At 39.4% G+C, this 62,918-nt stretch overlaps 1 protein-coding gene across 2 annotated transcripts; it reads right to left on the bottom strand.

Moving 5' to 3' along the window:
• Positions 1 to 6,255: 6,255 nt before the first annotated feature.
• On the bottom strand, positions 6,256 to 61,451 carry LOC109438051 (cytochrome P450 3A12-like). Of its 2 annotated transcripts, none has more exons than XM_074328511.2 (13): positions 61,257 to 61,451; positions 57,637 to 57,730; positions 55,532 to 55,584; positions 51,627 to 51,726; positions 41,201 to 41,314; positions 37,058 to 37,146; positions 35,400 to 35,548; positions 28,926 to 29,053; positions 27,769 to 27,844; positions 22,704 to 22,864; positions 19,069 to 19,295; positions 15,128 to 15,290; positions 6,256 to 6,585 (listed from the first exon to the last, which is right to left on the bottom strand). In XM_074328511.2, exons 1-13 carry the CDS (start codon positions 61,331 to 61,333, stop codon positions 6,490 to 6,492), a joined length of 1,527 nt encoding a protein of 508 aa, XP_074184612.2. In that variant the 5' UTR covers positions 61,334 to 61,451; the 3' UTR covers positions 6,256 to 6,489. The 2 variants fall into 2 exon arrangements, with proteins under 2 accessions (XP_074184612.2, XP_074184613.2); XM_074328512.2 differs by having other exon boundaries at positions 27,778 to 27,844; positions 61,257 to 61,450.
• Positions 61,452 to 62,918: the final 1,467 nt, after the last annotated feature.

Raw genomic sequence — 62,918 nt, 5'->3', positions numbered from 1 at the left:
ACAAAAAACTAGACTACTGTCTTACATCATGTACAAGAATAAAGTCAAAATGGATTAATGACAAATGTAAGACCACAAGCCTTCAAACTCCTAGAAGAAAATATAGGTAGTAAATTTTCTGACATTGCTCTTACTAATATTGTTTTCAGATATATCTCACTGGGGAAGGGACACAAAATAAAAAATAAATGAATGGGACAACATCAAACTAAAAAGATTTTGCATAGCAAAGGAAACCATTCACAACATGAAAATACAACCTACAAATTGGAAGAAGATAGTTGCCAATGATACATCTGATAAGGAGTTGATATCCAATATTTATAAATAACTCACACAACTTAATACCCAAAACAATCCAATTAAAAAATGAGCAGAGGATCTAAACAGACATTTCTCCAAAGAGGACATATAGATGGTCAATAGACATGATTAAAACCACAATGAGATATCACCTCACACTTGTCAGAATGGCTATTATATCATCAATAATTCAACAAACAAGTGTTGGTGAGGATCTGGAGAAAATGGAACCCTTGTGCATTGTTGGTGGGATTGCAAATTGGTGCAGCCACAATGGAAAACAGTAGGGAGGTTCCTCAAAAAATTAAAAATAGAACTACATTATGACCCAGCAACAGACTCATGGATACAGAAAACAAACCCATGGTTGCCAGATAGGCAGGGGATGGGGGATTGGGTGAAAAGGTGAATGGGTTAAGAAGTACAAATTGGCAGTTACAAAATAGTCACGGGATGTAAAATACATCATAGGGAATATAATAAGTAATATTCTGGCAACTATGTATGATGCCAGGTGAGTACTATGTTTATCAGGGGCATCACTCTGTAAATTATATAAATGTCTAACCACTATGTTGTACAACTGAAACTAATAAAAAAATATATTGAATGTTAACTGTAACTGAAAAATAAAGGAAGGAGACACAGGAAAAAAAATTAACCCTTTTTGTGTTTTCCTCTATTATTCTTTTCTTGCCTTCTTTTGGGTTAATAAGATATTTTTTGTTTGTTTATTTTGTTCTTTAGGTTCCACATATAAGAAAAATCACATTGCATTTGTCTCTTTCTGTCTGACATACCCCGCTCAGCACAATATCCTACAGGTCCATCCATGCCACTGCAGATGGCAAGAACCCATTCCCATCCATGGTCGAGCAATATTCCATTGAATATATGTACCACCTCCTCTTTATCCATTCTTCCATCGATGGATACCCAGGCTGTTGCTACATCTTGGCCATTGTAGACCATGCTGCAATAAACATGGATGCTCATGTCCCCTCGAAGTAGCATTTTGAGTTTCTTTGGATACATACCCAGAAGTGGGATTACTGGGTCCTTCTTTGTCTCTTGTTATAGCCTTTGTTTTAAAGTCTATTGTGTCTGGCATAACTATTGCTACCTCAGCTCTTTTTTGTTTCCATTTTCATGAAACAGCTTTTTCCGATACCTTCACTTTCAGCCTGTGTGTGCCTTTCTATCTGAAGTGAGTCTCTTTTAAGCAGCATATGTAAGGAAGGATCTTGTTTTCTTACTCTTTCAGCCATCTATCTGTTGTTGATTGGAGGGTTTAATCCATTTATCTTGAAAATAATTGTTGTTACGTAGTTTTTGCCATTTTGTTTGTTTGTTTATTTATTTATTTATCTTAAAGAAGTCCCTCTAAGATTCCTTGTAATACTGGTTTGAATTCTTTTAGCTTTTTCTTGTCTGGGAAGCTCTTTATCTGTCATTTGATTCTAAATGATAGCTTTGCTGGGTAGAGTAGTCTTGGTTGTACGTCCTTGCTTTTCATCACTTGAACTATTTCCTGCCAATCCTTTCTGGCCTGCAAAGTTTCTGTTGAAAAATCAGCTGACAATCTTATGAGAGCTCCCTTGTAAGTAACTAACTGCTTTTCTCTTGCTGCTTTTAAGATTCTTTGTCTTCAACTTTTAGCATTTTAATTATGATGTGTCTTGATCTGGGCCCGTTTGAGTTCATCTTGTTTGGGACTCTGTGCTTCCTGGACTTGTATCTCTATTTCCTTTGCCAGGTTAGGGAAGTTTTCAGTCAATGTTCCTTCAAATAGGTTTTATGTTACTTACTCTCTCTCTTCTTTTTCTGGTACCCTATAATGTGAATGTTGGCATGCTTGATGTTGTCCCAGTGGCCCCTTAAACTATCCTTATTATTATTATTTTTGGATACTTTTTCTTTTTTCTGTTCTGTTTGGGTGTTTTCTACTACCTTATCTTCTAAATCACTGATTTGATCCTCTGCTTCACATAATCTACTGTTGATTCCTTCAAATGTATTATTCATTTCAGTTATTGTAGTCTATATTTGTATTTCTTTTTTATGTTTTCCATCTCCATTTTTATGTTTCTTATCTCTTTGTTGAAGTTCTCCCTGAGATCATTGAGCACTCTTTTAACCAGTGTTTGGAACTCTGCGTTTGGTAGATTGCTTGTCTCCATTTTGTTTAGTTCATTTTTCTGGAGCTTTGTTCTGTGCTTTCATTTGGGACATGTTTCTTTGTCTCCCCATTTTGGCTGCCTTCCTGTGTTCATTTCTATGTGTTAGATAGGGCTGCCATGCCTCCTGATCTTAGGAGAGTGAACTTATGTAGCAGATGTCCTGTGGGACCCAGTAATACAGTCTCCCTGTTCCGGGTGTGTCCCTTGTGTGGGTTGTGTGTGTCTTGATTGCTGTTGGCATGACAATGAGAGGGATTGACTTTCAGGCTGATTGTTTGTGAGGACTGGCCATGACTACAGTGAAGGAGCTGTGGTGCAAGAGCTGACCCTACAGAACAGGGTTCAGTTTAGCACAGCTCTGGTGCCTGCAGAGCCTGCCCTTTGGGTGCGTCATCCTTGGAGACAGCCGGGTAATGTTCTGGCTTGGTCTGAAGCTGGCCACTAGGTATGCCAGCCCTGGGGCCTCTTGGGAGAGGACCCACTTGAGTCCAAGTTTAGCCACAGCCTGTGCCCTGCCTGGGGCCACCTGCAATCTGAGCCACAAAGCAATCTGCAGATGGCTGCCACCTGCACTAGACTTGGAAGTGCCTCAAGAGGCCAATCTGGAACCGAGGCCAGCTGTCACTAGTGCCTGGCACAGAGCTGCTCAGCTAGATGTACGGGACATGCCAAAGCCAGATGCTGCTTGTTTGGGTTTTGTGAAGCTTTGAGAAATTTTATGAGCCTGGTGTGGGACTGGGACCCCCTTGCTCCTACAGGGGGGAACCTCCACAGCTGAGATATCCCACTCAATTTTTAATGGTCACGTGTGTGTGGGACCAACCCATTCCACATCTCTGCCCCTCCTACCAGTCTCAAGGTGGCTTCATTGGTATACCTGTAATTGCAGAGCTTTGGTTCAGCTAGACTTCAGGTGATTCTCAATGATGGTTATTCTGTAATTTAGTTGTAACTGATGTGGTCCTGAGAGGAGGTGAGCACAGCATTTACCTACTCCACCATTTTGACCAGGAATCTTGCCATTTGAATCTTAATGCCATTAGTGCATTTGACTAAACCTGAGGACTTAGGGTCGTAAGCACAATGAAAATGCTGTAAGACTGGCCAAACAGCACAGATGTGTTGAAGCACCTGACCAGTAAAATGGGTTCCTCAATCACTTTGGAGTTTGAGAGGAGTTCCCCAGGTAGGGATAATCTTTTCTAACAGGACTTTAGCCACAGAAGAGGCAGTAGTGTGTCTACAGCCCAGTGAGAAAACACGGATTATGATTAAAACATATTTATATCCATGAGCTAGGAGGGAACTGTATGAAATCTATCAACCTATCACAGAGGTGGTGCTGAGTTTTTCTCACTGCATCCTATCAGGTGATGCATGATTAATTCATCTCATTCTTGATGATGCTCACTCTGATCACTTGATTTAGGGTGAGTGTGCCAGTGTTCTCCACTGTGAAGCTACCCTTTTCCTTTGTAATTGATAAGTATTTTTTATTTTTATTTGTTTTTTTATTTTATTGGGGAAGGAGAACAGTGTGTATTTCCAGGACTTTTACTGGGGAACACTGTGTTTTTCCTAGGACCCATCAGCTCCAAGTCAAGTTGTCTTTCATTGATCTTGTTTGTGGAGGGTGCAGCTCAGTTCCAAGTCTAGTCGCTGTTTTTTTTGTGTTTTTTTTTTTTTTTTAAATCTAGTTGGGGGGCGATGAAGGAGGGTGGGAAGGGGCGTAGCTCACCATCCCATGTGAGAGTCGAACCGGCAACCTTGTTAAGAGCATGCACTCTAAGCAACTGAGCCATCTAGCCGCCCCTGTAATTAATAAGTATTTTGAGCAGCAGTACTTTGAAACTGTGTAAGTATCCTCACCCAGTTGCAATTCATCCTTTTTTTATGTCTGTATATACTCATCTTTTCCTATTTTATTCAATGTGGTATAATTTCTTATCATTATTATGATGCTGAAATTGTCCCTCGTTTTGTCAGTGGAGGTCCCTTAGTCTGGCTTCTGTGTCCTTTTGCTATGTTCCCTGCAGTATTTAGCATTTTCTTCCTTTTTAGCATAAGATGTTTCAGCCTCATCTTGCACTTTTTCAGCCCTGGCCCTCAAGTCAGCTATTTCTCTAAGGATCCTGGGTTCCATTCAGTAGAAAATGATATTTATAAGCCAAGATCTTGGCATGAGGTGTGCTCCTTACTATAGAGTGTCACTGTTTCTAAGCCCTATCAGTGGAGAGAAATAGAGCATTTGTGTGTGTGTGTGTGTGTGTATACATATACAGAGGGTGCCAAAAAAATGTATACACATTTTCAGAAAGGAAAAAAAAAAACTGTATTAAAATTGTAATACTCAATATATATCAATAACAAAAGATAAATACAAGTCAAGTGTATACATATTTTTGGCATCTCCGGTAACATTATCTATCTATCTATCTATCTATCTATCTATCTATCTATCTATCTATCTATCTATCATCTATCTCTATAGTAAAGCATGAATTTACACTGATACATTCAGTTCCAGTCTCTGAGTCCACAGGGTTTATTCTGGTTTTCTCTCTTTCTGAATCAGTGACTCCCTTCTCCAACAGTGAGAAACCAGGCTTCCATTATCTTTCATATATTTACTTATTTGATCAAGCCACCTTTAGAAAGCCAATACCTGCTCCATCCATTTCCATGCCCTCCTTACTCAGATTCTCCAAGAGTATTTAGGCTCTGGCTGCTCTCACCAGGCCACCCTCTGCAAGGACATCCTTCTCACCTTGTTTGGGTTCCCACACTCATACCATGCTGTGCTTCCATGTGGACACACTCCCGTGTTACTCAGTCTCTGATTTGGAGCCACTGTGACTCCCTTCTCTGCCCCCACCCCACAATGTGTGTCTGCCCCCAATGTTGTGCTCCACCTATTGCCTTTAGGACAGAATTATCCAGGAAGGGAAGGCTAAGGAAGGGAAGGGAATGGAACGGAAGAGAAGGGAAGAGAAAAGAAAGGAAGGGAAGGGAAAGGAAAGGAAAAGAAGGCAAGGAAAGGGAAATAAAGAAGATGGGATGGGCAAAAGAGAAAAATGAAGAACTCTATGCAGCTTCTGAAGCCAATGAAACTGATGAATGCTTGTAGATTTTCTACAGGCTCAATCAACAAACCAGTCAAACATCTTTTATTCCATGTTGATTGTGTTAAGATAGCTGAGAGTTGAGCATGACATACAAAGAGGCATAAAAAAATTGTTTCCTGCCTTCCAGGAACATCAATGGAGATGAGATAAAACATAAATAAAAACTAATAACATAAGTGCATCAGCTGGGTGTCACAAAAAATATGTGTTCCAAAAAAGATAGAATTAAATTATGAATATACTTTCTAAACAATGGGCCAAGTCACAGGGGATTAACTCTTACCTATACTAATATATCAAACTGGAGTTCTGAAAAAGGTAGCACCCAACCCTTGATTGTGAGGGTCAAAAACATTTAGTCACTGGCTCTCACTGATTTGATTCTATAGATTCCCATTACTGTACACGAATGCAGCAGATAATACTATTGTAAAGAGAAGTTTCTTGACTTGCTTGATATGCAATACAGAATATTCAAAATTAAACATGTGACTTAAATGTCACTACTACAGTTACCACAATTTTTGTTTTCATTAAAGTTTGTGGTAAAATTGTTGAGAAATTTGTATTCTTAATCAGTGCTCAGGAAGAGTAGATGGTACTAAATGGGCGTGGATGGAAATAGTACTATGAGAACCCCAAATAAGTTGGGTCTACATATCTGGCACTTATTTAGTCACATCTTTTATATTACACAGTGTAGAATACACTTTGTAGCTACTGAGAAAGCTAAGTGAATGTACAGACCCCCTGGTTATCCATCAAGTGCAGTAGGTAGAGTTCATCTTCATTTCTGGGTTTTATTCACAAAGTAAATTGAGGTCTTGGGTGTCATGGGATACAGCTCCCTTGAAGAACAAAGCGGAAATCCTTAGGGAAAGTCAGGCTCCACTTATGGTCCCATCTCTCAACTCAACCTTTAGAACAATTGGTTTTTGTGGTTGAGTAAGTGCTAGAGTATTTAATTCCAGAGGGATCTGCAAAGGTTAAACAGCACATGAGAATCGATTAATGAAGCATTGTCAACAACAGAAGCAAAGTAGACAAGATATGTTAAAAACAATAATGACTTACAAACATATAAAAACTACCTTTAGCATCATATATCTTTGATTCCTAATACTTATTCCATAAGCTGTGTCAAGACTGGGTAGTGAAAGCATGCACCCATCCATTCATTCAACAAAATAGCTATACAGCACCCATTTTACACCAGGCCAGAGACAAAATCATGTTGGTTTGTGTTTGTTTTGGTTTAAATTTTAAATAAAAAGAATGCATTTTTAAAATTTAAGCCAGATTCTTAGGCATCATGGCAAAGTATTTTGAAAAACAATATAGAATTAACTTTGTGCATGTTGAAACTTGCAAGGTAATCCTGAGTACATATTACACATTTTAATAGTGTGGACATTCTAGACTTCTAGAGTCCAGTCACCTCTCCCAGTGGGACCCTTCCAGTTTCATGATGGGAAAACTTCTTTGTGAAGCATTATGCCTGTATTCTAACATCTCCTGGCTCCCAAGTGTAATGTAAATGGTGAACTTCTGAAGGCCTATATAGTGTTTTAACTAATACTATTAGCTCCATTCTCACCCAGTCGCTCCTTCAGTGTTGGAAGTGCCACCAACATGATAACTTCTGATCTCAGTTGAGAGAAGGGCAAGCAAATTGTCATGGAGCTTGAGAAGCACCAGCTGTGGATGACTGGGAGTTTGCAGGAGTGTCTGCCCCACCCAGTTGTGCCAGAGGCCCACTTCCTCTCAGGGCTGAGTTCCCCATTTGCACACATTTACAAGACTGCTATACAGCTGCCCAAAGCCACCATTTAGATGAAAACCATCTTCACCCTCCTCCTATTTCTGAGAAAGCCTACTTAAGGGGAGTAGATGAATATTAAATGCATGAGGCCTAGAAATAAGCCTTATACTGCCTTGCCTGATATCAATCAATGGCAAATATTCTCTATGTTCTTCAGAGGAGAGATTACAGATCTTTATATTTTACAATTTAAAAATTGCATGTAGATTGTGTCACAGAAATGGTGACGTGAGGAGAGCCTCTCAAAATCTCCCCTGGAATTTACAACAAATTGAACAGCTATAATTCCACAAAGGACTCCCTGCACAGCACACAGGCAAGCCTGAGAGTCACACAATTGAAATCATCTAAAGGTGGGCAAATTGGGCAAGTGGGTGAGAAGGGAAGGGGGAAGTACAGAGATGTGGATTGCGGTCCCCAGGACGCAGACAGGAGCTACCAGCTCCTTGTATTCCAGAGCTACCGCAGTCACAGGAGAGGGAATATTTAGATTGCTGGTACTCTCCTTATGACCCATATTCCCGCCTGAGGAATCAGCATATACCACGGCTGAACCCAATGCTCATGGCAGAGACATCAGAGGAAAGACTGAGGGAAGAAGGGTGAGAGCGGTGGTTTAGGCCCTCACTGCCAAGCAGAGGAGGGAAGACATAGGCAGAGGCACGGAGCCTAGCTGACTCCTTCCCACCCTCTCAGAGTTCGCCCCAACCCACCCTCCCAGTGACAGAAGCAGAATGGTAGCAGTGTCAGATAAAAAGAACAGAATATTTACAGCTCTGAGAACTGCAGCTCCATAGCCACAGACTCACAGTGCAACTAATTCTAGTGAAAGGCAGAAACTGTAGGGGCAAGATAACTGTGCTGGTACTCGCTGCCATTGCTCAGACCTACCGCTCACAACCCACCCTGTTCCCACTCCCACTTATCTGGGTGGATCTCTGCAGGGGTAAACAGAGCTGCAGAAACACACAGGCTCTGAATCTGGTTGCAGGAAGAGCTTTGGGACTTCAGAAGCTCTCCACATCCTCCTCATGGAGGCGGTGCCCTGAGACCCAGGTGACCTTCTCACAGAGGAAAAGCCCATCTTCTAGGGAACACCCCTGCCCCCCATCATGTGAGAAGCCAGAACAGTGCAAGAGAAAATATAGTGCTACAATATGAGAGACAATAAAAGGCTGCAGCAGGAGAGAAAATAAAACATTCCACCAACACCTACTGGAAAGAAAAAGAAAGACCTTTCCCTATCAACCCATTGAAGAACTCATTCCTGTAGATGCCTAGGAAGAGAAATAATAAATCATTAATTGCCATGAATAACCAAAGTAACAAGGCAGCTCAGAAAGAAAATGAGAAGTTTCCAGAAAATGAACTTAAAGACATGGAAATATATAACTTATGACAGAGAATTCAAGATTTCAGTTCTGAAGAACTCAATGAGATGCAAGAAAACACAGACAGGCAGTTTAATGAACTCAAAAACACAATCAAAGAACAAAATGAACATTTTACCAAAAAGAGTGAAATTTTAAAAAAGAACCAAAGAGAATTTCTGGAGATTAAGAACTCAGTAAAAGAAATGAAGAATGAAATGGCCCAGCTTAGGTAACAGAAATGACCAGATGGAGGAAAGAATCAGTGACATTGAAGATAGAAATCTGGAAATGACACAGATGGAAGAAAAGAAAGACTTGAGAGTTAAAAGAAATGAAAGAACTCTACAAGAACTTTCTGACACCATCAGAAAGAGTAACATAAGAATAATGGATATACCAGAAGGAGAAAAAAGGGAGAAGGTAACAGAGAGTATATTCAAACAAATAGTTGACGGGACTTTCCCAAACGGTGAAAAAAACTGGATCCTTGAATCCAAGAAGCAAATGGAACTCCTAATTACTTCAACCCCAACAGGCCTTCTTCAAAACATATTGTATTGAAGGTGTCAACAATTAACAACAAAGAAAGACTCCTCAAGGCAGTCAGGGAAAAGAAGACAGTAACTTACAAAGGAAAGCCCATTCGGTTATCATCAGATATTTCAGCAGACACTCTACAAGCCAGGAGAAAGTGGAATCAAATATTCAAACTATTAAAAATGAGAAATTATGAGCCAAGAATAATATATCCAGCAAATATATCCTTTAGATATGAAGGAGGAATAAAGAAGCTGAGGGAATTTTCTAACATACGACTTGCACTACAAGAAATACTGAAGGAGGCTATTTGACCTAAAACAAAAAAGCAAAAGAATACAAAACCATGAGTAGTATTATGAACAGACAGACAGATGCAGGAAATGGCAACCCTGACACCAAATAGGACACTATACACTTAAACACAACATACAGGGCAAAGAAGAAAAAAAACACTTAAAAAAAAAGCAAAAAGACAACTTGCTACTGCAATGTAGAAATCAGCTCACAACATAAATAGGGACAATTTGTGACAACAAAAACATAAAAGGGGAGAGAGTAAAGGTCTGAACCAGGAAAGGGGAAGGGAGAACGGAGCCTGTTGAAGAAAATAGAATACTCTAAGTATGAAACTTTGTTTTACATAAACTTAATTGTAACCACTAATAAAAATCCAGAATGAAATATATAACATAAAAAAAGAATAAACAGAGGGAAAAATCATAGAATACCACCACACCAAAATAACAGACATCAACAAAAAGGCAAAGAAACAATGGGGACACTGTCCTACCAGAAAACAAAAGGTACAATGATAGAAAATCCTCAATAATCACCCTAAATGTAAATGGACTGAACTCACCAATAAAAAGCACAGAGTAGCAGATTAAATAAAAAAACTAAATCCAACAGTATGCTGCCTCCAAGAGACACATCTCAGCTACAAGGACAAATATATAGACTCAATGTGAGAGGATGGAAATTTACACTCTAAGCAAATGGTATTCAGAGAAAAGCTGGCATAACATACTTATATCAGATGAAACAGACTTCAGGATAAAAAAGGTAACAAGAGACAAAGATGGACATTTCATAATGATAAAGGGGACTATACAACAAGAAGACATAACAGTCATCAATATTTACGCCCCTAATCAGAGAGCACCGAAATATACAAAGCAACTAGTAACAGAACTAAAGGGAGAAATTGACCAAAATGCAATTATCATAGGGGACATACTATATAATTGACAGCTATAGATAGGTCATCCAAATAGAAACTAAATAAATATCAGCTCTAAATGACACATTAGATGAAATGGACATAATTGACATTTATAGAGCACTTCATCCTAGAACATCAGAATGTACATTTTTTTCTAGTGTACACGGAACATTCTCAAGGATAGACCATATATTGGGACATAAAATTAGCCTCAGCAAGTTTAAGGATATTGAAATCATACCAAGCATATTCTCTGATTGCAAGGCCTTGAAATTAGATATCAACTACAAAAAGAAAGCAGGGAAAAACACAAATATGTGGAGATTAAACATCATACTTTTAAAGAATAACTGGGTCAAAGAAGAAATAAGAGGAGAGATCAAAATATGCATAGAAACAAATGAGAATTGAAAACACATCCTACCAAAATTTTTGGGATGCAGTGAAAGCAGTTTTTAGAGGGAAATTTATATCACTACAGGCCTATCTCAAGAAAGACGAAAAATCCTAGATAAATAACCTCACATTACACCTTAAAGAACTGGAAAAGGAAGAACAAATGAAACCCAAAGTCAGCAGAAGGAAGAAAATAATAAAAATCAGAGCAGAACTAAATGAAATAGAGAACAAAAAGACTGTAGGAAAAAATTAATGCAACAAAGAGCTGGTTCTTTGAAAAGATTAATAAAATTAACAAACCCTTGGCTAGACTCACTAAGATAAAAAGAGAAAAGACAAACAAAATCAGAAATGAAGTGGGGAAGTTACCATGGATGCCACAGAAATACAAAGGATCATCCAAGAATACTATGAAGGACTATAAGCCACAAAATTCAATAACCTAGAAGAAATGGACATGTTCTTAGAAACATATAGCCTTCCTCGGCTGAATCACAAAGAATAAGAAAATCTAAATAGATTGATAAACAGTAAGGAAATTAAATCAGTGATCTTAAACCTTCCCAAAAGCAAAAGTTCGGGACCAGATGGCTTCACTAGTGAATCCTACCAAACATTCAAAGAGGATCTAATACCAATCCTGCTCAAACTGTTCCAAAAAATTGAAGAAGAGAAAATACTTCCTAACTCATTTTACGAGGCCAACATTACCCTGATGCCAAAACCTGGTAAGGATAACACAAAAAAAGAAAATTACAGACCAATATTTCTGATGAATACAGATGCAAAAATCCTAAACGAAATTCTAGCAAATTGAATGTAACAATGCATTAAAAAGATTATACATCATGACCAAGTGGGGTTCATCCTAGGGGCACAAGAATTGTTCAACATACGCAATATGATACACCACATAAACAATAAAGGACAAAAATCACATGATTATATCAATAAATGCAGAAAAAACATTTGACAAGACACAACATCCATTTATAATTAAAACACTTAATAAAATAGGTATAGAGGCCATATGTGACCAAACCTCAGCTAATGTCATAATTAACAGTGAAAAACTGTAGCACTTTGCTCTATGTTCAGGAACAAGACAGGGCTGTCTCATATCACCTCTGTTTTTCAACATAGTGTTGGAAGTCCTAGCCAGAGCAATCAGGCAAGAGAAAAAAATACAGCGGTACCTCAGTTTTTGAACGTCTCCATTGACAAACATTTCAGTTTACGAACACCGTAAATTTTATGGATCTATAGTATCATTTAGATAGTAAAATTCATGCTAAATTTGCAGTTTTAGGAGTTGATTTTAAAGGTCTGGAATGGATTAATCCATTTTGCATTACTTTCTATGGGGAAACTGTGCCTCGGTTTTCGAACGTTTCAGAACTCAAACGGTCTTCCGGAACGGATTATGTTCGAAAACTGAGGTGCCACTGTAAAAGGCATCCAAATGGGGAATGAAGAAGTTAAATTGTCACTTTTTGCAGACGACATGATGCTATACATAGAAAACCCTAAAGACTACACCAAAAGCTATTAGAAACAATAAACAAATACAGTAAAGTTGCTGACTATAAAATCAACACACAAAAATCCATTGCATTCCTATATACTAACAATGAACTTCCCGAAAAAGAAATAAAAAAAATAATTCCTTTTGCAATTGCAACAAAAATAATAAAATACCTAGGAATAAACTTAACCAAGGATGTGAAAGACCTATATGCTGAAAACTACAAGACATTTTTAAAAGAAATTGAAGAACACACAAAGAAATAGAAAGATATTCTATTTTCATGGATTGGAAGAATCAACATAATTAAAATGGCCATATCACCCAAAGCAATATACAGATTTAATGCAATTCCCATCAAAATCCCAATGGAATTTTTTAAAGAAAGAGAACAAAAAAAATCATCAGATTTGCATGAAACCACAAAAGACTCCAAATAACCAAAGCAATCCTAAGGAAAAAGAATAATGCTGGAGGTATCACACTCCCTGACTTCAGCTTGTACTACAGGGCAACAATAATCAAAACAGTGTGGTATTGGCAGAAAAGCAGCCACACAGACCAATGGAATAGAACTGAAGACCCAGAAATAAACCCACATAAATATGGACACATAATTTTTGACAAAAAAGCCGAAAACATACAATGGAGAAAGGACAGCCTCTTCAATAAATGGTGCTGGGAGAATTGGAAAGCCATGTGCAAAAGAATGAATCTAGACTGCTGTCACTGTATACCAAAATTAACTCAAAATGGATCAAAAACCTGAACATAAGACCTGAAACAATAAACTGCATAGAAGAAAACATAGGTACTAAACTTATGGACTTTGGGGTCAAAGAGGATTTTATGAATTTGACCTCAAGGCAAGGGAAGTAAAGGTTAAAATAAATGAATGGGATTATATCAAACTAAAAAGCTTCTGCACAGCAAAAAAATCATCGACAAAATAAAGAGGAAACCAACTGAGTGGGAGAAGATATTTGCAAACAATGCCTCTGATAGGGGCTAATATCCAAAATATATAAGGAACTCATACAACTCAACAACAACAACAAAAACCCTCAAACAATCCAATTAAAAAATGGGCAGAGGACCGAAATAGAAATTCCTCCAAAGAGGACATACAAATGGCAAATAGACATATGAAAAAAAGCTCAACATCACTAATCATCAGAGAAATGCAGATAAAAACCACAATGAGATATCACCTCACACCAGCTAGAATGGCTATCATCAACAAGGCAAATAACAACAAATATTGGAGAGGCTGTGGAGAAAAAAGAACCCTCATACACTGTTGGTGGGAATGTAGATTGGTGCAGCTGCTATGGAAGGAAGTGTGGAGTTCCTAAAAAAATTAATAGAATTACCGTATGACCCAGCAATCCCTCTCCTGGGTATAAACCCCAAAAATCTGAAAACATTTATTCATAAATATATATGTGTTCCGATGTTCATTGCAACTTTATTTTTGGTGGCCAAGACATGGAAACAAAGTGTCCTTTCATAAGTGATTGGATAAAGAAGATGTGGTATATATTCTGCCCTAAGAAAAGATGAAATAGTGCCATTTGTGACAACATGGATGGATCTTGAGATTATAATGCTAAGCAAAATAAGTCAGACAGAAAAAGTCAAGAACCGTATGATTTTACTGATATGTGGGATATAAAACTGAAAGCAACAAAAGAACAAGAGAAACAGATGAAGAAACAAAAACTCACAGACACAGACAATAGTTTAGTGGTTACCAGAGGGTAAAGGGGGAGAGGTGTGGTAGATGAGGGTAAAAGGGATCAAATATATGGTGATGGAAAGAGAACTGACTCTGGGTGGTGAACACAAAATGTGTTATATAGATGATGTAATACAGAATTGTACACCTGAAACCTATGTAACTTTACTAACCATTGTTACCCCAATAAACTTTAATTTATTAAAAAATTGCATGTACATATTTCCCCTGTAAACACACCAACACTCATACAAAATGCACATTGCAAATATTATTTGTTAAAGTTTTCAAAATAAGTTTTTAAATTTATATCCAAGAGCTCTACATGAACTGCAAATCATTCCTTAAGCATCTCTTGCATGAGTGCAAGGGAATTTATGTAAGGAACAAAATGAGGTGCTTTGTACCTTTCTTAGGTAGAAAGAAATAGAGAACCAGACTGGATGATTTAACGACAAAGTATTAGGTGAGGTGATACAACTAACGATACCAGCCTGCAGTGAGCAATAACAGAGCAGAGGAGAGAACGGGCTCTGGACTAGATGGGGACGGCTCCTAGAGGGGCTTGGGGATTTGAACTAGGACTTGAAGGGTGAGAACAGAATGGGGAGGAGAGAGAGAAGAACATCACAGAGTTTTTATTCAGATATAAAAGGAGCCCAGCTTGAGTGCAAGGGGGCTCCCAGGAGGTGGGGTTAAGTAGCCAGAATGGCCTTGGACTGTGGGAATCCTTCACATCTGGCAAAAAGGCTTTAATCAGTGATTCTCAACTTTGGCTGCACATGAGACTAAGTTACCAAACAGTGAATGAGCACATTCATAATACATATGCATATATATCCCCCAGTAAGAAAACTCTCCCAATACAGCACTATGCACGCAGAAAGTTAACTGTCTGACCTGTGTTTCTTTGCAAGGTTTGAAGGAGAAATTCTGCAGGACTCTGACGACAGCAAGTTTCATGTTCATGAGAGCGAACCTCATGCCGATGCAGTTTCGGGGTCCAGTTCCAAAGGGCAGGTATATGTAAGGATTTATGCTGTCCTTGTTCTCCTTACTGAACCTGGTTCCACAACAGTAGATGGAAACAAGTTAATGAAATATAACACCACAACCCTCACATGTTTGGGGTTCTCGCTCAGACTCCTTAACCAGAGGTACACAGGATGCTTCCGGGGGCTAGTCATTGAGATGCTGCTGTGATTATTTTGCAGTGAGAATTGTAAGCTACAGGTCCTTCCCATTCTCCTTAGGCTATAGGAGCTTTCAGTCTCATTGAAGACATGAAATGAGTGTTATTTAAAGGAAAATTTATCTTTAAACACTAAAATTACATTCAGTGTGGTGACATGTTCACACTCTAAACCGCAAGGAGGAAATGAGACTGATGGAAGGAAAAGTGGGTTCCTGCCTCCACTCAAACTCATGTTGGTCACATGCTCAGGGAGGAAGGAAGCAGGAATAATGCTTCTCATTAGTTAAATTGTTATTTTTTTCTTTCCCTTCTCTCCACTTTCCTTCCTTTTTCTTCACTTTCTTCCCTTCCCCTCCCCTGGTCTCTCAGCTTCTGTCCCTCTCTGTCCCATAAAATAGCATAAATCAGATGATTTTCATGGGCATATGATGCTACTCTACTCTAATCACCGATTTCCTTGTCTGTCTGTTCCGCTGGGCTATAAATTCCTCGAATGTTAAACCTATGTTCTATTCAAATTTGATTCCTCAATATTTGAATAAGGAAAAATGTGGATTTTGGAAAGTGATCATGGCTTGTAGTTATGTATTTTTTAAAAAGTCCTTATATTTTGGAGGCATTGGAATATTTACAGATGGTGTTTAAAAAACATCGCATCCCTTTTACCCTCATCTACTACCCTGCTTCCCCTTTACCTTCTAGTAACCACTAAACTATTGTCTGTGCCTATGAGTTTTTGTTTCTTGGTGATGGAAAGAGAACTGACTCTGGATGGTGAACACACAATGTGGTATACAGATGTATTACAGAATTGCACACCTGAAAATCGTGTAACTCTACTAACCATTGTCACCCCAATAAACTTTAATTAAAAAAAATAACATTGGTTCAGGAGGAGGGTGGCAATGACATGTGGATGGGGTAGTGGACATGGGTTGAAGTCTGTTAGGAATGCAATGGTACACATAGATGTGTTAAAAATCTTCCAGAGACTTCTGTCTATAAAAAAATGCTTCTATATATGTCAAATACACACATACTTGTGTATATGTCAAAAATACTCCATATTAGGCATCTTTTTTTTAACATTTGGATTTCTCACTGCCTGGCCCACTTTCTGACACAGGTAAGCAGTTATTCTCTGTTTGATGATTGAATGAATCAAAGAGAGGTACAAGATTGCCAACAGATGTATGAAAAAATGCTCAACATCACTAGCTGTAAGGGAAATGTAAATGAAAAGTATAATGATAGGGTGAAGGGATTAGAAAGAGCAAATTAGTAGACACAACATAGTCATGGGGATATAAAATATAGTATGAGGAATATAATCAACAATGTTGTAAAGATTATGTAAGGTGCCAGATGGTAGGTACTGAACTTATCAAGGGGATCACTTCATAGACTGTGTAGATGCCTGACCAATACACTGTACAATGGAAGCTGAAATATATATATATACACACAGTCACGGGAGGTGGAGTATAGCATAAGGAAAATAGTCAATGGTATTATAACAGGTATATAAGATGTCAGAGGGGTAGGAACTTGGGGGAGGGGTGTTATTTTGTGAGGGGTGTAAATGTCTAATTATTATGCTGCTTTGTACACCTGAAACTAATAAAATAAAATAAACAAAAAACAGGATTTTTTTTTTTTTGTAAAATGGGAGGACGTGTTCTTCTATGTATATCTAAATAAAAGAAATATATGCCAAAAAAAAAAAGTATGGTGATACACTACGTCACTCCTGTTAGAAGGCTATCAATAAGACAAAAAAACAACCACAAGAAATGTTGGAGAAGATGTGAAGAAAAGAGAACCCTTGTACACTCCCTGTGTGAATATAGACTTGTGCAACCACTATGGAAAACAATATGGAGGCTCCTAAATAAATTAAGAATAGAGCTACCATATGACCCGGCAATCTCTCTTCTGGGTATCTACCTGAATAATTTGTAAACACTTATTCATAAAGATATGTGAATCCCCTATGTTCATTGCATCATTATTTGCAATAACCAAGACATTGAAACAACCCGTGTATCCTTTAATGGATTATTGGATAAAGATGTGGTACTTATATACAATGGAATAAACTAAGCCATAAAAAAGATGAAATGTTGCTATTTATGACAATATGATGGATCTTGAGTGTATTAGGCTAAGTGAAATCAATCAGACAGTAAAGGACAAGAACAGCATGATTTCACTCATATGTGGGTATGAAACAAAAGCAACAAACGAATGAACAAGACAAACAAACAAAAAGATACAGTTAACAAAATGGTGGTTACCAGAAGGGAAGTAGAATGGGGGGAGGAATAAAAGGGTAAAAAGGGTGAGATACAAAGTGACAGAAGGAGACTAACCTTCAGATAGAGAGCACACAATAGAGTCTACAGATGTATTATAAAGATGTACCCCTTAAATTTATATACTAAGTTAGCTCAATACATTTAATAAAAAAGAGAAGTACAGTAAGGATCTCTGGTTTCATGTTCATAAAACTACAGTGAGCAAAAGTGCTGAGCTTGGAGGAAGCACAGAGTGGCCCTGGTCCAGGAAACGGAGCACTTGGTCAATTCTAGCTTCTTCTTTCAATAAGTATCATGTGTCGGCTCTACGCTGGAGCTGAGGACATTATGGCAAACGAGACAAGGTCCCTGCCATTAGGGATGGTACAGTCGAGCTGATAAAAGTCTGGATCCCAGCTAGTGCCTCTATTAGTTCATTCCAATTTTGCTCACCAATACAATAAATGGGAAATATCAGCTCTTTCCAGAGTTCAAGCTGTACCCAAAGCCAGACCTTGGTTCTGAATTCCCAGGAGAGCCTGCTAAAGACTCCCTCTGTCCTCCCAAAGAGTGTCTCAGACGTATAGAGAATAGATGAGTTTGCTTTGAAGAGTCACATTTACTGAGAGTAGGAGGGAGCTGCCACAGGACAGTAGCCACAGAGGTACCGGGGGACCTGTGTTCCCCTCCACCCTCAATGAGGCGGCTTAAACCATCAGGGATGAGGACCTGTCAGGTTCTCAGCCTGCACTCTCACAATAATGCTACAGGAACGATGGCCAGTGTGTAAAAAAATAGAATGTGGGAAAATTGTGGTAAACTCAGAGAGCTAAAGAGTCCAGCACAGAAAAACTTAAAGAAAAAAAACCTATGTTCCTAAAATCAGATGGTGGTTAAGTAAATTATGGCCTATGCATATAATCACATACACAAATATGTATATGATGGTTTATATATACCTATATATGATTGTATATATAACAGGATGCTGTTTTTACTTTACTGTTAAATAAAGTAAGCAGTTCAAAATAAAAGAAAATATATGACCATTTTAACTTAAAAAATATATGCTCAGAAAAATGTCAATATGATATACACCACATTCTTAATGAGGCCTGTCTTAGGGTGGTGGGACTGTGGACAGACACAGGTTTCTTCTAGCCTAGAGTTTGTAAAATTTTGACCACAAACAATAATCACACTTACAATAAGTAAACAAACTTGTTAAAATAAAAAGAAGTAGAAATCAATTATTGTACAAGCACACATTGTCATCTTACTAACAGACATCAGAACATGCTCCAACCAGCCTGCGTCAGGGTGGGTTCTCTCTCCATGAAGCCCAGTACCTTTCAGGATGGAATTCCTCAGGCTCTGGCCAGAATGTTGAGTCTCGTTGCAGAACAAAGTTTGGCACCATCACCACTGTCCCTTTGGGAATGAGCACCCCCTTGATTTCTACATCCTTTTTACAGACCCTCTCAATTCTTCCAAGAATTGGGAATAATCTGAGAGTTTCATTCAACACCATGTCAAGATATTCCATCTGTATCAGGGCATCATACATGGGAGGTGCCTGGGAAGAAAGAAACAGATTTTGATAAATGGAGATTTGGGATCAACTTTCAAGTCACTCTATGCAGTACTCCTGAACTGTTAGGAGCTCCAAATAACAACTTATTTTGGTAAAGAAACTTAGGATTTACAGGCATTTTAATATCTGTTATGTCCTTTGACCTACTCAATGGCCCACTGACATGTGTGGAGTAGTTATGACTATGGGACTATTTGGACAATTCCCTAAACAGGACCCAAAATCATTACACATGACCATGTAGCAATTTTCCTTCACGGGTGAACAAGTGTAACTAATAAACTATGGCCCTTACTCTTGGTGAAATGTGCCAGTCACTGTTTCCTTTCAAAAGAGAGGCTTCACATGTGTACAAGGAAAGAGGATGTATAAAATAAGAAATTCCCTATTTGACAAAAGGAGGGTTTAGCTGGATGCTACCAAGGTCCACAATTTCATTCTAGGGAAAGTTATAAAGAGATGGACCCCACTCAGCCCCATGCTGTCTCACTGGAACAATCTCCTGATTGGTTTTTTTTTAGTGTTTTTTTTTTTTTTTAAAGATTTTATTGGGGAAGGAGAACAGGACTTTATTGGGGAACAGTGTGTATTTCCAGGATTTTTCCATGTCAAGTTGTTGTCCTTTCAATTGTAGTTGTGGAGGGCACAGCTCAGCTCCAGGTCCAGTTGCTGTTGTCAGTTGCAGGGGGCGCAGCCCACCATCCCTTGCGGGATTCAAGAAGTCGAACCGGCAACCTTCAGCATTAGGAGCACAGAGCTCCAACTGCCTGAGCCACCAGGCCAGCCCCACATCTCCTAATTGTCACTTCAGGGCTTGACTGCAAGCTTGGAAGACCTCAAATAAGCCTCTCCAGCCCCAGAGGCCAGTCTCTTCACACCACAAAGCATTCCAGTTTCAGCAGAGATCTGAAAACTCTGTGGGCAATAGGTGGTTATCACTTGGTGTCACACTGAAGAGGCAATATTGTAGAGGATAAGAGTTGGACTCAGGAGCTAGACACCCTGGTTCATATACTGGTCTTAACCTCTAGCTGTGTGACTAGTGGATGAAAACGACTTCATCTCTCCATAGCTCAGTGTTCTGATATGTTACGTGGAGATAGTTAGAGCTGGCTCTTCATAGGCTTGTGTGGCAGAGACACTCACTGCTCACCCAATAGCCTTGTAGTCTCCCATATCTCCAAGGACACATGAAGTTAGGGAAACCAACTTTGTGAACGGGCTGTGAGCCGAAGTGGTATATGTCAGTTGGAGGCCAAAACATTTGAAACTCCAATGAGCAACACGCTAGTTTTTCATTTCCCAGCCACATGAAGGCATCGTGTTCCAGACAGTGCGTCTGCAATAAAGTGGAACCTCTTTTACCTACCGTGTTTCCCCAAAAATAAGACCTACCCTGAAAATAAGCTTAAGTTAACATCTCAGCCAGACGGATGCATTTAGGATACTATGAGGATGTTCCAGAAGAAGATGACATGACTGTATTTGAATAAACATAGATTGTTGTACATGAAAAAATAAAGACATCTTCTGAAAATAAGGCCTAATGGAGCAAAAAGTAATATAAGACCCGGTCTTATTTTCAGGGAAACATGGTATATTTTCGGGTAACAATGTGGAACAGAGAGGCCCCCTCCTATCCTCCACTAACAAGCCACGTTGGACATGCAAATGTGAGTTAGAAGTAAACTTTTGTTACATAAAGCAATTCAGATGTGAGGGCCAATCTGTTACAGAGCCTAGACTATACTGACTAATACAGAATATTTGAAGATTAATTTCATTTATAAATACAAGGCATTTAGAATAGACATATACAGTAAGAAGCAAATTTTACCTCTAGTGTTTTTATTTCTTTGCAATTACTACTATACAAAAGGCAGGATACAATGCTTTAGGTAGTCTGTGTCTCTTAGTGATTTTTCCGTCTTATTGCAATCAAAAGAATCCTAATATGAGCTTTCCCAGAGAAGAAAAATAATCTCTAATTTAGATAGGCCTTAAAATCTTTACACTATATCTGAAGGATCTATAACTCAGAAAGGTCATAAGACTTATCCAAAACCACAGTCTGAACTCAAATTCATGTCTCCTACTTCCTACTCTATGCTCTTTCCTGTATATCAGGCTTCTCCTAGTCTGCAAAGTTTGCCCAGGGTGCTACATAGCACTACTAGTGCCAATTCTCCACCCCTTTATGTCCATGTCCTTTGCCGTCTAACTCTGTGGACTCTTCCCTTATGATGCTGGGCTTGGCCATGTGGTTTGTTTTGAACCAAAGGAATGTTGGCTACATGTGATGCAGGCAGATTCTGAAAGGTACCTCTATGATTGAGTTTCTTGCTCCTGCCCTCTGCCATGACCTTAGAAAAACACACGCAGGCTAACTTTCTGGAGTATGGGAGTCACGTGGAGCATGTGTGTATGTTAGTCAGCCCAGCCAGCTTAGCCAAGTTTAGTCTGGACCAGCCAATAGCCAGAATAAAGCAAGTCCCACCAATATCATCAGAGATATCTATCAATACACTTGGGCAAGAAATTGCCACTGAGGTTTTTAAAAAATTTTTAATTAACATTATTGTGGTAACAGATAACTGATATGCCATGATAAGCAATTCTTTCAAAGATCTTATATATCTGTGAAAAGCATACATTACCTGTGTTTTTCCATTTGCTTTTGTTTCTTTACACTTTTCCTAAATAGTCCAGCTGAAAGAGCTGATGCTCACGAGGTCAGACAATTAAGGTCGCGAACTCATCCTAGAAAAATTGCTACATACCTCATTGCTGAATATCACTACTGTCACCTTCAAAATACAACCCTTGGGAAGCTATGCACCGATGCTAGCACCTAATCCACCCTTCAAAGCGATTTTGGAACTCTTTCTGAAATGGCCATCAGAGCTGTCATCATATTACCCTTGATGTCCTGAATGTCATAAAAATGTCTTCCTTTCAATATTTCCTTTATCTTTGGATAAAGAAAGAAGTCATTGGGACAGATCAGGTGAGTAGGGAGGGTGTTCCAATGCTGTTATTTGTTTACTGGCTAAAAACTCCCTCACAGACAGTGTCGTGTGAGCCGGTGCACTGTCATGATACAAGAGCCATGAATTATTGGTGAAAAGTTCAGGTTGTCTAACTTTTTTCACGCAGCCTTTTAGTACTTCCAAATAGTAAGCTTGGTTAACCGTTTGTCCACTTGGTACAAATTCATAATGAATAATCCCTCTGATATCAAAAAAGGTTAGCAACATCATTGCAACAAGTTTGCGAACTTAATTGTCAGATCTCGTACGCTCTTTGCGAAAATTCTTCTAGTAACTGGTTAGGAGGCATTCCTGCTAAGGCTTCACTTTCTCCCTCCTTCTCCAGGTATCACCTACTCACCTTATTGGGGAAAGTTGTATCAATCTCCTCCTGCAGTTTCTGCTGCACTTCAGGGTGAGTGGCCAAAATATACATCAGGAAGGAAAGAGCAGTGCTAGTGGTCTCATAGCCAGCAAAAATAAAGACAATAGATTGGGCCACAAGCTCCAGATCAGACAAAGCTAAAAGGAAAGGAAAGACATTTTATATAAGCAGGTCAATGTACATTATCACAGTTTCAATGATGAAAAATCTAAATTCAACTCCCAAAGCCCTAGTGGAAAAATTGGAAAAGCAATTCAGTCAAACTGGGAGTGGTTTGTACGCTGATGTACATCAGACAGAGCCAGAAAAGGGCAAAAATTGTCTTAATCCAGCTTTTCCTATTCTTGGCCATCTGTTACTGGTTATGCCACTATCACTACTAACACAGATGTGTAATTTCAGAGATTGTATTTTTATGTAACACACACAGTGTGATTCATATGTTTCTTGGAGAACCCAAAAGTAGTATAGCTACAAGTAATATGGGTTAGCATTCTCCCTCAGGAAACATTTACATTATTCTAGCTACATTATACTTGGAAACATTTTGAGAGAGTTTGCAATACTACGGCTTATGCAGGGAAACATTAAAGGATCTTTTATTTAAACATTTTGCAGAAACTTAAGAGAACAGTTGGGCTACAGATACTTGTTACTCAAAGCACTGTCCCTGGATCAGCAGCATCCGGGAGGTTATTAGAAATGCAGAATCTCAAACCCCACACTAGAACGATTGAATCACAATCTGAATTTTCAAGAGATGTGGTGATTTGTGAGCACAACTGAGGTCGAGAAGTATGGATTACACCTTTAAGAGGCATCAGGGACTAGAAGACCTGGGCACATGTCTTCAACATGGATGATCTCAGATGTGTACGGAAACTACAGAGATAGACACAAAGCTAGAGGAGTGGTGCACTATCCTATTATAATCGATAGCATTAAAACAGTAGCAGAGTCTTTTCCCTGTGGTTCTGCCAGGGTTGGCGTACCCCAGCAGAGTTCCAGACATGTGCAGAGGGGCCACTTGTAGACTTTGGTCAGATGCAGAGCCAGGATGACTTGAAAGTAGGGCATCCTTGGCTCTTCTGAAGAGAGGAAATTAGTGGCAGGTGGACAGTCTGTGTACGGAGTTTTCAGATGCCTTCACCTGAGTGAGAAACCTGCCTCCATCATGACCTCAGATGTTTGACAGCTAGCCCTGTGTGACACCAAGATAAATAACCACTTATTGAAAGAAACTACTAGGTTGAAAGAAATTATTGTCAATAGACTTTTGTGCTGAAAATTTGGGTCACATCTCAAATTTTAATCAGGGAAACAAACCCCAGAGGAATAAATCTACATGCCCCAAAGAGACACTAATAGGAGGCTCGGTGCCTAGGAATTCACGCAAAAGAGAATTCACACAAAATATCTCACTGAGGATATTACGTTTAGTCATCATGTTTCCATAGGCTCCTCTTAGTTGTGACAACTTCTTAGATTTTCCTTGTTTTTGATGACCTTGAGTTTTTGAGTCAGGTATTTTGTAAAAAGTCCCTCAGTTAGGATTGAGTTCTTCTCATGATTAGGTTGGGCTTAAGGAATTTTGAGAGGAAGACCACAGAGGTAAAGTGCTATTCCCATCACATATCAAGAGTACATGATAACAACATGATTTATGACTGTTGATGTTAGACATGGTCACCTGGCTGAGGTCTTATTTGCCAGGTTTCTCCACTGTAAAGTTCCTCCCCTCCACACAATACTGCACACTTTGCAATGAAGTCATTATGTGCTGCCCACCCCTTAGGAGAGGGGAGTTGTGCTCTCCTTAAAGGTGGAATGTCTACATAAGTTACTTGGAATTTTTCAGAAAGAAATTGGTCTTTTCTCCCCCATTTATTCAATTTATTTATACCACTATGAACGCATGGATATTGATTTTATACTTTGGGAAATAATGCAATAATACTTTATCTTGTTCAAAGTGTTCCACCTTTGGCCATTGGGAGCTCTTTCAGTTGGCTTCTGTGTCCCTTCTGTACACTCCCATCATTGTGGGGTTAATATTGTTTTTAAGCATGTCTCACTTTATGGATCTATAAGATGCTCTGGGTTCATTTTATATTGTTCCTGTCCCAATCTCTGAGTCAATCATTCTTTCAAGGAGCCCTGATTCCTTTATTCTTTAATGTTATTAAGGAAACAAGATCTGGGTGCTAGATGTGCTCTTGATACTGAGGTGTTGTTGCTTCTAGGCCTTGTCAGTTGATAGAACAGTGAAATATATGTGTGCCAACCAGGATCCATAGTTCATTGTCCTCTGTATTCTATAAACATTCCATTTTAATATTAAAAAATAGCAGAGGAATGTGTCAATACAAGGGCATTGACCAGCATGAAATATAATAAAACAGGTACCAGTGAGTGGAATTATCAATGCTTATTCAATCATTGCCTGAATGTCATCTTTCTCAGCACATGTACCTTCTCTTTCCTCTACTGTATGCTCAGCAAACAGTACTTATGGTCAAATTGGCCTCCTTTTTAATTTTCTCCTGAGAGAAACTGAGCATATTCTAATTTATTTGACTGGGACTAGACTAGGACCTTTAGATACTTAGACCTCTGAAATAAACATGGTACCCACCCAACCATGTAATTCACAAGCAAAAACAATACAAAATAAGTGTAAGAAATATCTACAGAGTTCTGATTTTCCAATGATGATTTTTATGATGCTGTTGGGGGTAAAGTCAACTATAAATTTTTTTAACCTCCAGTTAGCATATACCCCATGTTATCCAAAGTTTAGAGTTGTGCTGTCCAATATGGTAGCCACCAGCCACATGTGACAGTTTAAATTTAAATTTTAATTAATTAAAATTAATAAATATAAGATTCAGTTTTCAGTTACACTGGTCACATGTCAAGTGCTCAAATGACACAAGGGTCTAGTGGTTACGGTATTGAACAATGTAGATATAGAATATTTCCTCCATTCCAGAAATTTGGACCAGATTGATGATTGATAGGTCGATAAATACATAGATAGATAGATAGATAGATAGATAGATAGATAGATAGATAGATAGATAGATAGATAGATAAAAGGTAAAGAAATAAAGAAGAGTCAGATGGACACTTGTCCTATTAGGGAGACCACTTCATTGGCAGTGTAGATGCCTGACTACTGCATTGTACACCTGAAGCTGAATAATATTGAATGTCAACTACAATTTAACATATATATATGGTCACAGGATGTGGAGTACAGCATAGGAATAGAGTCAGTGGAACGGTAACAGCTATATATGATGTCAGAAAGGTAGTAGATTGGGGGAGGTGGTTCTCACTTTATGAGGGGTGTAAATGTCTAACTATTACATTGTTCTGTACACTTGAAACTAATAAAAAAAGGAAAAAGGAAAGAAATATGTAGGTATAGACATAGATATAGATATATTTATGCTGGTGTATTAGAGTCATCTCATCCCTGCTCTCTAGAACCAACTATTAAATATTCAGAAATTTTGTGAGATAGTTGTCAAACCATTGGTAGTTTGAAATTAACCATGATGGGATTATTTATATTATGAAAATAAACTGTAAATAAAAGATTTTTTTTGAGAGAAAGAGAGATATCTTTACACCACTAGTCTGATTATGGGTATATTTATATTTATCATATCTATGTAAATATATTTGATGTTATTAGCTTGTCCCCTATGGTGATCTAGAAGCAAAGAAATCCAAGTAGCAATGAGCATTCCAAATCCCATATTTTGGTTTCTAAATACTATTTTTCACTAAAATGAACCATAGCTCCTTGGAGAAATGACTGATTCCAGGGTTGATCAGGGGAAATATAGAGAATCCTAGAATTTTCTCAACCAGAAAACAAGGAAGTACTCACAAAATGATGGGTGAAAAGGATACAGGACACGCTGTATACTATAATGGTGGATATATGTCATTATACATTTGTCAAAACCCATAGAATGTACACCAATAGTGGACACTAGTGGAAACTACGGACTTTGGGTAATAATCATGCATCAATGTATGTTCATTGATTAAAACAAATGATACACACCTGTAAAGAATTTTGATAGTTGGGGAGGCTGAGTATAGATGGCAAAGGGGGAAAGTTCGAAGGGCAATCTCTGTCCATTACACTCAATTGTGCTGTGAACCTAAAACTTCCCTGAAAGATAAAGTCTATTGACAAAGTAAAAAAATTAAAAAGCAAGAAAAAGAAAAATATGACCCCAGAGCCCACTTGAAAGGGCTCCCGTAGACAAAGCTGAGAGAATATGACCATCAAAAATAAGACTGATGTAAGAGTAAATTTGCAATATATGAAATCATACTGATATAGATAAATAAACAAATAAATAAATGAGGGAAAATGGAGAGCTCTCCCTTACACTAGAACAACTATAAATGTAGAAGAAATGATGGAATTAGGAAGTCATCATTTTGCAACCATCACAGTAATAATGATTTCAGTCAAAAACCATTCATGGATGATAAAACTAGTAGGGGAAAGTTTGAAGAGAAAATAGAATATTTCCTTAGTCTCAAAGGCTTCCACACAACTTACTTATTAGTTACAAAGGAAAAATAAAAGTTTACAGTAGATAAGCTAGTGAACACAATTTCAACCAAGTGTTCCAAGTTAAGGTCACCCACACTGGGGCAACGTGCCCCCTGATGTGATGGAGTCTTAAAGCAAACTTCCAGGCAGAGAGTCTGATTCAGGGGGGCTGATGAGGCTGGAGAATCGACATTGGAAATAAGCTCCCCAGAGGTTCTGATGTACAGACCACTGACTGATTTCAGGACATAAAATACTTGTTTATGGCTGCCATTTAAGCTTTGAACAAAGTCATGTCTGCATACTTCTAGAAAGTGCCACTGCCTACCTTCTGTCTTTGACCATGTGCCTTTCTTCAATTTGGAGGAAATTCTTATTTGCCTGGGAATCTTCCTGCACATTTTCAGAACCACCACTACCTCTTAGTCTTCCCATCACTGGCCCTCTGAAGCTCACCTTGGTTACCTTTATGGTTGTCCATTTCTGTAGAATTCTGGGTGTTCATCATCAGCTGAAGAAAATCCACTCGGTGCTGGAAGCAGAAGGAGAAAGTTCAATGACAGAAAGTCACTTGTGAAGTTGGAAATAAATCAGGAGTGCAGTACTTCACCTCTTCCCTGAAAGTATGGCCCGTTTTAGTCCGGAAGTTTGACTAGTGCTGCCCGGATCATCAGTGAATGAAAACATCCATCTACAAATCTTGGAGAGCAGGCTGTCTCCCTGAGGGAAATCCAGCAATCATGTCCAACTGATTTTTGGTCTTAACTGTCTTTGATCTTCAAATTCTCTGGTTTTAAACACAGCTTCCCGGCTAAAGACTTGTCTGCTCCCTTTCTTATCATGCCTGTTTGCTCAGGAGGAAGTCCCAGACTTCAATCCTTTTTATTTTCATGCCTTAATTCTTAACCAGTGGCCACATATCTGAACCCCCTGACATTTGCAGAGTTTATTGGCAGCTTTTCCATGAGCAGTTTGAAATGCCCACCCTCCCAGAATGCTGAACAATCGTCAGTGACACCCTGGGGTACCCAGCCCTGTCCCCCTGATATGCAGACATTCTTGAGCTGGCCTCCAAGCCTCAGGAAGGCAAATCTGTGTTAGCTAGCTTGCAGCCTCAATGCCCAGAGAAGACTCCTGTCCTCTCCAGTGTCTGAATGGGCTCCAATATAACATAAACTATACTCCACCAGGTGTCTCATGGGGCATTCCTTTGCAGAATGTGTAAAATAAGAGTCTTGGTATTTGAGTGATCTTTGCCAATTTAATCTGGAGAAATTATAATACAAGGAAAATAATTTTTAAACAGTAATTTTTGTACTTTGACAATTTACTAAAGGGAAGTGGTATACTTTTATCTCAACAATATTGATGCCATGGCATAATAATCATTTTGCCTATTATTGCATTTTAAACATTGTCTCTCTGATTCATTTTTGTTTCCTTTCCTAACCTCCGTCTTCTTCACTCCCCACAAAATTTTATAACACTCTTACTCTAAACCCTAGAGTTCTCTAGCTACATTAAGAAAAAAGGGAAATGCACACATCATATGCATACAGCTCAATAAATTATCAAGAAGTGAACACACCCGTGTAACCACCACCAGATTTTACCTTTTGTTTATCATGGAGGCGACTTTCTTTTATCCTTTTTATTGATTTTGTGAAAAAATCAGTAAGACGTTTTGGAAATACAAGGATATTTAATGCTTCAAAAACTGGGACAAGGAATGGAAAGAGTACTGTAGGGAAAAAGGAAAGCACAATGAAAATACAAAATGTACCTGGAGCAATTATAATTTTCTCTACCAATCAAAAGAGTAAAACACACCAAGCTTCTCACCAGGAGCCATTCCTTTCATGACCTTTGCTCAGACTTCCAAGTCCATGGCTAGGCAAGAGTAAGTCCACCCATAGGGCCTTCCCTATAGCAATGAGATCACTGGCAACTTCCACATCTTTGAAGTGACCAAAGGAACAGGATCAAATCCACAGACCTCTTAGCTCTTTGCTTATTGGACTAGCATTATTCTGGATAAACTGCACCATAGTTTACTACTTTAATTAACTGTTCTTTTCAAGAAATAGTCAGAATAGAAATAATGCAGTGTATGACTTTCAACCACAATGATAGGAAATTAGAATTCAATAACAGAAAGAAAATTGGAAAATTTGCAAATATGTAGCTATTAAACAATACCCTTAGGCTGATTCATTTCCGGAAAAATGGCGGCGTGAGGTGAGCCTCTGTAAAGCTCCCCTGGAATTTACAAAGAATCGAACAACAAAACTCCACAAAGGACTCCCTGCACAGCAGACAGGCAAGACGAAGAGGCCCACTACCGAAATCACCTACAGGTGGGAGATTCGCGCGAGGGAGGGAGGAGGGAAGGGAGAAGTGCGGAGACGGAGCCGCGTGGGCGCAGGACGCAGACCTAGCTCAGTGCGCCGAGCTCACTGCTTCCCGGAACTACCGCAGCTGCGGGAGAGGGAAGAACTCGGACTGCTAGGGCTCCGCCAGGGCTCCACAGGGCTGAGGGGACAGCATATACCACGGCTAAACCCAACGCTCACGGCAGAGACCTCGGAGAAAAGACTGAGGGAAAAAGGCTGAAAACGGTGGTTTAAGCCCTCACTGCCGAGCAGAGAACGGAGCCTTAGGCACTGAGACTAGCCGCCCCCTTCCTCCCCTCCCAGAGCTCGCCCGGCCCCCACCTCGTGGTGCTAGAAATGAAACAGTAGCAGTGTCAGATCAAAACAACAGAAAATTTGCTGTTTTGAGAACTGTGGACCGCAAACACAAATTCACAGCCCAACTAGTTCTGGCAAAGGGGAGAGAGCTGTGGAAGCAGGACCGGCTGTGGTGGTGGTCGCCGCCATTGCTCTGGGCCACCTCTCACAGCTCACCCCGCCCCTGGCCCCACCTATCTGGGTGGATCCCTGAAGGAGTAAACAGAACTGCTGAAACATATGGGCCCTGAATCAGGAGCTGTAAGAGCTTTGGAACATCAAAAGCTCTTCGCATACCCACCGGGACACTGCACCCTGTGACCTAGACGAACGATTAACAGAGGAGAGGCCCGTCTCCCAGGGAATCCCCCCATTGTGTGAGAAGCAGGAATAGTGCAGAGAAAACATAGCACCACCATGTGGGAGAAGAAAAATAAATTGCAGTTGGAGAAATAATAAAACATTCTACCAACAAGTACTGGAAAACAAAAGAAAGACCTCTTCCTATCAACCTGTTGCAGAAGTCACTCCTGTAGATGTCTAGGAAGAGAAATAGTAAACCAGTAATCGCCATGAATAACCAAGGCAACAAGATACCTCAGAAAGAAAGTGAAAAATCTCCAGAGAAGGCACTTAAAGATACAGAAATATGTGACTTAAATGACAGAGAATTCAAGATTGCAGTTCTGAAAAAACTCAACGAGATACAAGAAAACACAGATAGGCAGTTAAAGGAACTCAGAAACTCAATCAAAGAACAGCATGAGCATTTTACGAAAGAGATTGAAATCTTAAAAAAGAACCAAATAGAATTTCTGGAGATTAAGAACTCAATAGAAGAAATTAAGAATGAAATAACCAGCTTAGGTAGTAGAGTTGACCAGATGGAGGAAAGAATCAGTGACATCGAAGATAGAAACCTGGAAATGACACAGATAGAGGAAGAAAGAGACTTGAGACTTAAAAGAAATGAAAGAATTCTACAAGAACTTTCTGACTCCATCAGAAAGAGCAACATAAGAATAATGGGCATACCAGAAGGAGAAGAAAGAGAGAAGGGAACAGAGAATATATTCAAACACATTGTCGATGAGAACTTCCCAAATTTGTGGACAGAACTGGACCCTCGAATCCAAGAAGCAAATAGAACACCTAGTTACCTCAATCCCAACAGGCCTTCTCCAAGGCACATTGTATTGAAGCTGTCTAAAATCAATGACAAAGAAAAAATCCTCAAGGCAGCCAGGGAAAAGAAGATGGTAACTTACAAAGGAAAGCCCATTAGCTTATCATCAGATTTTTCAGCAGAAACTCTACAAGCCAGGAGGGAGTGGAACCAAATATTCAAACTATTGAAAGAAAGAAACCATGAGCCAAGAATAATATATCCAGCAAAGATATCCTTTAGATATGAAGGAGGAATAAAGACCTTTCCAGACATACAGAAGCTGAGGGAATTTTCTAATACACGACCTGCACTACAAGAAATACTAAAGGAGGCTATTCGACCACCATCAACAGGGACAATTTGTGGCAACCAAAACTCAAAAAGGGGGAGAGTAAAGGCCTGAACCGGAATATGGGAATGGAGAAAGTAAGCATGCTGAAGATAATGGAATACTCTAAATATCAAACTTTCTTTTACATAAACTTAATAGTAACCACTCAAAATAAATCCAGAACTGAAATATATACTGAAATAAAAGAAGAAACAGAGGGAAACATCATAGAATACCACCACACAGAAATAATAGACAACAACAAAAAGGCAAAGAAACAATGGAGACACAGCCTTACCAGAAAACTAAAGATAGAATGACAGGAAATCCTCACATATCAACAATCACCCTAAATGTAAATGGACTGAACTCACCAATAAAAAGGCACAGAGTAGCAGATTGGATCAAAAAACTAAACCCAACCATATGCTGTCTCCAAGAGACACATCTCAGCTACAAGGACAAGCATAGACTCAAAGTGAAAGGGTGGAAATTGACACTCTAAGCAAATGGTACCCAGAGAAAATCAGGTGTAGCCATAATGATATCAGATGAAACAGATTTCAAGGTGAAAAAGATAACAAGAGACAAAGATGGACATTTCATAATGGTGAAGGGGACTGTACAACAAGAAGACATAACAGTCATCAATATTTATGCCTCCAATCAGGGAGCACCGAAATACACCAAGCAACTACTAACAGAACTAAAGGGAGAAATTGACCAAAACACAATTATACTAGGGGACTTAAATACATCATTGACAGCTATGGATAGATCATCCAAACAGAAAATAAATAACGAAACAGTAGCCCTAAATGACACATTAGATGAAATGGACATAACTGACATTTATAGAGCACTTCATCCTAAAACATCAGACTATACATTCTTTTCTAGTGTACACGGAACATTCTCAAGGATAGACCATATATTGGGACATAAAATCAGTCTCAATAAGTTTAAGAAGATTGAAATCATACCATGCATATTCTCTTATCACAAGGCTTTGAAATTGGATATTAACTGTAAAAAGAAAGCGGGAAAAAACACAAATACATGGAGACTAAACAACATACTTTTAAAGAAGGACTGGGTCAAAGAAGAAATTAGAGGAGAGATCAAAAGATACATAGAAACAAAGACAATGAAAATACATCCTACCAAAATTTTTGGGATGCAGCGAAAGCAGTTTTTAAGAGGGAAATTTATCTCATTACAGGCCTATCTCAAGAAACAAGAAAACTCCCAAATAAATAACCTCATGTTACACCTTAAAGAACTAGAAAAAGAAGAACAAGTAAAACCCAAGGTCAGCAGAAGAAAGGAAATAACAAAAACTAGAGCAGAACTAAATGGAATAGAGAACAAAAAGACAATAGAAAAAATTAATGTGACAAAGAGCTGGTTCTTTGAAAAGATTAACAAAATTGACAAACCCTTGGCTAGACTTACTAAGATAAAAAGAGAGAAGACACTGATTAACAAAATCAGAAACGTAAAAGGGGAAGTTATCACGGACACCACAGAAATACAAAGGATCATCCAAGAATTCTATGAAGGACTATATGCCACCAAATTCAACAACCTAGAAGAAATGGACAAGTTCTTAGAAATATATAGCCTTCCAAGGCTGAACCATGAAGAACTGGAAAATCTAAACAGACCGATCACCAGTAACGAAATTGAATCAGTCATCCAAAACCTTCCCAAAAGCAAAAGTCCGGGACCAGATGGCTTCACTAGTGAATTCTACCAAACCTTCAAAGAGGATCTAATACCAATCCTGCTCAAACTCTTTCAAAAAATTGAAGAAGAGACAGTACTTCCGAACTCATTTTATGAGGCCAACATTACCCTGATACCAAAACCTGGTAAGGACAGCACAAAAAAAGAAAACTACAGACCAATATCTCTGATGAATACCGATGCAAAAATCCTAAATAAAATTCTAGCAAATCGAATACAACAATGCATTCAAAAGATTATTCATCACGATCAAGTGGGGTTCATCCCCGGGGCACAAGGATGGTTCAACATACGCAAATCCATCAATGTGATACATCACATAAACAAAATGAAGGACAAAAATCATATGATTATATCAATTGATGCAGAAAAAGCATTTGACAAGATACAACATCCATTTATGATTAAAACACTTAATAAAATGGGTATAGAAGGAAAATACCTTAACATAATAAAGGCCATATATGACAAGCCCTCAGCTAATCTCATAATTAATGGTGAAAAACTGAAGCCCTTTGCTCTACATTCAGGAATACGACAGGGCTGTCTCCTATCACCTCTGCTTTTCAACATAGTGTTGGAAGTCCTTGCCAGAGCAATCAGGCAAGAGAAAGAAATAAAAGGCATCCAAATTGGGAATGAAGAAGTTAAATTATCACTCTTTGCAGATGACATGATGCTATATATAGAAAACCCTTAAGACTCCACCAAAAAGCTATTAGAAACAATCAACGAATACAGTAAAGTTGCCGGCTACAAAAGCAATTTGTACTTTTTAATCCCTTTCAACTTTTTCACCCATTCCCCCAGTATGCTTTCTATCTGGCAACCATCAATTTGTTCTCTGTATCTATGAGTTTGTTTCTGTTTTATTTGTTTGTTTATTTTGTTTTTTAGATTTCACATATAAGTGGAATCATATGGTATCTATCTTTCTGTGTCTGACTTGTTTCACTAAGCATAATACTGTCTAGGTTCACCAATGTTGTCACAAATAGTAAGATTTCATTCTTTTTTACAGCCAAATAATATTCCATTGTGTTCCAGTATTATATTATATTATATTATATTATATTATATTATATTATATTATATTATATTATACCCAGTCTTATAAGACCAGGTCTTGTATTAATTTTTGCTCCAAAAAACACATTAGAGCTGATGGTCCAGCTAGATCTTATTTTTGGGGAAACACAGTATAACATGAATGAGCCTTGAAATCATTATGCTAAATGAAAGAAGCTAGCCACAAAAGATTACATATTATGTGTCTCTATCTATATGAAAATTTATAGAGACAGAAAATAGATTAGTGGTTGCTTAGGGAGTGGGAGGTGAAAGTTAAAAGGTACAGGGTTTCTAAGTTGATAAAAATATTCTAATAATTGATATTGTGATGGCTGAACATATCTTTGAATGTAGTAAAACTATTTTTTCAGTTTTATTGAGTTATAGTTGACATATAGTTCTGTATGTTTAAGATGTGTACAGCATAATGACTTGACATACCTAATTGCTAAATAATTACCACAGTTAGTTTAGTTAATATAAATATTCTCATAGAGATAAAAAGTTTTTTCTCCCATTATAGGAACTTTTAGAATCTACACTCTTATTTATCTTCTAACTGAAAGTTAGTACCTATTGACCAACTTCACCCAATTCCTGCACCTTCAACCCCTGCATCTGATAACCAAAAATCATTTCTTGTTTTTCTATGAGTTTGTGTATTCTTTTAGATTCCACATATAAGTGAGATCATACAGTACTGATCTTTCTTTGTCTGAATTACTTCATATTGCCCTCAAGATCCATCCATGTTGTCTCAAATGGGAAGATTTCCTTTCTTTTTTGGCTGAATAGTATTCCATTGTGTGTATATGAATATATATCATATTTTCTTTATCCATTTATCTGTTGATGGACACTAGGTTGTAAAAGTGATTGAATTGTACATTTGAAATGGATGAGTTATATAGTATATGACATATCTCAATAAAGCTTATATAGAAAGAGGGAGAGAGAGAGGTGGATGGAGGGAGGGAAAGAGGGAAGGAGGCGGGAAGGAGAAAGGGAGGAAGAAAAATAAATATAGTAGTCTACATACTTATTGAGATAATGAGTGGATCAAATAAATGAAATTTTAACAGCAATTTGATGTTTTGCACAAAGGGATCTTGTGGGTTGTTGAGGGAATCGATGTTCACTCCAAATGATGTGCTGGTGATCACATCCATGCTGTAGGCGCCAAAGATGCTGCATAAAGACAGACATGGGAAGTTAACATCAGCACCTCTTTGCTTTCCTTATCCAACAGCTGCAGCAAGAAGAGCATGTAAGAGCATATGCTCAGGCAGACAGGTAAAGAGCCACATGCTGTCAAAACCATCGGCTGGACCATCTGAAGAGTCTATGCTCTTGCCACACTCACACATGAGGTGTTTATCGTGTGGCACTGATGTAGCTGGCCCTGTGCTGGGGGTGATGGGGTCACTACGACAAGTTACACCCCTTGTGAGCTCAAGGAGATCAGTCACATGAGGATGGAGACCATAATCAAATGACAGTAGTGTGTTTTGAGTGCGGGCAATAGTAGCTGCTCTGTGTTTGAGGGGGACAAAGGGTAGAAAAAGTAACTCTTCCTCGTGGAGTCAAAAAAGGCGACATTGATCTGGGTCTTGTGTCACCACAGAGTCTATGCTGAGCTGATTCCTCTTCAGCACATTACAGAGCAACAGCACCCTGGTCTGAGTTGCCAGGAATGTCATCCTTCCTTTTCTACACCCCACTAAGGCTCCTGAAAGACCCGCTCTCAACTCCAGTGAGCTGAGGTTCCCCTGAAGGCAGACTCATTTCTGTATAAATGTAAGAATTAAGAATGCTCCTAGTTTGGGCAGCCGGTTGGCTCAGTTGGTTAGAGCATGATGCTCATAGCGCCAAGGTTGCCGGTTCGATCCCCGCATGGGCCATTGTGAGCTGCGCCCTCCACTACTAGATTGAAACAACTACTTGACTTGGAGCTGATGGGTCCTGGAAAAACACACTTAAATAAATAAAAGTTAAAAAAAAGGAATATTCCTAGTTTAAAAAAATATATAATAGATCACTCCAAAATTGATTTGGGGGAATCCCATAGGTAAGTGGACATATGATCACTTTTCACTTATCCCAGATCAGCCCCAGTTTACACCCATTATTCCTGCATAATTAAAAAATACCTTAGTTTAGACAAGAAAAGATACCCTACCCATCATAGTCTATACAGGACCTTTTCTCTTTTGAAACTGAAGCAAGGAGAAGTGGTGATAAAATGTAATATGTAGTATTTTGTTGGTATACTCAGAAAATCATGAAGCGGTTTTTAAGTCGCTGTAAGTCCCACATTGTAACTTTCCTACTCTCCCCACCAATGTGTACCAAGAGTCTTCTCCTGACGCTATTCCATACTTCTACACTCAAAACTTGGGTACGGTTATGTTTCTTCTTTCTAAACTATATATTTTTGTCTTTCAGAATATCCAAGGTGACAATTAGGCAGATAAAGTAATCCTGGTTCATGTATACAGGAGAAGACTTGTTCTCCTGGCTGTTCTGCTTTTAGGGGTAAGCTATTTCTTTTTGGGTGGCCTGTTGGATTGTAACTCTATGCACGTATTTCTGTCTGGTTATGAGAATAAATCCACAGTGGAAATGTCAGCTCTGTGTCAGGAAGCTGGAGGGTGTCGGGGCAGAGCTCAGAATCCCAGCAGCTGCACTCATACTTACTCTTTTAGGGTGACAGGCTTGCCTTTATCTGCTTCCTTCCTCAGGTTTCTCACCAACACATCTCCATACTGGCCAATGATGGGGAACATCTAGTTGCAAAGTACAATACCAACCGAAGATAAATGGCAAGACTCAAGTCCTAGAAGGACCTGGCTTTCACAAGCATACAGCAGTAAGTGAGATTTTATAATGAATCTTTTCCCTAACTATTTTTTCAAAATTTCAATTACACTTCACACAATATTATATTAGTTTCAGGTGTACAAAATAGTGATTAGACATTTATATAATTTATGAGGTGATCACCCTGATAAATCTAGTATCCACCTGACTTTATACTTAGTTATTATAATATTGCTGACTATATTCCTATGCTACACCCTACATCCTCATGACTACTTTGTAACAACAAAGTGGTACTTCTTAATCCCTTCCCCTATTTCGCTTACCCCCAATGTACCTCCCATCTGGGAATCATCAAAATGTTCTCTATATTTATAAGTCTGTTTCTGGTTTTCTGTTTGTTTTTTGTTTTGTTCTTTAGATTCCACATAGAAGTGAAATCATATGTCATTTGTCTTTCTCTGTTTGACTTACTTCACTCATCACAGTACCATCTATGTCCATCCATGTTGTTGCAGATGACAAGATTTCATTCTTTTATATGGCTGAGTAATATTCCATTGTATATATGTACCACCTGTTTATCAACTCATTCATTGGTGTACACCCAAGTTCTCTCCATATCTTGGCTATTGTACATAATGCTGCAATTAACATATGGATGCACATGTCCCTTCAAAGTAGTATTTCGCGTTTCTTTGGATAGATAAACAGAAGTGGGAATACTGGGTCCCTCTTTGTCTCTTGTTATCTAACCTTTGTTTTAAAGTCTATTTTGTCTGGAATAAGTATTGCTACCTAAGCTGTTTTTGTTTGTTTGTTTGTTTCCATTTTCATGAACTATCCTTTTCCATCTGTTTAATTTCAGTCTGTGTCTGTCTTTTGACCTGAAGTGAGTCTCTTGTAGGCAGCATGTGTAAGAATTTTGTTTTCTTATCCATTCAGCCACCCTATGTCTTTTGATTGGAGCACTTGATCCATTTACACTGAAAGTTATTGTTGATAGATTTGCAGTTATTGCCATTTTATTATTCATATTATTGATCTTTTGTTTCTTCTTCTCTTTAAAGACGTCCCTTTAACATTTCTTGTAATACTGGTCCAGCGCTGATGAACTCCTGTAACTTTGTCTTGTCTGGGAAGCTCTTTATTTGTCCTTCGATTCTAAATGATAGCTTTGCTGGGTAGAGTAGTCATAGTCACAGGTCCTTACTTTTTATCAGTCTGAACATTTCCTGCCAATCACTTCTGGCCTATGAAGTTTCTGTTGAGAAATCAACTGACAGTCTTGTGGGAGCTCCCTTGTAGGTAACTAACAGCTTTTCTCTTGCTGCTTTTAACACGTTGCATACGGATCATGAGAATCTTCACGAGGGATTTAAACCCCGCCGTACGCAACATGTTAAGATTCTCTCTTTGTCGTTAAGCTTTGGCATTTTAATTTTGATGTGTCTTGGTATTAGCCTCTTTGGGTTCATCTTGTTTGGGACTCTCTGTACTTCCTGGGCTTGTATGTCTGTTTCCTTCACCAGGTTAGGGAAGTTTTCCGTTATTATTTCTTCAAATAGGTTTTCAATTCCTTGCTCTCTCTCTTGTCCTTCTGGCACCCCTATGATGTGAATGTTGGTAAGCTTGATGTTATCACAGAGGCCCCTTAAACTACTCTCATTTTTTGGATTTTTTTTTGTTTCTGTTCTGATTGGATGTTTTCTGCTACATTCTCTTCCAAATTGCTTATTCAGTCCTCTGCATCATGTAATCTACTGTTGATTCTCTCTAATGTATTCTTTATTTCAGTTATTGAATTCTTCATTTCTGACTGGTTCTTTTTTATTATGCTTTTTATTTCCATTTTTATGTTTCCTTTCTCTTTGTTGATGCTCTCACTGAGATCATTGGACATCCTTGTAGTGTTTTGAATGCTGCATCTGGTGGGTTGTTTTTCTCCATTTTGTTTAGTTCTTTTTCTGCAGTTTGTTTTGTTCTTTCATTTGGAAAATGTTTCTTTGTCTCCCCATTTGGTTGCCTCCGTATGCTTGTTTCTATGTATTAGGTTGAGCTGCTATGTCTCCCAGTCTTCGTAGAGTGACCTTATGTAGTAGGTGTCCTGTGGGGCCCAGTGCTGCAGTCTCCCTGGTCACCTGAGCCGGGTGCTCCAGGTGTGTTCTTTGTGTGTGCCCTCCTGTTGTAGTTGAACCTTGATTACTCTTTGTACATCAATGGGTGTTATTGGCCCTCTGGATTATTGGTTGTGAGGATTGTCTATGACTACAATGGAAAAGCTATTGTGCAGGGGCTTACACTACAGAGCAGGATTTGCTTTAGCAGGACTTGGGTGCCTGCCCAGTCTGCCTTTTGGGTGTTTTGCCTGTGGAAGTGGTTGGGTGATGCTCCAAAATTGTCCAAAGCCAACCCCCTGGGTGTGTTGGTTCTGGGTCACTTGGGTGCAGCTCTGTTACAGGTCATAGTCAGTCATTGCCTGTATCCCGCTCAGGTCCACTTGGCATGAGCTACAAAATGATGTGAAGATGGTTGCCAGTGTGCTGGCCTTGGAGGTGCCTGGGAGAGGCTAAGCTGAGAACAGAGGACAGCTTTTGCTTGTTGGGCTTGGGGCTGTTTACCAAGAGATGCATAACAGACTAATGTCTGATGCTGCTTGTTTGGGGTTTGTGAACTCCTGGGAGATTTTAGGAAAGTCCTCAGCATGAGCCAAGATAGGCCATTTTTATGGCAAATCCACTGAAATTGGTCTGGGTGGGAGGAGGGCAGGATCTTCGGGAATTACCAGGCCTGGGTGAATGATGTTAGCCAGATTGAGGGAACTTATATGGTGCCTACCTCCATCTACATACTGGGTGGAGTGAGGACTCAACAAAGGAACAATGGCCTCTGTCATCACTTCTGCCTGGGAGAAAGTTGCCCCTCCATCCCTTGCCCTGACATCAGATAATCGAATTCCTCCTAGTATATTCCTGGTGCTTTTGAGCTGCTGCCCCAGCACTGGAGCTCAGAATGAGTGAGTCTGTCAGCGAGTAAGTCCATGTATTGGCCCTTTAAGAGGAAGGCCTGGGACTCCATCAGCCTTCCATTTTACTCAGCTGCAATCTCCACGAGATTTCATAGCCAAATTGTGGGGACTTCTCTTCCCAGCACTGGAACCCCAGGCCGGAGAGCCTGGTTTGGGGTTTAAGGAGCCCTTGCTCCTTAAGTGGACCGCTGCAGCTGAGACATTCCTCTTGATTTTCAACTGTAAGAGACCGTTAGCACGAGAACTGCTACCTTAAGGTCAGGGTTAACAGCCCTTAGCTTAAAACAACCTAATTGTAAATTCCAGGATGTGGGCAGTTGCAGCACAGAGACCAGAAGTCCTGTAGCTTATCTTATACTCTTTGAAGCTATGTAAGTCCTGTAGTTTATCTTATACTCCTTAAAGCTATGTAAGTCCTGTAGTTTATCTTGCACTCCCTAAGACTATGGAAAATTACTGAGTGCCTTAAGAATGCTATAAAAACCCTTAGCTTTAAGGGTTTGGGGTCCTTGTTAAAACCCGCTGCGTCGGGCAGAGACTGGGACCCCAGCTGGCTGGAAATAAACCTCGTTGTGTGACTTGCATTATCGTGTGTCCTCTGTCTGTCTGAGGGGTGGACGATTCCAGGCCTTAACACAACCACCACATGTGGATGTGCGACCAGCCCATTCCATGTCTCGGCCCCTCTTACCAGACATGGCTTCTGCTGTATATCCTTAGTTATAGGACTTCTATTCAGCTAGACTTCAGTTGATTCTCAGTGATGGTTGTTCTGTAGGTTAGTTGTAACTTTGAATGGTTGCAAGAAGAGCAAGCACATGTTTACTTATTCCACCATCCTGACTGGAACTCCTATGATGAATCTTTCAATGTCACTATTTTTACGAAGCTCAAATTCAGCAGGCTACCCTTTGGAAAGAAACAACCTTATTTCCTACCTATCCTCAGATGCATTCTTTAACTTTCTAATTAAAAGTCCTCTATTTTCTTACCTCCTTGAGCTTTCCACTGGTGAACGTTGGAGACAGCAATGTTCGTATTCTCTTCCAATCTTCATCCTCAGACAGAGTGACGGCACTTCTCATAAATCCGGCTGGACCAACAGACTAGAGGCAAAAGAAAAAGAGGTTTTGCCCTATATAAGTTTTGGAGGTCTCAACAGTTGTGGAAATTTGTTAAATGGGCATCCATTATTCAACAAATATTTAGTGGCTGTCTACTTAGTAGCAGACCCTACACTAGATACTCAATATACATTTATCCCAAATGTGTAGCGTCCTGTAAGGGTAGAGGAGACATCCAACTACCTGATATGGTATTCAGCATTTTTAGTCCAATCTCTTTTTTATTTCAAATGACCCATAAGGTAAGGACACTGCTCTTCCAGGGGGAATAGATAGGAATAAGATATAGTACATCCTCCAGGGCTGAATAGAATAGAAAGGGATTGTTGACAGATAGCCAGATAGCCTAGGCAAACTCTGTGTTGCTTCAGACCAGTTCTAGCTTTACTTATGTCTACAGCATGAACAACTTGAAAAAGTGATGTGTTAACATGGTAACTTTTTATAAAATAGTAGTTAAACTTTACAGATAAGGAATCTATTGGCTATCCTGAAAAAAATGATACAATTACATGGAGATCCTTTTCCTTTACATTTTTCCACCAGAGATGGAAGGGGGAAAAAAAGAGATAATTCTATTTGTCAGCTTGGGACTGGCCTATCAAGCCAACCTGCTTAAGACTCTTCCAACTTCTAACACTATATTTTGTTTTAAAATGAATATTTCCAATATCCATTCATGATAAAAACTCATCAACTATGAAGAGAAGAAAACTTTCTCAACTTGATAAATAACACCTACAAAAAAACCTACAGCTAACATCACACTTAATGATGAAAACCTGGAGTAACATCACCAAGACTATGGAGTAGGAGACTGTAGCCTCTGTTGCCCCACAAAGAACAACAATTAGACAGCTGTCCAGAAACAAAAATAAGTCAGTGAGAGAGCAGAAGTTCACTTAAGAAGCTTGAGCAACATAGTAGAGCAAAAAAACCTGAGAATGACTGTACAAAATGGATAGAGAGGATGGTTTCACTTTGCCTGCATCATCTCATCCTCCAGCCAGTACAGCTCAGTTCCAAGAGGGAACTCCCCAGCCTGAGAGACTTTGCCTTGCTGAGAAAAGAACAGGGTGAGAGACAATTTCCCCCAGTTTTGACCAACTTTGGTTTCACTATGCCCAATATATTAGCACAGATGAGAAGTCTAGAGGCTGCTAAGAACAAAGAAGAAGAGGAAGGACTGCCAGGATCAGCTTGTGACAGGATTCACTGTGCTTTTATTTCTCTTGCTCCACAGAAGACCCCGACAGACTTTTCTGCTGAAGAAAGCAACAGCCAGCACAGCTGTTATGAACACCCTGCAGGTTTTGCTGCTGATTACCACACAGGTTTTCACATTTGCACACTGCAACAGACTGAGACCTGCCCTATCACACTCCATCCTCACCAGAGCTACCCCATGTAGTGCCTCCACCCTGAGCCCCAGGATCTGCACCAGCAACCAGCACTGGTATATGTGGCTGGGCATGTGCATAACTCCAGCCTAGTCCCCTGCAGCTGTTCAGGTGCCTAGAGATAACGCTGACTCCTGTCAGTTGACTAAACTGCCACATGCGTCCACAGCTAATCCTTGCAGCTGCACACCTAGACACTGTCAGCCTCAACTCCATTCAGCAGCCCCCACTGCTGTGCATGCACCTGTAACTCGCGCCTGCAGCTCGCCCCTGCAGCCATGTGAGTTCACAGTGACAGCCTGAGCACTTTACTCTACCTCTGTGCCCACATTTAGCCCCAGCCCCTGCCACCAGCCCTGGCCCTTACCATGGGGCATATGCCTGCAGTCAGCCCCCACTGATAAGCATTTGCAAACCACCAACCTTGGCTGTCTGACTAAGTCCCTCACTGCTAGAGCTGTTGATGCTGCTTAAGACACTTTTTTGCTACCGTGGACACTCAACAGCTCTTGCTGCCAAGGATCATGCAGTTGGTGATGTGGTGAACCCCAGCAGCATAGGTCAACAATGCTTCACTAACCTGGAGCCACCCTACTCCCCACAATAGCAACACACCACTACACTGAGGGTCACAGCACACTCGATTGTGCCCCAACCCAAAAGTAAAGGTCTTTCATTACTGAAGTTAGTTCATAAAGTCTGGAAAAGGTGACTGCTTCTTCAAATGAACAGACATTATTTCAAGATACAGGGATCATGAAGAATCAGCAAGAGATGATACCACCAAAGGAAAACAATATATTTATAGTAACTGACCTCAAAAAAATGGAGATCACAAATTGCCTGAAAGGGATTCAAAATAATTGTTCCAAAGAAGCTCAGAGAGGTACAAGAAACACAGATTAACAAAAATTTAACAAGATCATTTGGTGTCATTTTCTGTGATTGTTTGTGACCCCTATATGTTGCAATGGTGTCTGTGCATAAGTATTAATCAATGTTACTTCAATAAACTTAATTTAAAAAATTTAACAAAATAGGAAAATTACAGAAACACAATAAGAAGTACTACAAAGAGATATGAAACATAAAAAATTACAAAAAGATATTTTGATGCTGAAGACTATATGATTGAATTTAATAAATGCAACAGAGAGCTGCAAGAGCACATTCAATCAAGCAGAACAACAGTCAGTGAACTCAAAGACAGATCTTTTTTTAGAATGCAAAGGAATGAAGAAAGCTTACAGGATTATGGGATATCATTAAATGAAACAATATTCTCATTATTGGAGTCCTAGAAGGAGAAGAGACAAAGGGACAGAAAGCTTATTTTAAAAAATAATGGCTGAGACAACTGCCAAAGGATTTTGGGAAGATGGTGGGTGAGGTAAATGCTATGCCTATTACCTCCAGGGTTCACACCAAAATTACAGCTAAATTATAGAACAATCAACCTCAAGAATCATTTGAAGACTAGCTGAACACAACACATATAATTAAAGATATAATGAACAAACCATATTGAGATTGGTAGGAGGGGCAGAGATGCAAAATGGGCTGACCCCAAACCCACAGGTAGTGGTTGCACACTGGGAGGGACATCTCAGTAGTAGATATCCCCCCAGAAGAGGGAGGGGTGTCAGCCCCATATCAGGCTCCCCAGGTGTCCTGTGCTGGGAAGAGGAGTTCCCAAAATGTCTGGCAGTGAAAATCAGTGAGGACTCTATCTGTTTGTCCCGGTGGGACAGAAGGCAGCTGGAAACCCTGATGCCCTCTTAAAGTCCCAGCACATAGAATCATTCACTTGCAAACACTCACCTGGTGTCTGGTGGGGGGGTGGCAATGCGAGAGGTGCCAGAGACATATGGGGAAAGACTGAGTTGTATGGCTTTTGGGTGAGGGCTGGAGGGACAGCTGCCATTTTTTCTGTGTGTAGCTTGCTTCACAGGTAGCCTACAGCAGGGATCCATCATGCGTATGTTGAACTCTCCCCTGAAGGGCCAAATCTAAGACCACATTGGTCTGGTAAAATCTATGCATGCACACCACTTTGGTGATGCCCTGGGTCCCAACCCCACACAGCTAATACTGCATCACCTGGGACACTCTTGGCTTTTGAGTGGCCTGCCCTGCCCCACAAGCTGCAGAAGAGTTTTACAGCAGTGGAGAGTCTGTGGAGGCCTGGAGAACTTTTGGTGGTGGGCACTGAGCCACAACATACACTGCAGCCTCTCTGGGGTGGCTCTTGGGAATCTGTGGGCCTGACCCAGTGGTGACTAGTTGTGGTGTTCTCAGAGTATTTTTTCAAATTGGTCACTGGCCTGGTACTGGTGCAAGAACCAAAACTGCATTAATTTTGTAGAAACCACTTCCCATACCCCAGGCTCTCTGAAACCCCACCCTATCCATGTAGGGCTGCATTTCCATGGGCCCTCTCAGCCTTTGGGTGGCCAGCTGCATGCCACAAACTGCAGTAGCCTTTTACAGCAGTGGGTGGCCCACAGCTCCTCAGGGAACTTTTGGTGGTGAGCAGTGAGCTACAACTTGTGCTGCAGCCACTCTTGGGCAGCCCCCAGGGATCTGTGGGCCCAGGCCAGCAGTAGCTTGGGACATTTTGCAGAGTGGTCACAGTCCAGGCACTGGTGCAAAAACTGAATCTGCATTAACTTTGTAAAAACCACCAGTCATGCCTTGGAAATCCCTAGACACTACCCTGCCCACCTAGTGCCACATTGCTGGTGCCACTTGCATACTGCGCCAACCAACCCAGCCCACACATCTAAGGATACTCTTTCAATGGCTGGGCCTTACAGGCAGCCAGCAGATGGCAACAAACCTATGGGGCTCTGGGCCTTTGGCCAAGCTACCCCGGGCCCAATACTGGTGGCAGCTGGCCTCATTACAGTCTAGGTCTCCAGGTCTAGTACAAACAGCAACCAAGCACATATGATGTACCTCCGAGGTAGCCCTTGGCCGGTCACAGGCAAAGCTGAAAGTGGCCTTCAGGGGAGCCCCTCCCAAGAGACACCAGAAACAACACACCCAGAGGCTGGCTTCAGACCATACCAGAGCACTACCTGGTTACCCTTACAAGCAGCATACCCCAAAAGTGGTCTCAAGAGGCACAAAATTCCACAGGAGCGAATACCCCTCTGAAGGGTCAGCCCCCACACAGCAGCTTGTACACTGTTGGTGTAGCCAATCCTCACAGTCAGTCAGCCTGGGAGTCAATCCCGCCCACTGACATACCAAAAACAATCAACGCTCAATTACAACAGGAGAATACACACAACACACACAAGGGACATTCCTGGAACATACGCACAGGAGGTCAGGGAGACTGTGCCATTGGACCACACAGGACACCTACTATATAAAGTCACCTGGCAAAGACTGAGAGACATAGGAGATCTACAGAATACATAGAAGTAAATACAGAGAGACAAACAGAATGAGGAAACAAAGAACATGTCCCAAATCAAAGAAGGGAGAAATCTCCAGAAATAGAACTAAATGAAATGGAGGCAACCAACCTACTAGAGACCAACCTACTAGAGACAGAGTTTAAAATACTGATTATAAGAAAATTTCACTTAGTGAAAATTTCAACAAAGAGATAGTAAGCATACAATAACTGAATACAACAAAGAATACAAAAACTGAAATGAAGAATACACTAGAAGGAATCAACAACAGATTTGATGACACATAGTGTTGAATAAGTGATTCAGAAGCAAGGTAGCAGAAAACAACCAATCAGAACAACAAAAAGAAAAAAGAATGAAAAAACAAGATAATTTAAGGGACCTGTGGGACAACATCAAGCATAACAACATTCACATCATAGGAGTACCATAAGGAGAAGAGAGGGAGCAAAGGATTGGGAACCTATTTCAAGAAATAATGACCAAAAACTTCCCTAACCTGGTGAAGGAAGTAGACATACAAGCCCAGGAAGTGCAGAGAGTCTCAAACAAGATGAACCCAAACAGGCCAACACTGCGACACATCATAATTAGAATGGCAAAGGTTAAAGACAAAGAGAAAATCCAAAAAACAGCAAGAGAAAGACAAGTAGTTACTTACAAGTTAGCTCCCATAAGTCTATCAGCTAATTTCTCCATAGAAACTTTGCAGGCCAGAAGGAAGTGGCAGGAAATACTCAAAGTGATGAAAAATAAGGGCCTCCAACTAAGACTACTCTATCCAGCAAAGCTATCATTTAAAATTGAAGGAGGGATACAGAGCTTCCTATACAAGAAAAAGCTGAAAGTGTTCATCACCACCAAGCCAGTATTACATAAAGTCTTAGAGGGACTTCTTGAAGATAGGGGAAAAATGATCAAAATTATGAATAATAAAATGGCAATAGCAACATATCTATTAACAATTTTTAAAAATGTAAATGAATTAAATGCTCTCATCAAAAGACACAGAAATGCTGAATGGATAAAAAAACAAAACGCTTACATATGCTGCTTACAAGAGATGCACTTCAGATTGAAAGACACACACAGATGAAAAGTAAAGGGATGGAAAAAGTTATTTCATGAACAGATTGATCTAAAAATACCTTACTCAGACACATTATAATAAAACTGTCAAAAATCAAAGACAGAGAACCTTGAAAACAGCAAGAGAAAAGGAGCTCATCACGTACAAGGGAACCCTCATAAGGCTATTAGCAGATTTCTCAGAAGAAATCTTCAAGGCCAGAGACAGTAAGATGATATATTCAAAGTGCTGAAGTAAACACAGGGGTGCATATGTTTTTTTTGAATTAGCGTTTTGGATTTCTCTGGATAGATACCTAAGAGTGGAATTGCAGGGTCATAAGATAGTTCCATTTCCAGGTTTTTGAGATACCTCCATAGTGATTTCCGTAGTGGCTGCACCAATCTGCAATCCCACCAACAGTGCACAAGGGTTCCTTTTTCTCCACATCTTCGCAAGCACTTGTTGTTTATTGATTTATTGGTGACAGCCATTCTGACTGGGGTGAGGTGGTATCTCATTGTGGTTTTTATTTACATTTCTCTAATGATTAGTGAGGTTCAGCATGTTTTCATATGTCTACTGCCCATCTGTATGTCCTGTTTAGAAAAATGTCTCATGTCGTTTGCCCGTTTTTAATTGGATTGTTTGTTTCTTTGGTGTTGAGTTGAATGAGGTGGTTTTTTTTTTTAATTTGATATTAACCCCTTATCTGATGTATCACTGACAAATATCTTCTCCCATTTAGTAGGATGTCTTTTTGTTTTATTGATGGTTTCCTTTGCTGTGAAAAAACTTTTCAATTTGATGCAATCACATATGTTTATTGCAGCACTATTCACAATAGCCAAGAAATGGAAAAAACCAATATGTCCATCAACTGGATGGACATCAACTAAATGTCCATCAGCTAAATGTCCACTAGACAACTGGATTAAGAAACCATGGTACAATGGAGTATTACTGGGCCATAAAGAAGAAGGAAATCTTACCATTTGCAAAGATATGGATGGACCTAGAGAACATTATGCTAAGTGAAATAAGTCAGACAGACTTATTTGATCTCACTTATATATGGAATCTAAAGAATAGCATAAATGAGCAAACTAATCAGAAACAGTCTCAGAGACATAGAGAAACAAACTAAGGGTTGCTAGATAGGAGGAGGTTGGGGATGAGGGAGAAGGTGAGGAGATTAGAAAGCACAAATTTTTAACCACAAGATTACCACGGGGATACGAAAGACAGTTTGGGGAATATAATCAATAATGTTGTAAAGATTTTGTAGGGTATCCGATGGACACTTGTCTTATTAGGGAGACCACCTCAGGGATGGTGTAGGTGCCTGTCTACTGCAGTGTACACCTGAAGCTGAAGCTGAATAATAATGAATGTCAACTATAATTTAATATATGTATGTATATAGTCACAGGATGTGGAGTACAGCATAGAATCAATGGAATTGTAACAGCTATATACAATGCCAGAGGGGTAGTAGATTGGGGGAGGGGGGTTATCACTTTGTGAAGGGTGTAAATATCTATTACATTGTCTTGTACAGCTGAAACTAAAATAAATAAATAAATAAATAAATAAATAAAGCTGAAAGATAAAAACAAAAACAATAAAACCCCTACCAACCAAGAACACTTAGCCCAGAAAAGTGGTCCTTCAGCAATAAGTGAGAGATAAAGACATTTCCAGACAAACAAATGTGGAAAGAGTTCATCACCACCGGAACTGCCTTATAAGAAACACTAAAGGAAGATCTTAAGATGGAAAGAAAGGACACTAATAAATAAGATAAAATCATATCAAAGTATAAAACTCACTGGCAAGTGTAAATATATAGTCAAATTCAAAATACAGTAATATTATAATGGTGGTGGGCAATCAACTATAACTCTAGTGCAAAGGTTAAAAATGACTATAGCTAAAATAATTTGTTAATGGATATCTAATAGAAAAAGATGTAAGAATAACATCAAAACATAAAATGGGAACAAATTGTTATCAGCTTAAAATAGACTGTTATATCTATGAAATATTTCATGTAAGTCCCTGGTAACTACAAAGCAAAAATCTGTAGTAGATACAGAAAAGAAAAATGAATCAAAGCACACTACTATAGAAAATTATGAAATCCCAAAAGAAAACAAGACAATAGGAAGAAGGAACAGGGATCTATGACACACCTGGATTAACAAAATGGCAATAGTAAGTCATTATCTATCAATAATCACTTTCTATATAAGTGGAGAGATGAATGGATAAAGAAAATGTAGTGTGTATGTGTGTGTGTGTGTGCCTGCACGCTCATATATACAATTGTGTGTGTGTACACACACACACACACACACACACTCACTTGTATATATGGCACACCCACTGGAATTTAATTCAAGCTTAAAAAGAAGGAAATCCTGCCATTTGGGACAACATGGATAAACCTGGAGAATATGCTAAGTGAATTAAGTCAGATACAGAAGGACATATATCACATAATCTCACATACAGAATCTGAAAAAAGAGAAAAAAATAACAAAACTCATAGTAACAGAATAGAATGGTGATTATCTGAGTGTGAGGGGAAGGAAAGATATTGATCAAAGGATACAAACTTTTAGTTATAAGATGAAAAAGTTCTGGAGACCCAATGTACGGCATGGTGAATATAGTTAACAATTCTGTATTGTATACTTGAAATTTGCTAAGAATAGTAGATCTTAAGTGTTCTTACCACACACCAAAAAAGCTAATTATGAGAAGTGATGGATATGTTAATTCATTTGTGGTAATCATTTTACAATGTATGCATATATCAAAATATCACACTGCATGTCTTCAATACATACATTTTTATTTGTCAAAATAAATATATAAAAATTTAAAAATGGTGAAAACAGAATGCTTCCCCCTTAGATTAGGAACAAGGCAAAAATGTCCACTCAAAGCACTATTATATAATATCATACTGGAAGTCCTAGCTAGGGCAGTAAGACAAAAAGAAGAAATAAAAGGCATACAGATTGGAAAGCAAAAAATTGAAGCATCCCTGTTTTCAGGTAACATAATTGTCAACGTGAAAATCTCAAAAAATATAAAAAGAAAACCTCTAGAACTAATAAATGAGCTCAGCAAGATTGTAGGATACGAGATCAACAGAAAAATCAACCCCATTTCTATATAATAACAATGATATCGGAAAACACTACCATTTACAATCCAAAGAAAATGAAATACTTTAGGTGTAAATTTAACAAAACATGGATAGAATTTCTATTGGAGAAAGGGATCAAAGAAAGCCTAAATAAATCGAGAGACATACTGTGTTTTCATGGATTGAAAGACTTGACCTTGTAACGATATAGATTTTCTCCAAATTGATCTATGTGATTACTTTCAATTCTTATGAAAATCTCAGCAATTGTTTTCTTTGTAAACATAGATTAGCTTAGTTTAACTTTGTATGGAAAGGCAAAGACATAGAATAGTTAAAACAATTCTGAAAAAAAGGTGGGACGATAATTCATTTTCCATGCTGAGACTTACTACATAGGTACAGTAATCAAGATTGTGTGGAACTGGTAGAGTGTAGATACATAGATCAATGAGCAGAGCAGAGAATGAGAAACAGACCCACACAAATAGGCCCAATGATTTTTGACAATAGTGCAAAAGCCATTCAAGGAGGAAGGCTAGCCTTTTCACAAATGGTGCTGCAGCAATTAGGCACCCATAGGCAATGAATAAACAAACAAACAAACAAACAAACAAACAAACTTTGACCTAAACTTCATACCTTATATAAAAATTAGAATTAAATGGATCATAGATTTAAATGTAAACCATAAAACTTTATAACATTTAGAAAAAAGTAGGAGAAATTATTCAGGACCCAGGGCTCAGTGAAGAGTTTTCAGACTTGGCACCAAAGGCACAGCCCATAAAAGGAAAAACTGATAAATTGGTTTCACCAAAATCAATGTTTGCTCTGCTAAAGACCCTGATAAGAGGAAAAGATAAGCTACACACTGTGACCAAAAAAAATAGTAAGAGGGAAACTTATGGTGATGGAACAGTTTTGTATCTTCATTGTGGTGGTGGTTACACAAATCTTCACATATGAAAATTTTTATAGAGACACAAACAACTACACAAATAAAGTATAGAAACTGATGAATCTGAATAAGCTCTATGGCTAGTACAAATTTCAATTTCGTGCTTTGATATTGTACTATAGTCATACAAGATATTACCAATGGGGGAGACAGAATGAAGGGTACGTGACATGGGACCTTCCTGGATTTTTAGGCAATTTTCTGTTTATCCATTATTATTTCAAAATTAAAATTTAATAAATAAAATTTAAAGTAAAAAAAATAATGGATGCCTACCCGCCGGTTTGTGAACACAGAATAACATTCTTTCACAAGTACTGTTTTGATCATATCTGGATCTGTGATAGCCAACACAGGCTGTTGACCATCATAAAACCTGTGTGGGGAAAATAGAGTTAATTAATTTTTCTTTTTAGTGGAGTTACTTTTTTTTTAATTAAAATTTATTGAAAAAAAAAAACTTTATTGGGTGACAATGGTTAGTAAAATTACATAGGTTTCAAGTGTACAATTCTGTAATACAGAGTACCTAACATCAAAGGACAGTCTGGGCTTCCAGGAGTGGTTCCGTCTGCAGACATTGTCTTGTAAAATTTAATCAACTCTCTAATATATAGAGGATGTATTACAGATTAAATATTTTTTCTTTTTTATTGTAAACATTTTTTTAAATTTATTGGGTGACAATTGTTAGTAAAATTACATAGATTTCAGGTGTACAATTCTGTATTACATCATCTATAAATCCCATTGTGTGTTCACCACCCAGAGTCAGTTCTCCTTTCATCACCATATATTTGATCCCCCTTACCCTCATCTTCCACCCCCACCCCCCTTAGCCTCTGGTAACCACTAAACTATTGTCTATGTCTATGAGTTTTTTTTCTCATACAGATTAAATTTATATAGATGATGTATTACAGATAAAAATATATAGATTATGTATTACAGATTAAATTCCACTCCTGGAAGTCCAGCTTTTCCTTTGATGTTACATAATCCATATTCCTAGAGATCATGGTTAGAAATAACATAAGAGCACTTGTTAAATCCGGGTGGTGTGTACATGGTTATTTTCTATACAATTCTCCATAATTTTTTGTATGTTTAAAATATTTCTTTTAAAAAAAATCTTGCTCTTTTTATTTGTATTTTGGAAATCTTTCTATATCAGCACAGAGAATTTTCTCATTATTTTTACAGCTGCAAAATATTTCTTGGTATAAATTTACTGCAATGTATTTAGCTACTGATGGACATTTAGATTTATCCTCAATCTTTTACTAAAGCAAACAATGAGACAATGATTAACCTTTTAGTCACATTATTTTGCCTGTGTACAAGCATATTTGAATAATGAATTCTCAGAAATGTTCCTCCTGGATCAAAGGGTATCTACATTTGTAATCTTACTAGATATTACCATATTGCCCTCTTTAGGAATTATATCCACTTTACATATCCACTAGCAACATATGAGAGTGTGATCACTTTATTATCCTATTATACACAAAGAAGTGTGTTATTCAACACGTGAGTTGGTGTCTAAAGCACTTAGAACAGTGAATGGGACATAGCAAGAGGGTGTTAATTACTTTTACTAGTAAAAAAGGAAGTTAGGCTAGTAAATAGTTGAAGGAAAGTAAATTATCTGGGAAGAGAAGAAAAAATGAGAGTCCACCCACTCAGTCATTTAAAAATATACTTTTGAAGATACATCAAAAGCATGCAAAATGCATATAACATCATATTAGATGAAAAGTACAGACATGCTGATCACAAATATGTAAAAATGTGTCTGCAAATGAAAAAGACTTGAAACACTCAAAAAGATCTAGTAGGAATATGAATGATTTCTTTACCCTATTTTCCAAAATTTGTTTAGTTGTTTACAATTTCTTTAAGGAAATATTATTTTAACTATTAAAGAGGAGTCCTGGTTAGAATGATGATTAGAAAATTTTAAAACAAAAGGACAAAGAATAAAAAAATACAGAGGAGCATGTACAATTAATTTAAACATATTTTCTTTTCATTGCTTATATTTATTCTATATGTGGGTCCAACGGGGCCCTCAGCTCAGTGTAGGTGACATCTGTTAGCAGCATGGCAAGCCCACTTTTGACATATGTACCACGCAAAGTGGACTCTTTCTGTGTGATACACTCTGATTTGGCCTGATCTCCTGACTGGTTTGCTGTAAGTTTAATGACACCATCCTCTGGCATTTTATTGTTTATAATAAATCAGTTGCATTAGCTAGAACAAAATGGAAGATTTTCCACAACACTCACCTATTCTTTCTTTGACTTCATGGAGGAATTTCAAATGGTTTTGTGATTGTGGGGGCAGAGCCCCAGAAAGCAGTTTCCAGGCTCTCGGCCTCACATAGACAGGTGCTGGCTCAGGTAGTAAATGGCCAACTGTGATTGCATGGCCATCAGCTGTGGCTAATTGGCCGTCAGCTGTAACCAGTGAGCCATTGGCCACAATATAACTGCTGTGGCTACGCTAGCAGAGGAAGAGAGAGAAAGAATGGGGGCTAGCAAGAAGATGGTGGCTGGGCTGGCAAGTGTGGATGGCGGTTTGCGGACAGTGTGGATCCAGCCTCCAGTGAGAGTATAGTGCCGCCAAAGAGAATATAGTGGTGTGACTCCCCTACCTATGGCTCCGTGGGTGTTCCTTTTTGGCCTCACCATATCCTGCGTTCTTGTGTGGGGAGCGGGAGCAGAGACCCCGCAGGCCTCCCTCCACGACAAATGGCGCAGCGAGCAGGGTCTCCTGCATGACAGTGATCAAATAGAAAAATGATTGAGAACCACTGCCCTTAATGCTGCCAATTTCCGGAAAAAAAAAATGTTCTAAAACTCAGAAGGTTTAAGTAGGTGTTGAATACATTTAGTGTTGAAGCAGTGACATAAGTGATTGTGGTGGCACTTGGGTCGATCAAATTGATCATATTTCTTGGATAAGTCCCCTTCCCCATCATATTTTTACAAAAATACCTGGGTGGAGAGACAGTGGTTTTCGGTCACCCTTTATATCCGTGATCTCATACCAGCCTTACTATTTCTTCCACTACTAATTAACATTCAGATTCTTGGGCCCCATTCCAGATCCTCCAGATTCAGTGTTGCTAGGGCATGGGCCCCAAGAATCTGCATTATTAACAAGCTCTCCCAGGTGCTTCTTATATACACCCAAGCATGAGAACCATTTTCTAAAGAAAGAAAGTGACTCCACCCAGAGAACACAAGTAGTAAATGTTGGAAGGGGCAGTTTGAGCTGGACCAGTGGTGATCCAGTGCTGTGCATTCATTCTACTCCATCACGCAGACATTCTGGGCCACGCAAACTCAGTAGAACTGTATGGTTTCTGTTGACTTGAGAGAAGATGCCAGTACAGAGAGATAAAGCCTTCTTCCACTTGCTTCTAGCATGCAAGCACCATGTTACACCTCTCCCACTGCTCTCACCAGCTCTGAAGAGGAACAGCTGCTGGAACTGGCCGAGGCCACTCTATACAATCCTCAAGTCCACCAGCCCACCAGGAAACAGCATGGTTTGGAAATATGCTACATCTTCTCGAAGTAGGAGAATAGGATAGATAAAGCAATACTTGTATAGTCTAAACTTCTATTGAAAAGTCTTGGCTTAGAATTCATTTAAAATCCCAAACTCCATACTTGTGGAGAAAGTAAAAAACACTGAACAGAGATAGTTTTCCATTCTGTCTGTGTACCTATACCCACAGCCCTTTTTAAAAATGACAAGATAAATCCAAATTTTAAAATGTTTGGATTTTAATTAATCATGTGTGAAAGGGGGAATGACATGCATTTATGAGCATATGTTAGAAAGCTCAGAAATAATGCATTATCTGATTAAAGGTAATCTAAGAAAGGAAAAATGGAGAAGATGGGAATTATAAAACACTGGACAGAGAGAGATGTCAGGAGTCCCCAAGCCATCAAATCTGGAGACTAGTGATAACCTGCACCTCTCTAGCTGGTTCAGAATGTAGCCCTGGACACCTGGTGACATAGCGGATCCCTGGTAGAACAAGCCTCCAAAGCTGTACAATAACACTATAGGCTGAGACTGTCTTCAACACCATGGGGTGGGGGTGGGGTCTCATTATATCAGCAAGTCTATCTGATGGAAGTATCCAGTATACTCACCCCCACATATTTCCATACTTCTTAAAACATTTCTTGTCAAAATCCCATACACCCTATAGGAGAAACAAAATTAGATTATTAATCCAAATGTACTGAACCCTATCTCTAATTGGGACAAAAACGGCCCGGATTCCTTGAAATCAGGCTTACTGGCAGATAGGGGAAAGCTCTTACTCAGAGGTGGCTTGGGGAATGGAGGAAAAATGAAAGAGATATTTGAAGTGGAGAATTTAAAATCACTCTTGAAACTTCTGTGACTAGTATACATACTGAATGACTGACCTTTTCTATATTAACTAACTCCTTGTCTTATGCAAGTTTCTGTTGTGCATGTGTCACCTCTCAAATATCCAGAATTATTACCGCCATGGACACTGAGAACTGAAGCTGAGGGAAAGTAAGAGTGGCCTGCGCACTCTTTGACCTCCTGGTTAAGCATTATTTTCATTTATCTCATGAGCCCTCTCTAGAATTCCAGCAGAATTAGGACGTTTGACACACCAGTGACTCTTTTATTCTAGCAGATTTGAATAAATGTAAGACACGTTTGTTGAGTGAGAAACTGACTGAGGGAATGAATGAATGAATGACAAAGTAGATTTGCCTCTGGTTTTCCAGCTCAACAGGGAAAAGCTGGGGAGATGGCACCATTCCACCAGGCCTGAGCAAATCAACACACTTGTTCTGAGTTTTTACTTCTGTCACTTAAATACAAATCTTCCTATTATTACTAAGTTTCAACTGTGATATTAGATGTTTTACGTATGTAAAAGAAGTTCCCAGAAGTATGGGTTTAAGGGTGTATCTATAACGAGTTGATCTGGGTAAGGTAGAAAGGAAATTATTGTTTTTTCAGACAGAAAAAGTATGGGAAGTTCTTAGACTAATAGAAACACTGAAGACCTCAGTTGGGAGAATTAGGATCTGAGAAACAAGCCTCTGGTCTGTGAGAAAGGAAATCTGGCAGACAGCAGCCTGCATGCAAGGCTCTGCCTTCTGGCCTAAGGATGTGAGCTGGTAATCTTTTGCCCAGGGGCCACGCCCTGGTTGAAGCATAAGGTCAGGATATATCACAAAGGCCGCACCAAAATCCACAGTCCATATGTCAACTAGTATATTCCATTCCATTAAATTCAATTGTTCATAATTTTGTCAAACAATCTCCTACTAGTGATTTTTTTTTTTACAAATAATTCTCTCTCCTTTACAAAAACCCCACACAACTCATTTAGATAAATGATTAAATATCTGAAGTTGATAGACAGCCCCCATCCTGCCTCAGTTATACCTGCTCAGACTCACCCATAGGTGCCTCCTCTGAGGGCAGAGAAGTAAAGCAGAAAGCTCTTGTTCCATCTCTCTTGTCCCCCAAAATCGTCAAGGCGAGCAAAGCGTGAGTAGGGGCCATGGATATAACTACAGGCATTTAGTAGTTCTTAGAGAATGCATGTACGCGGATTCCCCGATGGTGAACACTGGGGCTGCCAAATACACTGAAGTTTCCAAGCTCTCCAGGAGGACGGAAGCTAGAGCTACCAGGAGCTTATGCTACGAGCAGGAAGTCTGACTCTAGCGTATACCCGTAATGAGGCAGTGCCACTCACCTCCTTCATGCTTTTCACCTAATACTAAGTACGATTATACCTTTCTGGGAATCTTCACCTGGCTGCAAGAAAATGCTTCTCACGATGCTCACAAGCTGGAACAGCAAGTCCTGTGCTGAACCAGCCAGAGCGGGATGCTGTCCGACTGAGGCAAAACCTGAGACTCCTAACAGCTGACAACAGGGCCTTGGGGTAAACCTGGCCCAGTGCTGGGTGGGGCATATGACACCCTTTCCGGAAAGTGTGAAACCTCAGAACATCCTCATGAGGAGGGCACTTTGACTATGGAACTCAGCTGGGACAGAGTCAATGGAATTGTAACCGAAATATAAGATGTCAGAGGGGTAGTAGATTGGGGGAGGGGGGTTAGCATCGTGAGGGATGTAAATGTCTAACTATTACAATGTTTTGTACACCTGAAACTAATTTTAAAAAAAGAATATAAACAAAGGTGATACTCTAAAATAAAAGAGAGAAAGAGGGAGCCCAAACAACACTCACCTTACGGTAACCCAGAACAGTTCCAAAAAAAGGCAGAGGTTTCGGCCCAGGAATCCCCAGCTTCTTAAAAAGTCCATGTGTAGAGGTCCCATATCTATAAAGTAAAAGAGAACGCCAGGGATATAGAATAAGTGATGGCGAATCTCTGACTTGGAACTGGAGTCAAGCTAGGGAGGTAACATGTAGGCGATAAGTAATAACAGCAATTCCAACAGCACTAATTCCATCCACTCGTCATCTCCTTTCTCACTGCCACTGTGAGAGTCACAAAATCTAATGGTGATCAGCTAACAGAGCTGAAGACTTCAGGGCCCCAATCCTAGAGTGAATGATTGATAAATGTTTCCAGATTGGAGCGCTCCTGAGAGGCTCAGGTTGGAATTCTATTTAGTAAGAGGACACTTCTATGATTTTGGCGATTCTAATTCTAGGCAGAAAAAGGAAGAAGGTTTTTCTGCTCCGAATGATGAATTTTGCATAACTGGGTCCATCAGTGACTGAGGGTTAGTGAGCGCCCACAGAGATAGAGTTCTTACAGTTTGCTCTGTGACTTTATGCTTTGCCTTCCCTCTAGCCCCTGACCCTGCTTTAAGATCTGGATCTTCTTAAATATATCATCACAGAGAGGCCTTGACTAGCCACAGTGTTCTTATCTCTATAGCATGAAACTGGGCTCAAGGCCTCCATTGTCCTCGTAGCCTTTCAGCTACACCCAAGTCCACGTTCTCAGGAAATTTGGTGCCGTGTGCTCTAGAGAAGAGTGATTGTCCCACATGTGCCCTGAATGAAGTTGTATGAAGGAACCAATGACTAAATAATCCATTTCCAGACCATTCTTCCCTTAGTGGTATCTGGTTCTCCAGCCTGTGATGGTCACCTGCTAAGCAGTGCCAGGCTCACGCCGTTTGTCATGATGGCCAGTCACCACGCAGTTGGTTTACTGGCTCTGTGTGTCAACCATCTCAAAATCCCATTAAGGCTGGTGCTTCCTCCGGCAGGCCTGCCTGAAATTGATCTTCATGTGTCATATGTGGAGTCCCTCAGCTGGGGGCTCTGGATCCTTGCAAGCTTTCCCACTCCAGGGTTACTGAGAGAGGTCAGAGGGGAGGAGGAAGAGAGGCTGAGGAAAGAGGCCGTTGGCAACCATTTCAACCATGAAGCTTCTAGGCCTACAAGACTAAGCCCATAGAGGCAAATTAGGGAATTATGGCTGAAAAGCAGGCTCTGTATAATGGTCCTACGTACTCTACAAACGCTTTCAGCTGAAGGATAGATGGCCTTGCAAACAGGGTACCTTCCTGTTGATAGCAAAAGATGTGTTATAAAACATAAGATTAGTAATATAAAATGTTCCAGAGAGTTGAATTGTGTCCTCTTCTTTTTGTGGTTACCCTTTAAGAAAGTATGGGTTCCTAAAATTCTGTACAAATTTAGGTAATCTTATAATATGTGATTAAACAAACCCCCCAAATCCCATGAAACGACTTGTGCTGAAGGGCATAATGGAGGCAGTACGGCCGAGTACAGCTGGGTGTTTAGATCCTTCCTACAGAAAGTTGGTAGAAATGTGAGGCCTGACTGTCAAAACCGGGGTACTCTTGGTTCCTGCTATCCTAGTTCCTTCCTATACCATGACAACCATGGCAAATCAATTAAACCAGTTTCTGCTTCTGAACTTTCAACATGTTACATAAACTCTCAAGTGAGGCGAAGCAATTGAATGAAAGTATCAGCAACATTGATCCCAAGGGAAGATCTAATGTTTAAACTTACATGGTTCCATATCAAGGCAGAGGGTGGGCTGGGGGCACTCTTCTTTCCAGCTTCCTTCTTTTTGGTAGAGTAATACTGCTTTGGTACAAATGAAGGGGCTAACATAAAGCCAATCATTTCTGTTGCATTTACACTGTGTGGATATAAGAGGATACTCTCTACAGCCACCAACCCTTGCCTGTACCAGTGTTACTTAAGTCTAGAGTGCTGTGTATCCACTGGTGACAGTAGTGGATACTGTCACATAATATGATTTAGGTGGTGTCCCTGTCCCCAGACTTTAAGCAGATGAGATGCCTACCCTGCTGCCCTGTGAGTGACCTCCTGTGGGCCAGGACCCAGGGTATATGGGGGAAATATTCTCCCACTTCATCCAGATGCTGCCTGGATGTCCTTTTACCATCAGTAGCTAACAATCTTGTTTAATCACCTGCACTGTGAGATTAAAATAACCAGCTGGGCAGGTATATTTAAAAACACATACACAATCTGTATCATAGAAGTATATTTTGTACACTAGACTCATTTCCTGTCATTATTCTAGAAGGGTAAGTTTATTTATACACTTTTGTAGCCACAGATCCTGAATCAACAGCCCTGTTTTATCCTCCAGAAAGAACATCCTGGGAATAGTTTTATCTCAGTAAAATAATCTAGTATTAAATAGAATAAAATTAAATATTATCAATTAATTTAAAAATGTGATCAGATGCAAAATGTGTTGCTACAATACCCTGTTGTCATAACATTTCATTTAAAGAATGAAACAAAGTTTATATTTTCTATACTCAAGTCATCATGATTTCCTACTCTGCATGAAAGTGAAAATGGGAAATGAAGGGGGCCTTCTCTACCCATACATGAAAAATAACTCCTCTCCCAACCTGCTCCATGATGCCCGGAATCCCACCCTTGAAAGGAATTCCTCCGCTAGGTGATTTGATTCATCCTCCTGTACTCTAACGTCAAAGGAAATAAAGTATTTAAATCCCAATTGGTTTGTAGGTTTGTGGCTTAATAGGCAGTTAGCAGATTTTATATTGCGGGAACATAAATCACTATTTTGATGCTGACCCTCCCCAAACCAGGAAGGAAATGGTGAAAGAAAAGAATATGATTTCAAGATTTCTGCCAAGTTTGTACTGCTGTAAAGATTTCTCATTTAAGGATAGTTAGTTCTGCCTATTACATAATGGGGGAATGAATCCTAGGAGGGGAGAGCCAGGGAAGGGACACAGAAAAGAGGGAAGAGCCAGTGTGAAGAGAATGGTGGGGTAGTCTGCAACCCCCACGAAGTGTGGGCTGCACTCTGGTACTTTGCATAAATGATGCCAGGCAGTGGGAGGGCGGGGAGCAGGAAACAACCTAGTTGCTCAAGCGCTAATCCCCCTACACATCTCCTACAGTAGACACAGAACTTGGAAAGTCAATGTAATGGGACACAAGCCCTGTTCACTCCCTTCTGCCTCCAGGATCCCCAAGCTGGGAAAGGAGTGAGGAGCCCACTGAACAGAGGCCAGGTGATTTTATCTGTGTCTGCTGAATTCTGGTTGATTAGTGTAGCTCCATCCAAACTGGCAGTCAATCAAAAGATCATCCCCAGGAGCAAATAACGTCACTAAACCTTCTGTGTTATAGAAATTAGGAGCTGGGGGTTCGCGGGGTGACACTCCTTCAACAGATTAGAGTAAAATCAAGAATAACCCCCTTGGTGTTTGTGTGCCCAATATGTATGCAGCTACCCCTTTATTAAATGTTTGCTCTTCAAAACAGATAAGGGGAAGGGGGGCCTGCTTAGCTCCCCAAGTCCAAGGTTACAGAGGACACATATTTGGACAGTTACTCACAGATAGAGGAGCACCAGGCTGGTAGCCAGGAGAAGCCAGGTCTCTGTGGAAAAGCTTGGGATCAGGTCCATTGACATTTTCTTCTAAGATCCTCCACTCTGAGGCTCCCTTTCAGCAGTGTGTGCTAGTCTTTGCCAGCCTGTGCGTGCGGAGCTTCCCTTCCTCAGTGGATATTCAGTGAGACTGGATGTTTATGTGCTGGGAAAGGGGGTGGGGCTTGAGCTGCAGTCAGCAGAAGGGTCATCTGTGCTGCACCCGCCCTCTCCACTTTGAAAGTTGGCAAAGCATCATGGACACTCCCACTTTGACCACCTTTGAGTTCATATTCTGTGGGAAATCAATAAACAACTCACTCCATTTTATCAGCATGTCCAAAGGTTACAGAAACTCTAGTAAAGCAACTGGCCTAAAATCTCTCATCTGCCCTTGACTCCATGGCTGCCTGCTCTAAAAAATACTTGAATTAATGTTAAATGTTTCTATAACCTTTAATACTGTCACTTTTCTAACAAATATTGTAAAACATTAGTTTTTTTTTACACAACGAAAAAAAAAAAAAGACAAAACCCACTGCTTATAACTATGCCCCTAGTGTCTAACATATTTTCTACTGCATGGCAGGTGCTTAAATTGCTGAATGAGTGTCTTTCCCACTATATTTTAAAGCTCAAAGGATTCAGAGGACATGTCAAATATTGCATAGCCAAATGTCTCATTAGGTGACCAAACATGATAATGGGGATGAATTGCTCATAATATTGGAAGACTAAATAAATAATCTTCATCATCAAAATCAGATATCAATAACTGAGCTGTTGGTCAGGAAGAAGGGAAAATGAGAAGGTAGAGTCTATTCAGTATAAATCAAGTAACCCATGACAACTTGTAGCTTGCTTTCTGCATTTTGATTATATATAAAGATGATGTTGTTGATTGCTCTGGATATGTATATGTTCTTGTTGGTGGCACTTACATTTTTATGCATTGATAAACATGACTTAAAAGATTAAAAAAATACTTGAATTCCTTCAAAAAAGGTAGGTCTACAAGTCTTTACCCATGCAGTGCCCTCTGCCAAGCAATGTCTGTGTGGCCCCTAGAAGGCTCCTACTCATCCTTCAAAACTCAGGTCAGACAGAACCTTCTCTGTTAAAGTCTTTCTTTCCTTTTCTTTTTCTTTCTTTTTTAAAAAATTTTTATTGAGGAATATTGGGGAACAGTGTGTTTTTCTAGAACCCATCAGCTCCAAGTCAAGTCGTTGTTGTTGTTTTTGTTTTCAATCTAGTTGTGGAGTCGTTTTCAATGTAGCTGTGGAAGGCACAGCTCACTGGCCCATGTGAGAATCGAACAGCTACGTTGGTGTTATGAGCACTGAACTCTAACCAACTGAGCCAACTGGCTTCCCCTTTTCTTTGCTTTTTTTAAAATCAAGTTTATTGGGGTGACATTGCTTAATAAAATTAGATATGTATCATGTGTACAATTCTACAATACATCATTTATATGTTGCATTATGTGTTCACTACCCAGAGTCAGCTCTCCTTCCTTCACCATATATTACCTTCTTCTACCACCCCTACTCTCCCCTTACCCTCTGGTATCCACTAAACTGTTGTCTGTGTCTATGAGTTTTTGTTATTTTTGACTTATTTGTTTCTTGTT

This window comes from Rhinolophus sinicus, chromosome 3 (assembly GCF_057876585.1).
Source record: "Rhinolophus sinicus isolate RSI-liver-muscle chromosome 3, RSI-T2T, whole genome shotgun sequence".
NCBI classification, from domain to species: domain Eukaryota; kingdom Metazoa; phylum Chordata; class Mammalia; order Chiroptera; family Rhinolophidae; genus Rhinolophus; species Rhinolophus sinicus.
The sequence above is the reverse complement of the archived record's forward strand: the minus strand, read 5'-3'. Positions and strand labels throughout refer to the sequence as shown.

What these genes read in the sequence shown, in the direction of transcription:
- LOC109438051 (XM_074328511.2), bottom strand. Translation starts at nt 61,333, where the DNA reads ATGTCAATGGACCTGATCCCAAGCTTTTCCACAGAGACCTGGCTTCTC. An exon ending in CTGTTCTGGGTTACCGTAAG is followed by an intron (nt 55,585 to 57,636) that starts GTGAGTGTTGTT and finishes TTTCTCCTATAG; the next exon opens with GGTGTATGGGATTTTGACAA. An exon ending in TCCACTCATTATCTCAATAA is followed by an intron (nt 29,054 to 35,399) that starts GTATGTAGACTA and finishes TTTTCCCTACAG; the next exon opens with TACTCTTTCCATTCCTTGTC.